The sequence below is a fragment of the Salmo salar genome, chromosome 21, assembly GCF_965601325.2.
Source record: "Salmo salar chromosome 21, fSalSal1, whole genome shotgun sequence".
NCBI lineage: Eukaryota > Metazoa > Chordata > Actinopteri > Salmoniformes > Salmonidae > Salmo > Salmo salar.
Window position 1 is genome coordinate 49,105,524 of NC_138311.1, and position 72,089 is coordinate 49,177,612.

The 72,089-nt window shown below is 41.5% G+C and overlaps 3 protein-coding genes and 1 long non-coding RNA gene across 12 annotated transcripts in view; 1 reads left to right on the plus strand and 3 right to left on the minus strand.

Moving 5' to 3' along the window:
- Positions 1-5,743: 5,743 nt before the first annotated feature.
- LOC106582436 (major histocompatibility complex class I-related protein 1) lies at positions 5,744-18,312 on the minus strand. Of its 8 annotated transcripts, none has more exons than XR_014382067.1 (11): positions 17,278-17,458; positions 12,441-12,698; positions 12,062-12,340; positions 11,470-11,778; positions 11,194-11,228; positions 10,572-10,622; positions 10,309-10,338; positions 8,341-8,379; positions 8,099-8,128; positions 7,740-7,774; positions 5,744-5,818 (listed from the first exon to the last, which is right to left on the minus strand). XR_014382067.1 is itself a non-coding variant. In XM_014165549.3 (10 exons), the coding sequence occupies exons 2-10, from the start codon at positions 12,604-12,606 to the stop codon at positions 5,759-5,761; spliced, it is 999 nt and encodes a 332-aa protein (XP_014021024.3). In that variant the 5' UTR covers positions 12,607-12,698; positions 18,046-18,312; the 3' UTR covers positions 5,744-5,758. The 8 variants fall into 8 exon arrangements, 2 of the variants coding, with proteins under 2 accessions (XP_014021024.3, XP_014021022.1); XR_014382069.1 differs by having other exon boundaries at positions 11,194-11,225; positions 17,278-17,457; XR_014382065.1 differs by having other exon boundaries at positions 10,572-11,225.
- A 1,435-nt stretch (positions 18,313-19,747) lies between these two features.
- On the minus strand, positions 19,748-39,418 carry LOC106582437 (major histocompatibility complex class I-related gene protein). The gene is given in 14 exon segments (XM_082967220.1): positions 19,748-22,727; positions 27,759-27,926; positions 29,495-29,514; positions 29,695-29,773; positions 30,792-30,839; positions 31,198-31,227; positions 31,425-31,463; positions 31,622-31,654; positions 33,370-33,405; positions 33,641-33,688; positions 34,024-34,332; positions 34,597-34,878; positions 34,978-35,235; positions 39,173-39,418. Coding segments are annotated over 13 exon segments (1,368 nt in total). The 5' UTR covers positions 39,315-39,418; the 3' UTR covers positions 19,748-22,727; positions 27,759-27,882.
- LOC145862584 (uncharacterized) lies at positions 24,411-25,804 on the plus strand. The gene is made up of 2 exons (XR_014382070.1): positions 24,411-25,592; positions 25,635-25,804. It is a non-coding gene; the product is annotated as an uncharacterized LOC145862584 (long non-coding RNA).
- An 18,274-nt stretch (positions 39,419-57,692) lies between the features above and the next one.
- The window catches only part of LOC106582438 (1-acyl-sn-glycerol-3-phosphate acyltransferase gamma), a 23,802-nt gene continuing 9,405 nt past the window's right edge, over positions 57,693-72,089 (minus strand). The window contains exons 2-10 of one of the 2 annotated variants that reach the window (XM_014165550.3): positions 66,433-66,494; positions 65,224-65,455; positions 63,644-63,813; positions 63,280-63,441; positions 61,014-61,167; positions 60,600-60,702; positions 58,815-58,890; positions 58,427-58,625; positions 57,693-58,167 (exon numbers count right to left, since the gene is read on the minus strand). In XM_014165550.3, coding sequence (XP_014021025.1) covers positions 58,076-58,167; positions 58,427-58,625; positions 58,815-58,890; positions 60,600-60,702; positions 61,014-61,167; positions 63,280-63,441; positions 63,644-63,813; positions 65,224-65,401 — 1,134 coding nt within the window. In that variant the 5' untranslated portion in view covers positions 65,402-65,455; positions 66,433-66,494 and the 3' untranslated portion in view covers positions 57,693-58,075. Of the gene's footprint in view, positions 58,168-58,426; positions 58,626-58,814; positions 58,891-60,599; positions 60,703-61,013; positions 61,168-63,279; positions 63,442-63,643; positions 63,814-65,189; positions 65,456-66,432; positions 66,495-72,089 lie in introns of those variants that run through there. The other variant, XM_082967222.1, reaches the window with a different exon arrangement.

Genomic DNA, 72,089 nt, shown 5'->3' on the forward strand with positions numbered 1-72,089 from the left:
CTTGAGTCTTCTTGGGTATGACGCTACAAGCTTGGCACACCTATATTTGGTGAGTTTCTCCCATTCTTCTCTGCAGATCCTCTCAAGCTCTGTCAGGTTGGATGGGGAGCGTAGCTGCACAGCTATTTTCAGGTCTCTCGAGATGTTCGATCAGGTTCATGTCTGGGCTCTGGCTGGGCCACTCAAGGACATTCAGAGACTCCTGTGTTGTCTTGGCTGTGTGCTTTTGGTTGTCCATTTGGAAGGTGAACCTTCGCCTTAGTCTGAGGTCCTGAGTGCTCTGGAGCAGGTTTTCATCAAGGATCTCTCGGTACTTTGCTCCGTTCATCTTTTGATTCTGACCAGTCTCCCAGTCCCTGCCGCTGAAAAACATCCCCACAGCATGATGCTGCCACCACCATGCTTCAACGTGGGGATGGTGCCAGGTTTCCTCCAGACGTGACGCTTGGCATTCAGGCCAAAGAGTTAAATCTTGCTTTCATCAGACCAAAGAATCTTGTTTCTCATGGTATGAGAGTCCTTTAGGTGCCTTTTGGCAATGTCATCACACACACACACACACACACACACACTTGACTGGTAGTGTATATATAACCTAAATACAAAGTAACTTACATTACAGTATCTGCATACATTTTAGTATGTTTGCCCCCAGAGAGAATCAAACCCACAACCTCGGCAATGCAATAACATCTTTATTATATGTGAAAATAAATTACAACAATTGCAGTATTTCTCCAGCAGCACAAATATGTTCCTGGTACTGTAACTGATCCTACAAAAGCATCAGCTACTCTTTCTGAGGTCAACATGAAATAATACATAGTACAGAACATTATTGGTTAAGGACTGAATTACATACATTTAAAAACGTCACAGCCCAAGTATCAGAACTTACACACAATATCTAGGTCTAATACATAATACAGTGCAAAATAAACCTCAAGATATATAAAATGTATTTGTCTCTTCACAGTCCCCTTTGTGTAGTAAGGTGTTCTTTGAACTGATTTTATTGCTAGCTTGAGTTACCTGAGGCAGCAGAGTTCCATGTAGTCATAGCTATTTAATGCTGTGCGTTTCCCAGCCTCTGTTTAGGGTACTGTGAAGAGACCTCTGGTTGCATGTCTTGTACCGATGAATGTCCGAACTGTGTGCCAACTGCTTGAACAGACAGTTCGGTAGCTTCAACACATCAATACCTCACACAAAGACCAATAGTGATGCAGTCAATCTCTTCCCAACTGTTAAATAAAATAACATTGAAAACTGGAAAGAATAGAGTGAAATTAAACATTTGAAATTATTTCCCAGACACTCTCACACCTTTAGTTCTGAGACTCTGATATAATCACTTGTAATCATTAACCACTCATAGTATCCCTATTTTAATTTGGTTCTCATTCCAATATGTTGGTGGAAAAGTGCTGTGAAAATCCTGCAGCGTAGAGGGCTCATCACTCCCCAAATAAGAACAATCAGGCAATCCCTTAGTTTTCCCTAAACAGCCATCTAATGTAACATCCATATTGGTGCACAACAGTGGAGGCTCCTCAGAGGAGGAAGAGGAGGACCATCCTAGTCAGTACATTTCATAAAAATAGTAAAACATTAAAAAAGTTATCCTTTTTAGATAAAACTATACATAATATATTCACATGTCACCAAATAACAAAATACACGGTTTTGCAATGAAGGTCTACAGTAGCCTCAGCAGCACTCTGTAAGGTAGCACCATGGTGTAGCCGGAGGACAGCTAGCTTCCGTCCTCCTCTGGGTACATTGACTTCAATACAAAACCTACAAGGCTGTTGGTTCTCAACCCCTTCCATAGACTTATACAGTAATTATGACAACTTCTGGAGGAAGTATCCAACCTATCAGAGCTCTTGCAGCATGAGCTGACATGTTGTCCACCAAATCAAAGGATCAGAGAATGAATCTAGTACTGAAAACATAAACTACAGCTAGTTAGCACTGCAGTGTATAACATGTAGTGAGTAGTTGACTCCAAGAGAGACAAATTCATTTTTTCAAAAATGGAGAAGCTTTTTTATCACTTTCAGTTTCACTTACTTAGCTAGCAAATGCAGCTGGCTAGTTTAGTTACTCAAACACCCAGCACAAACAGAGGGATGCTATGTTAGCTAGCTGCCTATGACTATCCAACACAACACTGGAACTCTTCCAAGTCAAGGTAAGCTTTTGGTTTTATTTATTTCCACAAACTGGGCCCGCCCGCGTAACTGCTTACACTGTAACTGTAAAGTTACTGCCTGATTGTAGCATGTTGCCTAACGCATTAGTTATATTAGCTATGTTGACTAGGACGTTACTGTAGCTAATATGTGGACAATGAGGTAGGCTGTGTGTAGAGGTTATGTCATGGTTTGGAAAGGTTTTTTTGCCTGGTCATATACAGCTGATGTGTTGTGCATTGAAGTTCACAAACAAAGTGAAAAGGTGAGAGGAGAGTGCATAGAGGCTAGAATGAATACAACGTGGCTGCTACGTATGAAAGTGAACTGTGCTTGCGTGATCAGGGGTGTATTCATTCCAGCGATTTTGTTGAAAAACGTTTCTTAAACGGAAGCAAACGAAACGGGATAAAAATACCGGAATTTGTCCAATAGAAACTCTCGTTTGCAACTGTTGGACTAATGATTACACCCTAGATAACCTAGATGCAGTCTGTCCATGTGTCACTGTCGGGGTGTCATCTCACATTTTTCTCTCAACCTGTGTGCACCTACATTGTAAACTTTCATTCAGACTAGGTTGTTGCAACCTTATGAAAATGTGAGTATCATGTAGTAGCCTAAACATATCAATGTTACATTGAACTGGGTGAATGGATTATGAATGACATTCATCCAACATGCTGTAATAGAAATAAGGCCACGCTTGTGAAAAAAAAATCATCCTCCCTCATCAGAAATGGCACTGACCGCCATTGGTGCACAATATGGTGACATTGCAGATAATCCCTCATCCCTGCCCTTATAAAGGAGTCAGTGCAGACAAAAAATTACAATTAAAAACGAGAAAAGTACATTTCCTGATGAGAATGTGGTGTGCATTCTAGCTTGTGAAGGATCAATTACAATTGACAGGATAGCCTGAACATGCGAAAGTTGGTTTGGTGTCTCTAGCTTGAACGGTTCAAGAGTTACTGTTGGTGAGTTATTGTATGCTAATTTATGCAAATTAGCACACAATACATTACTTCCAAATGTTTTTTGTTGATACTCAACACCCAAGACCCATTCAAAACCTCTCACGACCCAAATTTGAAAAAAAATCGTTACGCTAAACAGACCGAGCCCTCTAAGCAGATCTGTCAGTCACTAACTCCACTACTGTCCCGTATATTCCCATTGGGCCAAACCTCTTCACGAGGTGTCCAGGTATTGGGTTAAGGCCGCACACAACAATATATTTTATTATATGATATCATACACTACTGTCATGACGCTAGCCCTTTCAGTGAACTGGCTAGCAGAGATGTAAACAACTCCCCCTACTGTTAGGAGGGGAGAGTAGTTTTACGACCTCACAACCACTTCGTAAATACCAGAGACTCCTCTCTCCCTGACCATGCAGTATAGAGATTTTCACAGTAAGACAAAGGGATTCTCCCGCCCAATTCTACTACATCCCAGAATTTGAGAATTAAACAATATTCCTATTTTGGACAATGTGTAAAATGTCGGTGGAGAAGCCAGCTACGACCCGGTCCGTTTTGTTTCATGATTGTGACCTCATGAAAGACAATACAGCCACGTTAGCCTAACTCTGTTTATACAGGTGCCTCAGTTATGAGGTTTGCATCTAATTATTGTATAAAATGAATGAGTAAAGATTAAACTATTTGCGAAATGATGTAATGTGATGTTAACCTTTAAAATGAATGGTTGGAAATTATGAACCAACCCCTTTTCTACATTTCTATAAAAGCCCTGTGACCCAAAGTCACGTCAATTTCTGAATACCGTAAGGATTTGTCCTCACGTTTAAAAGGGCTAATTCTAATGTCAACCATACTGGCCAGGAAACGTGGGAGCTTGCTCTACACGTGAAATGGTATGAACTCTGAACTATTGATCACTTAAGAAGAAGTGAGTCCTAGATGACAGCCTAACAGACTGCAGCTGGAAAAGTTGCAAATCTAGTACGAGAACAGACAGACGTGGACGAATCTCCAGAGTGAGATTAACCTCTCAGACCACGTGAACTTCTCACACAACGACCCGGAAGATTCCACAAAGGACAGGGTGACATCGACTGGGCAAACCAGCTTCAAGTAAATACAATGCATTGCTTTTCCGAATGAGCGATCGTTAGTGGCATATGTATTTATGCAAGAATAGCTTCCCAGGTCCGATAAAGACCAATTCCTTAGACTTCCTTCCAAAACCCCCTTCTCTTCTCTCTGAATTTACGGTGTTATAACCAAACTGTTTTGTCTTGTTTAGTCCACAAGCGACGGTATTTTACTGTATAATGTTATTATGTATTGTATACTCTGTAACTGCTTAATTAGTTAGTAAATAAATAATTGAGCCAATTGGTGTATGGATGAATTATAGTAAAGGCTGGGTTCGTCCAGATAACCAATCATTTACAACGTCCAGATGAGACTGACGAAGGTAATAATAATTAATTAATAGAAGACTATTTGATCAGATATTAAAATATTTTAAAAAGAGTTATATTCAGAAAATTCTAACTTTGTAATCTGAACATTTTCCGTGGTGCACCAACTTCCTAGTTAATTAATGTACATGATTAGCTTAATCACGTAATAATAATTACAGAGAATTGATTTGATAAAATAACTGTCTTCACCTTTAATGATACTAAAGACAATCATGTAGTTATTGTCATGATTGTGATTTGTAGAATAATGTTTTGGGCTTCCAATGCATCTTTACCTAACGAATACAACACAGCTTTGTTGACACCCCTGTCTAAAAAACGTATGGTTTTGACCGCTTGGAACCTTTGAAAAGGAATCTCCTACTCCTGACCGTGCCGATCTGCTCATAAAATGATTGCCAACTTTACCCACTTAATTTAAAAATTACAAATGTAATTTGGGTAAACTGTATGTTCTTGAATATAAAGTAGAATCCCCCTTCTCATAAAATGAATGTATTAAGACGATTATGACGACTGTATGTTTTGGTTCACGGTTATTGTCCATAACTGTCGGTTACACGACTATATGATAATTGTACCAGCCCTAGTATCAGGAAGATTACTTTTTTGTGCATACATTACTAGTTTGAGAGCTTTGTATGGTAGCCAATATACTGAATTAACAAATTCCAAACCCTCTGAAATATTTTGCAACTCCACAGATAATTCAGGTGTCCAAGATCACAAAAGAAGACACCCCTCCAACTGCAGTAGGCCTAGACTAAAAACCTAGGAAAGAGAACATACTATCAGATGTATGTTATTAAAGCAGATTCATGTAATTAAAGAATATCAAAACTATTCCAAGCACATACAGCAAATGAGATGTTAAGAAGATCCCAACTTACTTGTTTTCCATCCTTTTTCTAGGAGAAAGCACAGAAAATAAAAAATGTGTAATCAGAGAACAAAGCACAGAACTTAGACAGTTACATCCATGTACAAAATCAATGCACAAGTTCATCTGTCACACAGGATTCAAAACATTTACTTTACATGCTGATATTATACACCAAAAGGATCACAATTAATGGATACTTACGTAAAGTTGTCAGAGTCAACAGACAGTTGAAGCCTGAGGAAATTGTTCTGCTTCTGTTGGACGTTCTGTCGGAACCTTAAATATGAAAACATTCATCCTGAACAAAATTCACCTTAAAATAGCATGCAAACAACATATCCTGTAAATGATCATAATCTATTGACAATAATCACAGTATTGTGTGCATGTGCATTTGAGTAAGTCCCCTCCCACAAGCTGTCTGAGTTTTATCTCCCTCGCCCTCCACAATCACATTTCATCCTTTAGCAGACACTCTTATCAAGACCAACTAACAGTAGTGAGTAGGGCCGATTTCAAGTTTTCATAACAAATTACAGTATCTTTGGGGTTACGTGACACGTTCTAAGGCTTCCATTGGCTCTCTGAAGGCGCCAGAAAGTGGATTGGGGCGTCTGATGTCTCTGGGCAAGGTACAAGAACTCTGTTTGTGAGTGGTCTGCCTGGTGGCTCAGAGCCTGGAAATGCGCGGCCACGAGACTTGGCCATTTTTTTCTTCATCTGTTTGAATGAATACAAGGTTGTCCGGTTGGAATATTATCGCTATTTTACGAGGAAAACCGCATAAAAATTGATTTTAAACAGCGTTTGACATGCTTCAAAGTACAGTAAAGGAACATTTAGAATTTCTTTGTCACGAAATGCGCCCGCGCGTCACCCTTTGGATTGTGACCTGAACGCACGAACAAAACGGAGGTATTTGGATAATAACTATGGATTATTTGGAACCAAAACAACATTTGTTGTTGAAGTAGAAGTCCTGGGAGTGCATTCTGACGAAGAACAGCAAAGGAGTTTACTGAGCCTCGACGTTGGCGGGTGTCTGAATAGCTAGCCTTGATGGCCGAGCTATGTACTCAGAGTATTACAAAATGTGCTTTCGCCGAAAAGCTATTTTAAAATCTGACACCGCGATTGCATAAAGGAGTTCTGTATCTATAATTCTTAAAATAATTGTTATGTATTTTGTAAACGTTTATCATGAGTAATTTAGTAAATTCACCAGAAGTTTTGGGTGGGTATGCTAGTTCTGAACATCACATGCTAATGTAAAAAGCTGTTTTTTGATATAAATATGAACTTGATTGAACAAAACATGCATGTATTATATAACATAATGTCCTAGGAGTGTCATCTGATGAAGATCATCAAAGGTTAGTGCTGCATTTAGCTGTGGTTTGTGTTTTTGTGACATATATGCTTGCTTTGAAAATGGCTGTGTGATTATTTTTGGCTGGGTACTCTCCTGACATAATCTGATGTTTTGCTTTCGCTGTAAAGCTTTTTTGAAATCGGACAATGTGGTTGGATTAACGAGAGTCTTATCTTTCAAATGGTGTAAAATAGTCATATGTTTGAGAAATTGAAGTTGTAGCATTTTTAAGGTTTTTGTATTTCGCGCCACGGTATACCACTGGCTGTTGAATAGAGTGGGACGTTCACGTCCCACGTTTCCCATAGAAGTTAATACAAATTTTAAAAAATCGTCCGATTAACCGGTATCGTCTTTTTTTGGTCCTCCAATAATCGGTATCGGCGTTTAAAAATCATAATCGATCGACCTCTAGTAGTGAGTACATTCATTTTCATAATTGTTTCCTACTAGTCCCCTGTGGGAATCGAACCCACAACCGTGGGGTTGCAACCGCCATGCTCTACCAACTGAGCTACATTTGTACATGTGATGTGTGGATAAATAAACAACAAACTGAAAATCATTTATGGGGGGAGGCCAACATCCAGACTTGGGTTTGTTTTTAAGAACCTATAAGAGGTCTGGATGACTAATAAACTCAAAACTTGACAGTCTTCAGGTCCACAAAATACCTTGAAGGGGAGTCTGCGTCAAGTCATTGGTGCATTTAAAGTTACATTTAGATTCATTTGCATTCATTGACTGGTTTCAGATTGTTCATTGAAGAACCCGTTTTCAACTACAAATATGAAGCTATACAAATACAGGAATAAATATTCTTACCAGTTGTATCTGGAGAGTATCAGCTGAATGTCTCTCTGAAAAGCAGCATATTTCTTATTTTAACATGTCAACATTAAACTGTGAAAATCACAGTTTTCTACTTTCCGTACTGATACCGGGGACATTTAAACAAGAATGCATTAATGGAAGACTTAGCGATACGACATCACCAGAATAGTTGGGTGACTTACGAAGTCTCTCCACCACAAACCATCTAGGCTCCCCACCGTGTATGGTGATGTCATATTGCTGAGTCTGGACTTCATACATCCCTGCTTCAATTTCCCAGGTTTCAGTACGGAAAGTAGATTATAAAATGTATTATCACTGACAATAACTCTCCATGTGGCAGTACTTACTTTTTGGTTTCTCCATTTCAGCAGTTTTTGCTTGGGGGGGAAAAGAAAATGTTTTTTTATTTTTTATTTCAATCAGTAATGGAGGAAATGCCTTGACGAATTATTGACATAATTTTTACAAAGCTCTTTAATGTTAAACTCCTCAAATTATGCTCTTAATTAATGAAAAGGGAAACAACCAGACTGAATTTCTTTATTGCCGAAGGGTCATATTTTAGTAAAATAGAAATCTGAATACTCACCATTGATGAGCAGATGAACACTCTTCTTCAGGAGACTTACTGAGAATTGGAAAAAAGGAACATTTCACAATAACTTCCACCTCACCTTTTCAGTAAGGTGAGGTGGAAGTTATTGTGAAATCCTTCATAAAGGATTCACTCCTCTATTGCATACAGCACAACACAGTTCAGTACTCAGTTGCACATTGTTTTTCCTTTCCAGCTGTTGGTTCTAGAAGGACTTTAGAAAGATTAACGTTATAATAGCCTTCAGAATTTCAAAACTGACTAACCTTAAAGCCTGAAAATGAATGTTAAATACAATATAATGATCACTGTATTGTTTAGTAGACAATGCAGCAATTGAGTAAAGTAGTTTGAAACCCCTCATTTTGCAGTATTATCAACAGGGTATAGTGGTTAAAAGAATAGGTGGGAACTAGGGATGCACTGATATGACATTTTTGTCCGATACCCGATATTTTCCTTGCCCCCCCCCAAAAAACGATACCTGATATTACAAATTTTAGCGGCTTTTTAAGCATTTCTAGTACAGTTAAATAGTTAACACACATACATGGACGCAGCGGTCTAAGGCACTGCATCTCAGTGCAAGTGGCGTCACTACAGTCCCTGGTTTGAATCCAGGCTGTATCACATCCAGCCGTGATTGGGAGTCCCATAGGGCGGCGCACAATTGGCCCAGCGTCGTCTGGGTTTGGCCGGGGTAGGCAGTCATTGTAAATAATCATTTGTTCTTAACTGACTTGCCTAGTTAAATAAAGGTTACACACAGTCCAAAAAGTTATTTTGTTGGCATTTAAGTTATGTCCCCATTACCAGTAAAACATCATCAAAATCTATTTCTTTCACGTACTTGATGTGCTGTTTCGTTGTTCATTTGTTCAGTCGTTTCATTCTCAACCAGGATTTCATCATACATGTCAGCAGGGAAGTTTCAGCTGTCTGTCCGTGGCCTCTCTTCCTCGGTGCGCACTGTCACGGTGTCCATTTCCATCTTGTCCAGCTGTGTATGTAACATTTCACATAAACCCTGTTCCTTGTCTGCATCGAAGTAGCAGTCCTTGTACCCAGCAATCGAGCATAGTGGCAACACAGTAGAGGCTCAGAGAGAATGCCACCGAATCGCTTGTTCACAGCCTCGAGTACTTTTGTAAGTTTTAACCCCACGGTCTGTGTTGGCAGTTTCGTTTAGCAGGTGTTTCAATGCCATGACAGAGGGTATCACGTCTGCTGCAGACGCAGTTGATGAGCTTATTTCTCGAGTCAGTTGTTCAAATGGCGCTAGGAGAGTGTGTTCATGTTTCAAACATGTTCTCAAATGCAATGCCATTGATATGGCAGCAGCGGTATGAGAACCAGCACATTCTTGAGCATGCAATACGGCTTTCCTTAGAACGAAATCCTCGTCGACACACTGTGCTATCATGCTCACTCGCTGGTCCAAATGTCAGTCGTGAAGTTAATAGCAGTGACGCCCATAGCAAATAGGTCATGGATGTGTTTCAACAATACTGTGTAACTCCGGTAGGGCAACATCTAAAAAAATAGCGCCTACTTGGTAGTGTGTACCGGTGCTCGGCCAGTCGGCGAAAGCCAACATCATCCACGACAGAGAACGGTTGATTGTCAAGGACAATGAATTTCATTATCTTGGCATTAATGGATTTCGCCTTTGAGTTTGTATCGCTGAAATTTTCTTAACTCTTTCAAATCACTGCTCGACTTGAACTTAATTAAGTTCTTGGAAGTGTTCACTTAGTATTTTTCAGATTTTGTTTTGTGTAACGCTGTATTTTTCGTGGCGTCATTACGACCTCTACCTACTGTACGTTATATAGGTATGCACGTCAGCTTTGACATCGGTTTTGCACATCAGTGTTAAACTAGACATTGGGCCGACGCTGGCATATTTAGCTAATATTGATATGCTCACCGATATATCGTGCATCCCTAGTGGGAACTTACCTTTTCTTTTCCAGGCCTTTCTCTTTATTACTTGGATAAAAGGAGAAAAATATGTGGCAATTAGTTTTTTTCCTTCTCTCATCATCATTGGTAATCTAAACCATATCAATCTGTTTCAATCATTTCAATGACAAAACAAAATACATGTAACACTATGGTGTTGTGTATTATTGACATTCAAATGTACTGATGCACTGGATGTTTTAGTTGTTGCCATATTTGTGTCTGCTGGTGTCTACAGTGGTGAAGAGGGCTTGACGTACCAATGACGATGATGACCAATACCAAGACCATGTAGATGATGATGGAGATCCCTGAGATCAAAGAAGAATCGCTCAATGTGAATACATTTGATTTCATTTAAAACATAACACTATTAGTGAAGACATTGATTAGATAATTAATCATGTTTTGTGTTAAATCGTGATCAAAACTGATCAGACTCTAGGGGCAGAGGATCACAACATCACTTTTCACAGCGGCCTCTAAGAATGCACATTTGAAAAGAGGCTGTCATATACAATTGGTTTGCTAATAGATGAATAACATACAGAAGTCTAGAATAGACAATTCGTGTTATTCTTGAACTGAGAACATAAGTAGAACAATGCCATGGTGTAATATTCATGTAAACACGAATAATCAAAATGTAACAGAAACAACAACCAGGCTTCCCAGGTTGGTTGAGCACTGATCACCAGAACAGTGGGGTGACTTGTGAAGTCTCTCCACCACAGACAATATATATCTAGGCTGCCCACAGTGTGTGGTCATATTGCTGAGTCTGGATTAGATACACCCCTGCTTCAATATCCCAGGTTTTAGTACGGAAAGTACATTGAGTGGCGGCCACTTAAAATGTATTAACACTGACAATAACTCTACCTGGCAGTACTCAGATTTTTGGTTTTCCATTTCTGCTAGGGTAAAAAAACATCACACCATTAGGAAGACATTGATTAGCAGAGGATCACAACATCAATTCACAGAGTCCCCTAAGAACGCACATTTGAAAATAGGCTGTCATATACAACTGGTTTGCTAATAGATGAATAACATATAGAAGTCTAGAACATAACATTTAGATGTAATATTTAGAAACAAAAACCTGAATTCCCAGGGTCCTTGAGAACTGCGTTGGTTAATAGGAGAACTACTAACCCTGAGTATTCCTGCTGTTGCTGCGAATGCTGTCCCTGTTAGCAGACAGAACCACATCATCGCCTCTAACGTGTTGGACAGTGCATGTGTAGTTGTGCTGCTGTAGGTCTTCAGGGGACACAGTGAGATGGATTCTCTTCTGATATGTCCCATCCCCGTTAGGCAGGGTCTCTTCATGCACCACATCATCATGGATCTCTACTCCATCTCTTCCCCAAAATATCATGATTGCGTTCGGATAGAAGCCTGTTGCATGGCAGGTCACAGGATTGGACGGTTCTTTCTGAAGCAAAGATACCTGCGGTGGTACTGTGGAAAGCAAATACACAAACATCAGGATATTGATTAAATACACAAACATCAGAATATTGATCAAATACATACAGCTCTATAGTGTTTATTTTGTTCTTCAGATGACAGCATCTGGCTGTACACTATTCCTCAGGAAGGCTACTGGACAAGTCAACAAAAATGACATCTTGTTTGAAAAATCTAACTGTATGTACACATGTAAATAGAATCTCCAAGACATAGAAATAGTAAACCTACTCAAATTGTGTAAAAACGAATTAAGTCTTCATAATAATAATACCTGTCCTCTCCAGATTGCGTCTCCAATTGGAAACATATTTTTTCAGCCATTCAATACACGTATGTGTTAGATAGTGAATTTTGGCTTCAAGCTTAATAACATTAGCATCCCACTTCATTTTGGTGATGAGTCCCTGCCGACCAGGTGCAATCCATCTTTTGTTCTTCAGATCAAATAACAGGAAGTCCTCTCCTCCATATCCATACTGTTCACGTTCATCTGTAGCACCAGTTACCTCATCCCAGTCACAGCTGTACATTTTCTGCAATACAAGGGCACCTAAAAGGGAAGAACACATTGTAACATTGATCCTTCAATCTTCAATGAGTGTTTACGGTTAGCTATCTATCAAAACATGCTCCGATGATGGCCTACTAACTTGTCTGGTTGAAGCGATCTCTTGCAGTGTCCATGTTGTCTTTGAACACCATCTCATTCTCCTTAAGAATTTGTGTATTTCTTCTCCAGAAGTCTGGATCCACGGCTCCTTTTACCCACTCCTGTCGAGCTACCACTTCCTTTGTAGAACTGTCATAGAAATACATTGGTTCCTCATCCAAATAAGCAACAGCGCTGAACTCTGGAAGGCCAGTAGATTGTGGGAGCGCTGTGTAGAAATACTTCAGGGAATGGTTGGCTAGATAAAAAATTACAAACACAGGTATAAATTAATGGATGGAAACAGAAGCAATATTGTTACATAAACACACACAATTACTTACTGAAATCATGGTAGCACTAGTAGCATAACATTATAATAATCACGGTAGCACTAGTAACATAATCATGGTAGCACTAGTAACATAACAGTATAATAATAATGGTAGCACTAGTAACATAACAGTATAATAATCATGGTAGCACTAGTAATATAACAGTATAATAATAATGGTAGCACTAGTAGCATAACAGTATAATAATCATGGTAGCACTAGTAACATAACAGTATAATAATCATGGTAGCACTAGTAACATAACAGTATAATAATCATGGTAGCACTAGTAACATAACAGTATAATAATCATGGTAGCACTAGTAACATAACAGTATAATAATAATGGTAGCACTAGTAACATAATAATCATGGTAGCACTAGTAGCATAACAGTATAATAATAATGGTAGCACTAGTAATATAATCATGGTAGCACTAGTAACATAATAATCATAGTAGCACTAGTAACATAACAGTATAATAATCATGGTAGCACTAGTAACATAGCAGTATAATAATAATGGTTGCACTAGTAATATAATAATCATGGTAGCACTAGTAACATAACAGTATAATAATCATGGTAGCACTAGTAATATAATCATGGTAGCACTAGTAACATAATAATCATGGTAGCACTAGTAACATAACAGTATAATAATCGTGGTAGCACTAGTAACATAACAGTATAATAATCGTGGTAGCACTAGTAACATAACAGTATAATAATCATAGTAGCACTAGTAACATAACAGTATAATAATCATGGTAGCACTAGTAACATAATCATGGTAGCACTAGTAGCATAACAGTATAATAATCATGGTAGCACTAGTAACATACAGTATAATAATCATGGTAGCACTAGTAACATAACAGTATAATAATCATGGTAGCACTAGTAACATAATCATGGTAGCACTAGTAGCATAACAGTATAATAATCATGGTAGCACTAGTAACATAACAGTATAATAATCATAGTAACACTAGTAACATAACAGTATAATAATCATGGTAGCACTAGTAACATAGCAGTATAATAATCATGGTAGCACTAGTAACATAACAGTATAATAATCATGGTAGCACTAGTAACATAACAGTATAATAATCATGGTAGCACTAGTAACATAATCATGGTAGCACTAGTAGCATAACAGTATAATAATCATGGTAGCACTAGTAACATAGCAGTATAATAATCATGGTAGCACTAGTAACATCAGGGCACAGTCATAATAATCATAGTAGCACGACTAGTAACAGGTAGCCAGTCATAATAATCATGGTAGCACTAGCTAACAGTAGCACAGTCATAATAATCATGGTAGCACTAGCTAACATAGAGCCAGTCATAATAATCATGGTAGCACTAGCTAACAGTAGCACAGTCATAATAATCATAGTAGCACTAGCTAACTAGTAGCCAGTCATAATAATCATGGTAGCACTAGTAGCATAACAGTATAATAATCATGGTAGCACTAGTAACATAGCAGTATAATAATAATGGTAGCACTAGTAACATAACAGTATAATAATCATAGTAACACTAGTAACATAGCAGTATAATAATCATGGTAGCACTAGTAGCATAACAGTATAATAATCATGGTAGCACTAGTAACATAGCAGTATAATAATAACGGTAGCACTAGTAACATAACAGTATAATAATCATGGTAGCACTAGTAGCATAACAGTATAATAATCATGGTAGCACTAGTAACATAGCAGTATAATAATCATGGTAGCACTAGTAGCATAACAGTATAATAATCATGGTAGCACTAGTAACATAATAATCATGGTAGCACTAGTAACATAACATTATAATAATCATGGTAGCACTAGTAACATAATAATCATGGTAGCACTAGTAGCATAACAGTATAATAATCATGGTAGCACTAGTAGCATAGCAGTATAATAATCATGGTAGCACTAGTAACATAATAATCATGGTAGCACTAGTAACATAACAGTATAATAATATGGTAGCACTAGTAACATAATAATCATGGTAGCACTAGTAACATAACAGTATAATAATCATGGTAGCACTAGTAACATAATAATCATGGTAGCACTAGTAGCATAACATTATAATAATCATGGTAGCACTAGTAACATAACAGTATAATAATAATGGTGCACTAGTAAATAATAATCATGGTAGCACTAGTAACATAACATTATAATAATCATGGTAGCACTAGTAACATAATAATCATAGTAGCACTAGTAACATAATAAACATAGTAGCACTAGTAACGATAATAATCATGGTAGCACTAGTAACATAATAATCATAGTAGCACTAGTAACATAATAAACATAGTAGCACTAGTAACATAATAATCATGGTAGCACTAGTAACATAATAATCATAGTAGCACTAGTAACATAATAATCATAGTAGCACTAGTAACATAATAATCATAGTAGCACTAGTAACATAATAATCATAGTAGCACTAGTACATAACAGTATAATAATCATGGTAGCACTAGTAACATAATAATCATAGTAGCACTAGTAACATAACAGTATAATCATCATGGTAGCACTAGTAACATAATAATCATGGTAGCACGTAGCTAACGATAATAATCATGGTAGCACTAGTAACATAATAATCATGGTAGCACTAGTAACATAATAATCATGGTAGCACTAGTAACATAATAATCATGGTAGCACTAGTAACATAATAATCATAGTAGCACTAGTAACATAATAATCATAGTAGCACTAGTAACATAATAATCATAGTAGCACTAGTAACATAATAATCATAGTAGCACTAGTAACATAATAATCATAGTAGCACTAGCTAACATAATAATCATAGTAGCACTAGTAACATCAATAATATCATGGTAGCACTAGTAACATAATAATCATAGTAGCACTAGTAACATAACAGTATAATAATCATAGTAGCACTAGTACAGCATAATAATCATGGTAGCACTAGTAACATAATAATCATAGTAGCACTAGTAACATAATAATCATAGTAGCACTAGTAGCATAACAGTATAATAATCATAGTAGCATAACAGTATAATAATCATAGTAGCACTAGTAACATAATAATCATGGTAGCACTAGTAACATAATAATCATAGTAGCACTAGTAACATAATAATCATAGTAGCACTAGTAACATAATAATCATAGTAGCACTAGTAACATAATAATCATAGTAGCACTAGTAACATAATAATCATAGTAGCACTAGTAACATAATAATCATAGTAGCACTAGTAACATAATAATCATAGTAGCACTAGTAACATAATAATCATGGTAGCACTAGTAACATAATAATCATGGTAGCACTAGTAACATAATAATCATGGTAGCACTAGTAACATAATAATCATAGTAGCACTAGTAACATAATAATCATAGTAGCACTAGTAACATAATAATCATAGTAGCACTAGTAACATAATAATCATAGTAGCACTAGTAACATAATAATCATAGTAGCACTAGTAACATAATAAACATAGTAGCACTAGTAACATAATAAACATAGTAGCACTAGTAACATAATAATCATAGTAGCACTAGTAACATAATAATCATAGTAGCACTAGTAACATAATAATCATAGTAGCACTAGTAACATAATAATCATAGTAGCACTAGTAACATAATAAACATAGTAGCACTAGTAACATAATAAACATAGTAGCACTAGTAACATAATAATCATGGTAGCACTAGTAACATAACAGTATAATAATCATGGTAGCACTAGTAACATAACAGTATAATAATCATAGTAGCATAACAGTATAATAATCATAGTAGCATAACAGTATAATAATCATAGTAGCATAACAGTATAATAATCATGGTAGCACTAGTAACATAGCAGTATAATAATCATAGTAGCACTAGTAACATAACAGTATAATAATCATAGTAGCACTAGTAACATAATAATCATGGTAGCACTAGTAGCATAACATTATAATAATCATAGTAGCACTAGTAACATAACATTATAATAATCATGGTAGCACTAGTAGCATAACATTATAATAATCATAGTAGCACTAGTAACATAACATTATAATAATCATGGTAGCACTAGTGGCATAACAGTGAACAGGCCATTTATAACTTACCCGTTCAACTGTTAAAATCTGGGACATTGATATCCAAAAGGTCTAAAAGGCTTCTCAACAGCTTCTACCCCCAAGCCATAAGACTCTTGAACAGTTAATGAAATGGTTACCCAGACTATTTGCACGCATTTGAAATGCAGGTATAGCCAATCTGGGTAAGATGGTAACTAACTTTATGAAGAATGGTATTCTTCAAGAATAATTTAATTGAAATGTCCACTGGACAGAATGGCTAGGCCTATTGCACATTCAGTACCGTGGTACCCTAATTATATTCTTTCAAATCAAGGGATAGATTAAATATTTATATTTGATGTAACGTTACCCTCCGAGTGAAAAAAATAACTCACCTGCGAATGTCATGGGAATCAAATACGTTACCAATAAGGTAGAAATATGAACAATCCTATTTGAAACGCTATACATATTTAAAACAATCAGAAATAGCCTGGCAGTAACTTCTTGATACCTCAATAGAAGCAAAACAATCTAAGGGAACGAGATCAACTTTGGACAAGCGCGATTGGCTGAAAAATCCAGTTGTACACATCATCACTTATATCCAGGCAAACTGTACTGGTGCAGGTTGTAAATGAAAGAAACTTCGAGAGATCACTGACAAGACACAATACACTATACTGACCCTGAAGATTTAAAAAAAGGTTACATTGATTTATAAACTGAGTAATATTGTGCTCCGGTAATTTAGTAAGATATTCAGGGAAGGTGATTGTAGCCTAGTGATAGAGATCTGCCTTAGCAGTCTAAAGTAGCCTGCTTTGTGTGTACGCTCCACATTTGTTTTCCCTCCTAGAAAATATTGTTTCTCTATTTGGGATAGATGACATATAGACTACGATTACGTTTGTTTCTTAAAAAAAATATATATATTATATATATATATATATATATATATATATCATCAACCCTTCCCTGCCTTCAGAGCCTGACACTCAAGTTTGGGCAATAACCTCGAAACGCCAACGTACATTACCACATTCAAGTTTAAAAGAAAATAGCGTTGTTGGATGGTTGTTATTTTACTTCCAAAACGGCGTTTGATTTAGGGCAATTATTTAGCCGATTTAAGGCTAACTAAACAAAAGAAAGGCTCTCACCTGAGTTTGCTGTACGCAGGCTGAGACACAACCATAACACCAGGATTTAGCCTACCATGTTTAATGTTAAACAACGGTTGGTAGCAGGGGCGAAAATCTGATATCAACTTTGGAGGGGAGCAACTCAAGAGCAATTCCTGAGGGGGACACCAAAAGTAGTGCTTTAACACATAGCCTACGTTGTAATATGTTAAATGTATTTTGAGGAATCATAAGTACTACTACTGGATAATTGATAGGTAGTTGTCCCAACTTGTTCAAATGTTTAAATCATTATAATACTACTACTAATAATAGTTATAGCAGTGTTCCTTATCAGTCCAGTATGTATGCCGGTATTTGTATTTACAACCTGCAATACCAATAGTACTGTACACTGTGTATGGGTGCGGTTTCGTAGATACAATGAGCATGGTGCGATCTCATCTAAAATAATCTCCATTGAGAACCATCACAAAGTTCTCAGTATTGAATTTACCATTATATTTTACTTTTTATGATACATTTATATAGTAATTAAATATGTGCCACTGGCCTGAGTCTACTACAATAACTTTACAAGAATACTTATTTATTGTTCCGTCAGTCTCAACTCTTCAAACAACATCTATGGACAAGTATGTCACACAAAGTATGCAATTTTAAATAAAATAACATAAAATAAATCATTAGTAAGTGTAAATGCAAGTGGTCCGTGAAATAAAAAAGTGTAATGAACATATAATATAACATAGAGGGGTCGGGGTCCCTGAGGACCGCTCAAAACCTTGCCTGCCTAGTCTCAAAATATGCAGGGATTCCAGTACCCAAAAAAGGTTGAGAGCCACTGCTATACACACTACTGAACTAATGAAAAAAATAACCTAACATGTTGGGGGGTTTCAATGGATCCAACAAATTGCTGGCAGATATTTTAACTCGAGACTGTCCAGCCTGTCTTTATGTACATTACAGACAACTACGCCGTTCAGTCTCTCTTGGCCCATGCTAGCCCGTAGCAGTCTTCATGCTAGCCACTGGCAGTCTTCAACCTGCGGAGTGCACTGAAACTCCTCTCAGCCTCACATGAAGATACTGGCACCACAAACAGAATTATGATCAGCACCTCAACTTGGTCAAACAACCCCCGCACCTCCACTGGAAGCTTCCTGAGGACCTCTGCTGCTTCACCACTGCTGCTACAGGGATATATGTTGCGAAAGAGAGGCAACTGCACTGAAAAATAATCTATGTTCAGCTCAGGGTACTGATCTAGAGACTCATCCAACTCCCCAGTGAGAAGTGCTCTTTCCAACTTTTGCAGGACGTTTAGACTGTCCTGGTGAAAACAGTCGCCAAATTGAACCTCCACCCCATTCAACACTTAAAAAAATTCTGCCCTACAGTGATCCAATGCTTTGCCAGCAAATCGTCTTGAGTGTGTCTCAATGGATTTAATGGAGTCAATCAATGTTGTTGCTTTCTCATATAGTGCAAGGTTGCTTTCGTAATTTCTCTTACCCCTAAGAGATGACCGCACACACTCGACTGCAGCCTGCATACCAGAGACAGTCTGAGTTTTCTTCTGCAGTGAAATGTTCAGGTATTCAAGCTCTCCAAGAACAGAGGCAAGTGTGAGGCCCAACACAGTCTTGCCTTTGCTGAAGTGTGTTGGGTCGCGTCAATTCGAATCTGGTATCAGAACAAAATAGTCAGCACAGAGTAACTTCTGATTTCTTTGTACTTTAATTAATGCAAACACTTGAATGGTAAATATGAAGTTCGTATATACGGGCTCACTGTGACACCACGCAGGGCAGACAGAGAACTGAGTGACATCACAAGTTTTTCTTTAAATACTTCTTGACAGACTTAGTTCCCTCTCCCTGAGGGCCTGTCATAGTAGAGGCTTGGGTGTGGTTTAGACTTACTCCAGCCTATCGTTGGCGTGCTGGCTGGTCCCAGCCTCTAGACGCATCTTTGTTGTCAAGCATAGTTGTCTTCTAGCTTATCTTCGTGTGTGTACCCGAGAGTCAAACACTCAAGGACAGTGACTGTTCTTATGCCACAGCCATTCTCCCCTCTATTAGTTCCTCACATACACCTGTCCTTGAGCGGCCCCACAACCAGGCATTGTGTGTGTGTGTCACGAGTCTACTCAGCCTACACTACTAGTCAGCAACCCTCCAGTTAGTCATGTCTATTATATGTTGCTCAATCTATGTTAATACAATATAAACCTCTTATGTTTAGCATTAGTATTCATAAGTTATGCACCACAACTAGTTTAAGAAAATATAACCCAACAAGTGCTCAAATAAGCCACTGGCAGTTGAAGATGTCTTGGATGCAGTTTCTGCCATCTCCTCTAGGCTGCTTAGTACCCGCTCATACTGCCCTAGCACAGCTCTAATAGCAGTATTCCGCACAGTCCACCTTGTTGGACATAGGGGTTTCAGGGTGGTCAGATGTGTATCTTCGGACGTGGCAATTGATTCAAACATGCTCTTAAACTTTCCTGACTGGCCATAGAGGACACCTAACTGATGGACCCAAGAAAGGGAATCCCGGATCAGTGGGGAGGCTGAGCAGCCAGCCTGAGTAATCAGATTTACACAGTGTGTGCCACAATGCACATAGAGGGCTAATGGCTGCTGCCTCCTCACAATTGCCTGTGCACCTGTGTATTTTCCTGCCATGTTTGAGGCACCATCGTAACTCTGCCCACGTAAGTCAGACATGGGCAAATTGAGCCTCAACAACACATCAGTTCCCACTTTCGCAATGCCCTCGCCTGTTGTCTTCGACACTCTGTATAGCCCAATAAACTCCTTGTGAGGGACAAGGTCATGGTCAACATAACGCAGGCAGACACTCTCCTGTTCAGCACCAGAGACATCTTGAGTACCATCAACAATTACTGAAAATTGTACAATCTGAAGAGATCTCAGCTGCAATGCCTTGAATGACTGTATTGGCCATGATGTTCAGAATTTCATTCTGTGCTTTGGGGCCTGTGTACATTGTGGTACGCTCTGTTAACCACTTCAGTAAAATGGGATCATTCTCTTCTGGCCTAAGTTTCAAAAGCTGGTATAAATTCCCACTGTCATCCGTGTGACCTCTAAAGGCTTGTCCCTGTCTTACTACATGCCGCACCGAACTAACAATTTTCATCAAGCAATGCCTTGTGTCCTCCTGCTGTTTACCCCACGCGCTGGATAACTGGGCACTGATTGGATTTAGCTGGTGTGCTGTTACAGTTACAAAGTGGCGGTGGGTTTGGCAGTTTTGATGTGCTGTGAATTTTACAATGGCTTTTCTCCAGTTCCTAAATCCTGCACTAATGAAGCCAGCATCCACTCTTTGGCCAAAAGATGGCTGGCTTGAAAACCCTTGGCTACTGTGAAAAAAACAACACTCCTTTTATTGATGGATTATCATGTAGCCAGGGGACATCGCGAAACCATTTCTCTTGACACGTCATCACTCTGTTGGCAAGAGTTTGCGGTTCTATAAATTGTGGGTGTGGCTGATATGGTTTTGTGCCATCACTGAGGTAACTGGACAATGCTGTGCCACTGTCCCCTATACTGGTGCTGCTGGCAACAAGGGTGACACCTGGTCCTGCCGTGGCTGTGACACTGTCCTCTGAAGTCTCTCTCTCTGGCTCTTTCTCCTTCACCACCCTCACTGACTCACAGTCTCTCTCCTAGAAAATAAATAAGGTGTTTGCCATTCTCCTAAGTACCGTTACCCAAAACTACACAATTAATCACAACAGCAATACCATTGCCTTAAACAAATCTTGGTTCAGTCACCAGTTTAAGTTGAGAGTGGGGGTATCCATGGCATTGTCCAATTATGTCCCTATTTTACAAAGAGAGAACCTAAAACCTAAAAAGAGAGAACCTTTCATAATGTTGCCAAACAAAGACTCAAGACTTTACCTGAGACTCCCTGTCTCTGCCAGTCTGTTCCTGCCTATCTGTCCCCAGCTCAGCTGTCCGTGTGCCATCTGTTGCCTGCTCTGCCTAATGACATCATTATGAAACATCCCATTAGCATTTCACTTCTTTCTTATGATTTTATCAACTAGTCTTTGAGATATTAGGCTTCTAGGGTTCTTGCTTTGCGTTTTGGTGAACTGAAAAATGCTCTGATGTCTGTCTTTTTTCTGCCATTTTTCTACCTGGCTGGCTGGCTACACATTTTACACACACATATACAGTGTGCAGATTATTCACAGTTATATAGACAGGTGTGTGCCTTTCCAAATCATGTCCAATCACTTGAATTTACATCAAGTGGACTCCAATCAAGTTGTAGAAACATCTCAAGGATGATCATGGAAACAGGATGCACCTGAGCTTAATTTCGAGTCTCATAGCAAAGGTTCTGAATACTTATGTAAATAAGGTATTTCTGTTTATTTATATATATATACACACACACATTTGCAAACATTTTTAAAAACCCGTTTTTGCTTTGTCACTATGGGGTATTGTGTGTAGATTGATGAGAGGAAAAAAGTATTTAATACATTTTAGAATAAGGCTGTAATGTACAGTAACAAAATGTGGAAAAAGTCAAGTGGTCTGAATACTTTCAGAATGTACTGTACGTCAACGAGAGGCGGAGTGGACCTCACTTTGGATCTGATGACGAGTAGGGGAGGGGAGATGGGTCTTTCTGCTCTCGACCTACAAGATAGGAAACATTCAGACATCACCCAACTCAACCTATACTGAAATAACAAGGCAAAAAAAGCAACCAACAAGACCAAGTGTGCCCAAGGGACATTGTTATGGATATAATGCTCCATTTAGAGACGTGAGCTTTTAGGGATGAGCTTATAGTACTCCTCTCCAGACCCTGGTCAGCTTTCTTTTCTCTTAACAATTCTTTACTTTAAGATTTAGTCAGCAAATCGCTTGGAGGGTTTGAGTTTTTCCCCATAACTGCCCACGTGGTCTGTATTCAATTACAGCGGTGCTGTTGTGGCTGCGTTGACGTCGCCAATATAAATATTTAGTCATCCAGTCATCATCGTGACCTTTCATCATAGTTGACCTCTGGCGGTTTTCTCCCTCATTCCTTCTTTTCCTCCAGTAGCCCATCTACTCCTCCTGAACTGAATCATGGGTCTCGTTACTCATTCAGAGCTGTTTTTCCTCGAGTGAGACCCAGTACAGTTAAATCAACCATTCACGTCTTATTCACTCAGCTCTCATAGTCCGTTGAAACCGAGATGATAAATCTTCCCTCTCCATCTGAAATAGTTCATTTCACTGTAGCTATAGATGTATTGCTATGCACTGTGCACCCGACATCTCTAACAAAACAACTGCTAATATATCACAAGTCATCTTTCTGATATTGGCTTGTACTCACACCAAAATATCTTCCTTATCCCTATGAGCTGACCTACCCTCAAGACACAGAGAAGAGTTGATGGGTATCAAACAGTTACAGAGCCATCTGGTGGGCAAAGTGGAGTTTCTATTTATAGAAAAAAAACGTTTGTATAGGTTACATACACTGAACATAAATATAAACGCAACATCTAGTGTTGGTCCTATGTTTCATGAGCTGAAATAAAAGATCCCAGAAATGTTTCATATGTACAAAAAGCATATTTCTCTCAAATATTTTGAACAAATTTGTTTACATCCCTGTTGCCCCCCCCCCCCCCCTCTCTCTCTATTTCAGAGGGGTTGGGATAAATGCAGAAGACACATTTCAGTTGAATGCATTCAGTTGTACAACTGACTAGGTATCCCCTTTTCCCTTGTGAGAATTTCTCCTTTGCCAAGATAATCCATCCACCTGACAGGTGTGGCATATCAAGAAGCTGATTAAACGCTATGATCATTACACAGGTACACCTTGTGCTGGGGACAATAAAATGCCAGTAAAATGTGCAGTTTTATCACAGAATACAATGTCACAGATGTCTCAAGTTTGGAGGGAGCATGCAAATGGAATGTTGACAGCAGGAATATCCACCAAACCTCTTCCAACCTCGTTTTAGAGAATTTGGCAGTACATCCAACCTCACAACAGCAGACCACGTGTATGGCATCTTGTGTGCTAGTGGTTTGCTGATGTCAACGTTGTAAACAGAGTGCTCCATGGTGGCAGTGGGGTTATGGTATGGGCAGGTATAAGCTATGGACAACGAACACAATTGCATTTTATCGACGGTAATTTAAATGCAGATACTGTGACGAGATCTGACGCCCATTGTCGTGCCATTCATCTGCCACCATCACTTCATGTTTCAGCGTAATGCACGGCCCCATGTCGCAAGAATCACATCACAATTCCTAAAAGCTGAAAATGTCCCAGTTCTTCCATGGCCTGCATACTCACCAGACATGTCACTCATTGAGCATGTTTGAGATGCCCTGGATCGATGTGTGCGGCAGCATGTTCCAGTTCCCGCTAATATCCAGAAACTTCACACAGCCTTTGTGTTCTTAACTGACTTGCTTGTTAAATAAAGGTTAAAAAAAAAATGTAAAGGCTGTAGAAAGGTGTGCCTGTCTCCATTCAAATCAAAATGTCATATTAAACTATTTTTATGAAATAATGCACATTAATTTAGTTCTGAGATTCTGATATAATCACTTGTAATCATTAACCATTCGTAGTATCCCTATTTTAATTTGGTTCACATTCCAATATGTTGGTGGAAAAGTGTTAGGGAAATCCTGCAGTGTAGAGGGCTCATCACTCCCCAAATAAGAACAATCAAAGGAGTCAGTGCAGATAGAAAGTCACAATCAAAAATGAGAAAAGTTAATTTCCTGAAGAAAATGTGGTGTGCATGCTATCTTGTGAAGGATTGATAGGATACCCTGACTGATAACACATACAGTACACTCTATCTTACCTATACAGGCATATTGGGCAAGTAGCCTAGTGGTTAGAGCTTTGGCCCAGTAACCGAAAGGTTGCTAGACCAAATCCCTGAGCTGACAAGGTTAAAAATCTGTCTTTCTGCCGCTGAACAAGGCGGCTGTCATTGTAAATAAGAGTTTGTTCTTAACTGACTTGCCTAGTTAAATGTAAAAAATATTTTACTATAAGACACAGTACACCCTCTCTTACATACATAGGTATATTACTATAAGACACAGTACACCCTCTCTTACCAACACAGGTATATTACCATAAGACATACAGTACACCCTTTCTTACCTACACCAGGCATTGACATACAGTACACCCAATCTTACCTACACAGGTATATTACTATAAGACAGTACACCCTCTCTTACATACACAGGTATATTACTATAAGACACAGTACACCCTCTCTTACCAACACAGGTATATTACCATAAGACCTACAGTACACCCTTTCTTACCTACACCAGGCATATTATTATAAGACATACAGTACACCCAATCTTACCTACACAGGTATATTACTATAAGACACAGTACACCCTCTCTTACCAACACAGGTATATTACCATAAGACCTACAGTACACCCTTTCTTACCTACACCAGGCATATTATTATAAGACATACAGTACACCCAATCTTACCTACACAGGTATATTACTATAAGACAGTACACCCTCTCTTACATACACAGGTATATTACTATAAGACACAGTACACCCTCTCTTACCAACACAGGTATATTACCATAAGACCTACAGTACACCCTTTCTTACCTACACCAGGCATATTATTATAAGACATACAGTACACCCAATCTTACCTACACAGGTATATTACTATAAGACACAGTACACCCAATCTTACAAACACAGGCATATTACTATAAGACACAGTACACCCTACACAGACATATTACTATAAGACATGCACAATGTGTTAGGCTTCCCAAATACACACTTTCCCACATAACTTCAGGAATGAGTGAGCTACATGACATTTAGCATGAAGTCACCCAGGTCTCCCACACAAGTTGCCCAAATGTATCCAAGTGGCCGAATTGGTGAAGTGCTACATTTTTGTGCCAATAACTATATACAACATAACATTATGCAATTCTAACACACAAACACTTTTTATAAAAATGTAGCAGGTTTTTATATTTTTGATACATTTTTATGCAAATAACTATATACAAAGTAGCAAAATGCAATTCCAACAAACACATTTTTTAAATAAAAATGTGCAAAAAGTCAAAAAAAGGTACATTTTTTTGTGCTAATAACTATATACAAAGTAACAAAATGCAATTCCAACAAACACATTTTTTTATAAAAATGTGCCAAAAATATTGGTCAAAAAAAGGTACATTTTTATGGAAATAACTACACAAAATGCAAAAAATGTTGAAAAAATATTTACAAAAAAATATATATAAAAAAAATAACAGGGGTAGACCCTTGGAAGACCCTCAGTCCTCTACACAATATTTTGCTGCTGGTGCCATGTCCCATAGCAGTCCCTTTCTGCTGTAAAGCAGAGGCAAACCGAACACGTGTTGCAGGTGATGGGGGACTTCATGCGGCAAAGAACACAACGACGCCTCCATGCTGTGCCCTTTTGGCCCCGAGGCACATTCATGCCTGCAGTTATGAACTTTGGCATGTGAACACCACTGGCGGCAGGAGTAGAGGGGGCAGAGGTAGAGGGGGCAGAAGGTGGTGCAGTGGACTTTGTAATGTAGCCAGCAAGCTCCTGGATGAGCAGCTTCCTGAAGGCTAGCCGGGAGATGGGGGGCTGTCCACAGCTCTTAGCCATTTCCTTCTGGAGGATGAAGGAATTGACCACAGCAATGTCGATGAAATGATAAAACAATGTCTTGTACCATTTCATGGTCTTGTGGAGAACATTGTAATACCCTATCAGTGCGTCTGAAAGGTCCACACCTCCCATGCCCTTGTTGTAGTCCTTGATAGCTCCAGGAATGGGGACATTTTTGTGGTCCATGCCCCAGTAGCGCCCTTCACACGCCTGACGACGTGATCGCCACTGAAGGACTTGTGGATAGTACTGCACATCACCACCTCTCTGGTATCCATCCACTTCACGAAGAGCAGGCCATCTTCACGAATCCATCGCATCGTACCCCGCTCAGCCCGCTTAGGCATGTCGTTTACCTTTTTCTTTGGAATGCCCACTTTGTTGGTACGAATGGTGCCACAAGCCCACACATTCAGCTTCCTTAGGTCTGCAAACAGGGAAGGGCTTTTGTGTAAAAATTGTCGACAAACAGTTTGTAGCCACTCCCCAGAAGTTGAAAATCCAACAGCTCCATGACAGAATCATAACTTAGTCCCTTACCGGTCGCAAAACTGCTTTTCCCCTCATAAACAAAAAAATTGCAGGTGTACGCACACACAGAATCGGCGAAAACAAACAGCTTGTATCCCCATTTTGTAGGTTTGTTCCAAATGTATTGTTTAGGAAGATAACTGGTCAGGGAGGCTTCCAAGAGGCCTACAGCAACATTATTAACTTCACCAGCCCCATGTAAATGACAATCGAAAGGAAGCAGAAAAGGTCTTGCATGAAAATGGGCTTCCATGCATCTTTCTTGCCTGCTTGCTTTTTTGCTCCATACTTGTTGGTGTTAGATACAAGTGAATCAATTACTGACGGGGTGAAAAACAGCTGAAAAGGTTGAAGGGGGCTGTACTTCGCTGTCATGTCTAGTTGCGGCCCTGGCTGCCTTTTCGGCCAAAATACTAGTGGAATTGGATCAACATCCTCCTCCAGCAGAGTGCCAACGCCCATCTACCTCTCTGCCAGCAGGTTCCACGCTTCCCTTCCTCCGCTTCTTTGACGTCTTCACACCTCTAGATGGCTGGGCGGGGGTAGGTGTGGAGCCGGAAACAGCAGGTGTCTGGCTGGATGAACCAGCTTCATCGGGGGATAGGCACCTTGGCACCAGTCGGAGTCGCTACCACTGTGAAAGAAAACATTTCAAAAAATATTTGTTATGTATGAGCCTTGTATCATCACGTAAAATAAACAGATATGTATTATATAGAGCAGAGTCACTATGTCACAGTCACTATGGTGAAGTGCTGTTCCATTCAACTACGGCCATTGTTGTGGGCCTGCCTGCCCTCCCCCCAACAGTGGCCATGTGTGTGTTTGCTGTTCTACTCCATTCCATTTTTATAAAAAATGTAATACATACATACACACATCCACCCAAACAAACACACAGGTTATGGGTCATACACACACTATGTATTGCCAATGTGTACTTTGGCCATACATAGTGTGTTACACATTTCATTACTGATTATATTTCTATAAATTCCACCAAAAAATATATTTGGCCAAAAAATATCAAATGATTTATATTTCAAACAACGGCATTAGCACCCACCAGACCAGAAGTATTCCCTCTCCTTGCAGAAACATTTCCTCAGCCTCCGAATCAAAGCTATGGTCACTCAAAGATTCATCGTCGAGTAAATATTCTGTCTCACTTTCCCTATCTATTTCTTCAAAAATGTTGTGCAAATCTGTATACTTAGCCTTCGACTTCCCTTTTCCAGATTTATTCGCCATAATGTTTTCTATACAATCCCTGAAACTACTCTTCACAAAATACAACTGTGCGTAATGACGTGTGCCTGCAACAAGTCTGATCTTCAATGGCGAATGAAGTTCGTTACCCGTGCGTTTACGACAAGGGCTGGTGTTCCAACCCATAACCATCACATACTGGCGTTTACCTCAGCTCATTGGCTATCTATCAAGCTAGATTTCAAGAAGATCAGTGACCATTGGACAGAAATACAGTCAATCAACGAAACATCGCTAATATTATTGATGCGCAATGATGTCATTGCTCGTTGTCTTCAAATCAGTTCCTTTCGGTCAATATGCCCCACAAAAAGAACCATCATGTTTGGCTGTGTAACAAACATCCAGAGGATTGCAATGAAACCAACCGTGACTAGATAAACGTATGTTTAGTGTGTGTAATTACATCGAATGCTTCGTCAAAAGTTGATAGACACGGAATTCACGACACAAGCGGTTTACAAAATGTTTCGTATTAGGCTATGAAAATGGATTTTATCAAAGAAAACGGCACTTCATTTGATCACTGGGACCCCCAGGATAAGAAATAAGAGCAAGATATCAGAATGTAAGTCATTTTTTTACCATCGGATGTGAATGTGTCATACCTGTCATGGCGGAAAAAGTTTGTTGTCGTTGATTGCTCTTCTCAAAGAAAAGCATGCCATTTTTTCTCTGTATTAGCTATTTTAAATCGGACAACGGAGTTTGATTACCAAGATTCTAATATTTTGAAGGGTGTAAGACACTTGTATTTTCAAGAATGTTTAATGTTATATTTTGCCGGATGTTGTCAAATCAATCCCGTTAACGGGATTCTATCTCGAAGGGGTCCTCAAAAGGTTTTAAAGCAGATTCATGTAATTAAAGAATATCAAAACTTTCCCAAGAACATAGAGCAGCAAATAAGATGTTAAACAGATCCCAACTTACGTTTCTTGACAAGAGGAGTTCTAGGGGGAAAGCAAAGATACAATAAAAAATGTGTAATCAGAGAACAAAGCACAAAACTTAGACAGTTACATCCATGTACAAAATCAATGCACAAGTTCATCTGTCACACAGGATTCAAAACATTTACTTTACATGCTGATATTACACAATAAAATGATCACAACATAATGGATACTTACGTAGAGTCGCCAGAGTCATCAGAGCCAGCAGACGAGCCTGAGGAAATTGTTCTGCTTCTGTTGGACGTTCTGTCGAAACCTTAAATATGAAAACATTCATCCTGAACTTTCCTGAACAAAATTCACCTTAAAACAGCGGAAAATGAATTACTTCAATGGATTGCACTACAATATTAGTTGGATAATATTTTTCATAGCATGTAAACAGCATATCCCGTAAATGATCATAATCTATTGACAATAATCACAGTATTGTGTGCATTTGAGTATGATCCCTCCCACAAGCTATCTGATTTTTATCTCCCTCACCCTCCATGATTATGCTTCACATTTTAGTCCTTTAGCAGACACTCTTATCCAGACCGACTAACAGTAGTGAGTACATTCATTTTCATAATTTCTTCCTACTACTTCCCTGTGGGAATCAAACCCACAACCCTGGCGTTGCAACTGCCATGCTCGACCAACTAACATGTCCCAGGGCAGTGATTGGGGACACTGCCATGTGTAGGGTACCGTCTTTCGGATGGGATGTTAAACAGGTGTCCTGACTCTCTGAGGTCATTAAAGATCCCATGGCACTTATCGTAGGCTGGCTAAATTCTCAAGCTGTCCCTCATACCATCATGGTCACCTAATCATCCCCAGCTTACAATTGGCTCATTCATCAACCCTCCTCTCCCCTGTAACTATTCCCCAGGTCATTGCTGTAAATGAGAACGTGTTCTCAGTCAACTTACCTGGTAAAATAACGGCAAAATAAAAATAAATAAATAAAACAGAGCTACATTTGTACATGTGATGTGTGGGTAAATAAACAACAAACTGAAAATAATTTATGGGGGAGGAGAGGCCACTATCCAGACTTTTGTTTTTAAGAACCTATAAGAGGTCTGGATGACTAATAAACTCAAAACTTGACAGTGTCTTCAGGTCCACAAAATACCTTGAAGGGGAGTCTGCGTCAAGTCATTGGTGCATTTAAAGTGACATTTAGATTCATTTGCATTCATTGACTGGTTTCAGATTGTTCATTGAAGAACCCGTTTTCAACTCCAACTATGAAGCTACACAAATACAGGAATAAATATTCTTACCAGTCGTATCTTGAGTCGGGCACTGGAGAGTATCAGCTGGATGGCTCACTGAAAAGCAGCATATTTCTTATTTTAACATGTCAACATTAAACTGTGAAAATCACAGTTTTCTACTTTCCGTACTGATACCGGGGACATTTAAACAAGAATGCATTAATGGAAGACTTAGCGATACGACATCACCAGAATAGTTGGGTGACTTACGAAGTCTCTCCACCACAAACCATCTAGGCTCCCCACCGTGTATGGTGATGTCATATTGCTGAGTCTGGACTTGAGACATCCCTGCTTCAATTTCCCAGGTTTCAGTACGGAAAGTAGATTAAAGATATACAAGTGTTTGGGGTCACTTATCAATATGAAATGTATTATCACTGACAATAACTCTCCACGTGGCAGTACTCACTTTTTGATTTCCCCACTTCAGCAGGTTTTGCTAGGGGGAAATACATGTTTTTTTATTTCAATCAGTAATGGAGGAAATGCCTTGACGGATTATTTACATAATTTTTGCAAAGCTCTTTAATGTTAAACTCCTCAAATTATGCTCTTAATGAAAAGGGAAACAACCAGACTGAATTTCTTTACTGCCGAAGGGTCATATTTGAGTAAAATAGAAATCTGAATACTCACCATTGACGAGCAGATGAACACTCTTCTCCGGGAGACTTGCTGAGAATTGGAAAAAAGGAACATTTCACAATAACTTCCACCTCACCTTTTCAGTAAGAAAAGTTGAGTATAGTTGAGTAGGTTACTGATTGATATGAAATCCTTCATAAAGGATTCACTCCTCTATTGCATACAGCACAACACAGTTCAGTACTCACTTGGTCACTGTTTTTCCTTTCCAGCTGTTGGTTCTAGAAGGACAGTAGAAAGATTAACGCTATAATAATAGCTTCAGAATTTCAAAACTGACTAACCTTTCCCTGTGTAATGCTGAAAATGAATGTTATTCCAATAAACAAAGAGTTAAAATGTCAGAATATTTGTTGAATACAATATAATGACCACTGTATTGTTTAGTAGACACTGCAGCAATTGAGTAAAGTAGTTTGAAACCTCTCATTTTCCAGTATTATTAACAGGTGGTTGATAATTTAACCTCTTGGGGCTAGGTGGGACGCTAGCGTGCCACCCGTGGTGCACTCCATCAACAGCAGGTGCATTTCAAGAGCGGCAAATTTGAATCCAAATAAATGTCAAAATTCAAATTTTTCAAAAATACAACTATGTTACACCATTTGAAAGATAAACATCTCCTTAATCTAACCACGTTTTACGATTTCAAAAAGGTTTTACGGCGAAAGCATAAATTTAGAGTATGTTAGGACAGTACATTTACAAGAGTTGTGTGTAATGTTTTGTCAAGTCAAAGACAGGGTCACCAAAACCATAAAACCAGCTAAAATGATGCACTAACCTTTTACAATCTCCATCAGATGACACTCCTAGGACATTATGTTAGACAATGCATGCATTTTTAGTTCTATCAAGTTGATATTTATATACAAAAACAGCGTTTTACTATGGCATTGATGTTGAGGAAATCGTTTCCCTCCAATAACCGGCAGTCAAGTCAGCGTCACAAATTAAATAATTAAAATTAGAAAACATTGGTAAAATATTATATTGTCATTTAAAGAATTATAGATTTACATCTTTTGAACGCAATCAACTTGCCAGATTTAAAAATAACCTTACTGGGAAATCACACTTTGCAATAATCTGAGCACTGTGCCCAGAAAAATACGCGTTGCGATACAGACTAGACGTCATGTTGGGGAGATCTAAAATCGAAAATACTATGTAAATAATCCATTACCTTTGATTCTCTTCATCAGATGTCACTTCCAGGTATCACAGGTCCATAACGAATGTAGTTTTGTTCAAAAAAGCTCATCATTTATGTCCAAAAATCTCCGTCTCGTTAGCACATGATGTAAGCCAGCCGGACTTCTCGTCATGAACGAGGGGAAAAAATATATTTCCGTTCGTTCAAACATGTCAAACGTTGTATAGCATAAATCATTAGGGCCTTTTTTAACCAGAACATGAATAATATTCAAGGTGGACGAATGCATAGTCTTTTATAACGTATTGGAACGAGGGTACCCAACATGAAGTAGCGCGCCAGGTGTCTAATGGGACATCACCGTTCCATGGCTCTTGTTCGGTCAGATCTCCCTCCAGAAGACTCAAAACACTTTGTAAAGGCTGGTGACATCTAGTGGAAGCAATAGGAAGTGCCAAAATATTCCTAAACCCCTGTGTTTTTCAATGGGATAGGTTTAAAGTCAATACAACACATCAGGTATCCACTTCCTGTCAGAAAATGTCTCAGGGTTTTGCCTGCCAAATGAGTTCTGTTATACTCACAGACACCATTCAAACAGTTTTGGAAACTTTAGAGTGTTTTCTATCCATATATAATAAGTATATGCATATTCTAGTTACTGGGTAGGATTAGTAACCAGATTAAATCGGGTACATTTTTTTTATCCAGACGTGCAAATGCTGCCCCCTAGACCCAACAGGTTAACCATAGTGGTTAAAAGAATAGGTGGGAACTTACCTTTTCCTTTGCAGACCTTTGTCATTATGAAAACCACTTGGATAATAGGAGAAAAAGATGTGGCAATTAGTTTTTTCCTTCTCTCATCATCATTGGTAATCTAAATCATATCAATCTGTTTCAATCATTTCAATGGCAAAACAAAATACATGTAACACTATGGTGTAGTGTATTATTGACATTCAAATGTACTGATACACTGGATGTTTTAAGTTGTTGCTACATTTGTGTATCTGCTGGTGTCTATAGTGGTGAAGAGGGCTTGACGTACCAATAACACTGAAGGCCAATGTGACCAATACAATGGTGATGTAGTGCCCTGAGATCAAAGAAGAAATGCTCAATGTGAATACTTTTGATTTCATTAAACATAACACTATTAGTGAAGACATTGATTAGATAATGAATAATGTTTTGTGTAAAATCGTAATCAAAACTGATCAGACTCTAGGGGCAGAGGATCACAACATCACTTTTCACAGCGGCCTCTAAGAATGCACATTTGAAAAGAGGCTGCCATATACAACTGGTTTGCTAATAGATGAATAACATATAGAAGTCTAGAACATAACATTTAGATGTAATATTTAGAAACAAAAACCTGAATTCCCAGGGTCCTTGAGAACTGCGTTGGTTAATAGGAGAACTACTAACCCTGAGTATTCCTGCTGTTGCTGCGAATGCTGTCCCTGTTAGCAGACAGAACCACATCATCGCCTCTAATGTGTTGGACAGTGCATGTGTAGTTGTGCTGCTGTAGGTCTTCAGGGGACACAGTGAGATGGATTCTCTTCTGATATGTCCCATCCCCGTTAGGCAGGGTCTCTTCATGCACCACATCATCATGGATCTCTACTCCATCTCTTCACCACAATATCATGATTGCGTTCGGATAGAAGCCTGTTGCATGGCAGGTCACAGGATTGGACGGTTCTTTCTGAAGCAAAGATACCTGCGGTGGTACTGTGGAAAGCAAATACACAAACATCAGGATATTGATTAAATACACAAACATCAGAATATTGATCAAATACATACAGCTCTATAGTGTTTATTTTGTTCTTCAGATGACAGCATCTGGCTGTACACTATTCCTCAGGAAGGCTACTGGACAAGTTTGTTTGAAAAATCTAACTGTATGTACACATGTAAATAGAATCTCCAAGACATAGAAATAGTAAACCTACTCAAATTGTGTAAAAACGAATTAAGTCTTCATAATAATACCTGTCCTCTGCAGATTGCGTCTCCGATTGGAAACATATTTTTTCAGCCATTCAATACACGTATGTGTTAGATAGTGAATTTTGGCTTTAAGCTTAATAACATTAGCATCCCACTTCATTTTGGTGATGAGTCCCTGCCGACCAGGTGCAATCCATCTTTCATTCTTCAGATCAAATGACAGGAAGTCCTCTCCTCCATATCCATACTGTTCACGTCCATCTGTAGCTGCACCAGTTACGTCATCCCAGTCACAGCTGTACATTTTCTGCAATGCAAGGGCACCTAAAAAAAAAAAAACATAGTAACATCGATCCTTCAATCTTCAATGAGTGTTTACGGTTAGCTATCTATCAAAACATGCTCTGATGATGGCCTACTAACTTGTCTGGTTGAAGCGATCTCTTGCAGAGTCCATGTTGTATTTGAACACCTTCTCAGTCTCCTTAAAAATGTGTGTATTTCTTCTCCAGAAGTCTGGATCCACGGCTTCTTTTACCCACTCCTGTCGAGCTACCACTTCCTTTGTAGAACTGTCATAGAAATACATTGGTTCCTCATCCAAATAAGCAACAGCGCTGAACTCTGGAAGGCCAGTAGATTGTGGAAGCGCTGTGTAGAAATACTTCAGGGAATGGGTAGCTAGTAAAAACGCAAACATAGGTCTAAATTAATGGATGGGAAGGGAAGCAATACTGTTACATAAACACACACAATTACTTACTGAAATCATGGTAGCACTAGTAACATAGCAGTATAATAATCATAGTAACACTAGTGACATAACAGCATAATAATAATAATGGTAGCACTAGTAACATAGCAGTATAATAATCATGGTAGCACTAGTAGCATAACAGTATAATAATCGTGGTAGCACTAGTAACATAGCAGTATAATAATCATGGTAGCACTAGTAACATAGCAGTATAATAATCATAGTAACACTAGTAGCATAACAGTATAATAATCATGGTAGCACTAGTAACATAGCAGTATAATAATCATAGTAACACTAGTAGCATAACAGTAACGTTATAATAATCATGGTAGCACTAGTAGCATAACAGTAACGTTATAATAATCATGGTAGCACTAGTAGTATAACAGTATAATAATCACGGTAGCACTAGTAGCATAACAGTAACGTTATAATAATCATGGTAGCACTAGTAGTATAACAGTATAATAATCACGGTAGCACTAGTAGCATAACAGTAACGTTAGAATAATCATGGTAGCACTAGTAGCATAACAGTAACGTTATAATAATCATGGTAGCACTAGTAGCATAACAGTGAACAGGCCATTTATGACCTACCTGCTCAACTGTTAAAACCTCTGACATTGATATCCAAAAGGTTTCTCAACAGCTTCTACCCCCAAGCCATAAGACTCTTGAACAGTTAACTTCTTTGGGATAGGGGGCAGTATTTTCACGGCCGGATAAAAAACGTACCCGATTTAATCTGGTTACTACTCCTGCCCAGAAACTAGAATATGCATATAATTAGTAGATCTGGATAGAAAACACTCTAGAGTTTCTAAAACTGTTTGAATGGTGTCTGTGAGTATAACAGAACTCATATGGCAGGCCAAAACCTGAGAAGATTCCATACAGGAAGTGCCCTGTCTGACAATTTGTTGTCCTTCTGTTGCATCTCTATCGAAAATACAGCATCTGTGCTGTAACGTGACACTTTCTAAGGCTTCCATAGGCTCTCTAAAGCCGCCAGAAAGTGGAATGGGGGGTCTGCTGTCTCTGGGCAAAGTATAGGAGCAGAGTTTGTAAGTGGTCAGCCTGGGGACAGTGAGACTGGACATGCGCGGTCACGAGAACTCGCCATGTTTTTCTTTCAGTCTTTGAATGAATACAACGTTGCCCGGTTGGAATATTATCGCTATTTTACGAGAAAAATAGCATAAAAATTGATTTTAAACAGCGTTTGACATGCTTCTAAGTACGGTAATGGAATATTTTGAATTTTTTTGTCATGAAATGCACTCGCGCGTTACCCTTCAGATAGTGACCTGAACGCATGAACAAATTTGCACATAACTATGGTTTATTTGGAACCAAAACAACATTTGTTGTTGAAGTAGAAGTCCTGGGAGTGCATTCTGACGAAGAACAGCAAAGGTAATCTAATTTTTCTAATATTAATTCTGAGTTTAGGTGACCCCGAAGTTGGCGGATGTCAAAATAGCTAGCCGTGATGGCCGAGCTATGTACTCAGAATATTGCAAAATGTGCTTTCGCCGAAAAGCTATTTTAAAATCGGATATAGCGATTGCATAAAGGAGTTCTGTATCTATAATTCTTAAAATAATTGTTATGTATTTTGTCAACGTTTATCATGAGTAATTCAGTAAATTCACCGGAAGTTTTCGGTGGGTATGCTAGTTCTGAACATCACATTCTAATGTAAAAAGCTGTTTTTTGATATAAATATGAACTTGATCTAACAAAACATGCATGTATTGTATAACATAATGTCCTAGGAGTGTCATCTGATGAAGATCATCAAAGGTTAGTGCTGCATTTAGCTGTGGTTTTTGTTTTATGTGACATATATGCTTGCTTGGAAAATGGCTGTGTGATTATTTGTGGCGATGTACTCTCCTAACATAATCTAATGTTTTGCTTTCGCTGTAAAGCCTTTTTGAAATCGGACAATGTGGTTAGATTAACGAGAGTCTTATCTTTAAAATGGAGTAAAATAGTTGATTGTTTGAGAAAATTGAATTGTGGTATTTTAGTTGGTTTTGTATTTCACGCCGTGCGATGCCATTGGCTGTTGGCTAGGGGTTCCGCAGGCGGAACGGGGTTCAGCTAGCGCAACGTCTGTCCTCAACAGGTTAATCAAATGGCTACCCAGACTATTTGCATGCCCCCTCTTTTATGCTGCTGCTATTCTCTGTTTATTATCTATGCATAGTCACTTTAACTCTCTACCTACATGTACACATTACCTCAATTACCTCGACTAACCGGTGCCCCCCCACATTGTACATTGACCCTGTACCCCCGTATATAGCCTTGCTATTGTTATTTTACTGCTGCTCTTTAATTATTTGGTACTTTTATTTTTTACTTAATGCATACTTTTCTTAAAACTGCATTTTTGGTTAAGGGTGTGTAAGTAAGTAAGTAAGTAAGGTCTATCTAAACCTGTTGTATTCGGCGCATGTGACAAATAACATTAGATTTGATCAGGTATACATTGACTGACTCTCTTACACACAATCACTCACACCACTTACACTACTGCCATACTGTTTATTATAATATTATTATTTATCCTGCTACCAGTCACTTTCTCCTAATCCCTGCCTACATGTACATATTTACCTCAATACTCCAGTATCCCTGCACATTGTTCATTTGGTACTGGCATTGACCCTGTATATACTGTAGCTGCCTCTTTTGTTTATCTCATGTTTTTATGTTCATCTTCCTGTTATACTTTCTTTATATTGAATACTCCACTGTTGGGAAGGGCTTGCTAGTTAGGCGTTTCACTGTACTGGTGCATGTGACAAATAAAACTTGACCTTGAACATTGTGTTTACAAAAACAAATGGAAACAATGGAGGACAACCTTATATTTATTTAGGTATAGTCTAATGGGGTAAGGCAGTTGTACTTACGAGGCATGTGTTCAAGAATCAATATTTAAATACTATTAATTTAAATGTAAATTAGACTGTAGTTCTAGGCGTATTGCACAAACCTTGGTATCCTATTTATAGGTCACATTCTTTTAAATCAACGAGTAGGCTATATATTTTTCAATATTTTATGCACCCTTTGAGTGAAAAAAAAATACTCACCTGCGCATGTCATGGGAATACCAATAATGGTAAAATATGAACAATCATATTCGAAACTATTAGAAATAGCCTAGTTTTAGCAGTCATTTAAAATCTGAAGTTGATGCAAAACAATCCAATTTCCAGGAAACTAGACGAATAAACATCGGACACACATGATTGGCTGAAAAATCCAGTTGTACACATCATCACTTATATCCAGGCAAACTGTACTGGTGCAGGTTGTAAATGAAAGTAACTTCGAGAGATCACTGACAAGACACAATACTGACCCTGAAGATAAAAAAAAAGGTTACATTGATTTATAAACTGAGTAATATTGTGCTCCGGTAATTTAGTAAGATATTCAGGGAAGGTGATTGTAGCCTAGTGATAGAGATCTGCCTTAGCAGTCTAAAGTAGCCTGCTTTGTGTGTACGCTCCACATTTGTTTTCCCTCCTAGAAAATATTGTTTCTCTATTTGGGACAGAACACATATAGACTACGATTACGTTTGTTTCTTTAAAATATATATATATATATATATATATATATATATATATATATATATATCATCATCAACCCTTCCCTGCCTTCAGAGCCTGACACTCAGTTTGGGCAATAACCTCGAAACTCCAACCTACATTACCACATTCAAGTTTAAAAGAAAATAGCGTTGTTGTTATTTTACTTCCAAAACGGCGTTTGATTTAGGGCAATTATTTAGCCGATTTAAGGCTAACCAAACAAAAGAAAGGCTCTCACCTGAGTTTGCTGTACGCAGGCTGAGACACAACCATAACACCATGATTCGGCCTCCCATGTTTAATGTTAAACAACGGTTGGTAGCAACGTTACCAGCAATCGCTTGTGTACGCTTGGTAGGCTCTCCTTCATCAAATTCCATAGAGTGTAGACCCGTTTCCTTATCGTTTCTTATAAAATAGAGTTGGGCGCATACAAATTTAGCGAATGATTAATACGGGCTTAACACTGTCACATGTAACTAGGCAGAGTCTGCCATGTCCTTAAACATTCACTTTTGTCACGGCCTAGAAAATCCTGCAGAACTTGTTTTTCAACACTTTTACTAGAATCGAAACACATTTTCAAAATGCTTACTTGAAATGAAACGCGTTTTTCAACTACTTTAATAAAAAATAAAACATGTTTTCAATTGCTTTACTTGAAAGTAATTAATGCAAAATGTTCAAGTAATTTCAATGAATTAAGAGACAGATCTAAATTTACTAGGGGTGATCCAAAATAGGGGAGGGTTGTCAAACATACATATATACTGCTCAAAAAAATAAAGGGAACACTTAAACAACACATTCTAGATCTGAATGAAATAAATAATCTTATTAAATACTTTTTTCTTTACATAGTTGAATCTGCTGACAACAAAATCACACAAAAATAATCAATGGAAATCCAATTTATCAACCCATGGATGTCTGGATTTGGAGTCACACTCAAAACGAAAGTGGAAAACCACACTACAGGCTGATCCAACTTTGATGTAATGTCCTTAAAACAAGTCAAAATGAGGCTCAGTAGTGTGTGTGGCCTCCGCCTGCCTGTATGACCTCCCTAAAACGCCTGGGCATGCTCCTGATGAGGTGGCGGATGGTCTCTTGAGGGATCTCCTCCCAGACCTGGACTAAAGCATCCGCCAACTCCTGGACAGTCTGTGGTGCAACGTGGCGTTGGTGGATGGAGCGAGACATGATGTCCCAGATGTGCTCAATTGGATTCAGGTCTGGGGAACGGGCAGGCCAGTCCATAGCATCAATTCCTTCCTCTTGCAGGAACTGCTGACACACTCCAGCCACATGAGGTCTAGCATTGTCTTGCATTAGGAGGAACCCAGGGCCAACCGCACCAGCATATGGTCTCACAAGTGGTCTGAGGATCTCATCTCGGTACCTAATGGCAGTCAGGCTACCTCTGGCGAGCACATGGAGGGCTGTGCGGCCCCACTAAGAAATGCCACCCCACACCATGACTGACCCACCGCCAAACCGGTCATGCTGGAGGATGTTGCAGGCAGCAGAACGTTCTCCACGGCGTCTCCAGACTCTGTCACGTCTGTCATGTGCTCAGTGTGAACCTGCTTTCATCTGTGAAGAGCACAGGGTGCCAGTGGCGAATTTGCCAATCTTGGTGTTGTCTGGCAAATGCCAAACGTCCTGCACGGTGTTGGGCTGTAAGCACAACCCCCACCTGTGGACGTCGGGCCCTCATACCACCCTCGTGGAGTATGTTTCTGACAATTTGAGCAGACACATGCACATTTGTGGCCTGCTGGAGGTCATTTTGCAGGGCTCTGGCAGTGCTTCTCCTGCTCCTCCTTGCACAAAGGCGGAGGTAGCGGTCCTGCTGCTGTGTTGTTGCCCTCCTACGGCCTCCTCCACGTCTCCTAATGTACTGGCCTGTCTCCTGGTAGCGCCTCCATGCTCTGGACACTACGCTGACAGACACAGCAAACCTTCTTGCCACAGCTCGCATTGATGTGCCATCCTGGATGAGCTGCACTACCTGAGCCACTTGTGTGGGTTGTAGACTCCGTCTCATGCTACCACAAGAGTGAAAGCACCGCCAGCATTCAAAAGTGACCAAAACATCAGCCAGGAAGCATAGGATCTGAGAAGTGGTCTGTGGTCCCCACATGCAGAACCACTCCTTTATTGGGGGTGTCTTGCTAATTGCCTATAATTTCCACCTGTTGTCTATTCCATTTGCACAATAGCATGTGGAATTTATTGTCAATCAGTGTTGCTTCGTAAGTGGACAGTTTGATTTCACAGAAGTGTGATTGACTTGGAGTTACATTGTGTTGTTTAAGTGTTCCCTTTTATTTTTTTGAGCAGTGTATATGTCCAAAATAGGGGAGGGTTGTCAAAGTTTTATATAATCTAGGTTTGACATGAAGGTCAGTCATATATATATATATATATATATGACTGACCTTCATGTCAAACCTAGATTATATAAAACTTTGACAACCCTCCCCTATTTTGGACATATACACTGCTCAAAAAAATAAAAGGAACACTTAAACAACACAATGTAAATCCAAGTCAATCACACTTCTGTGAAATCAAACTGTCCACTTAGGAAGCAACACTGATTGACAATAAATTTCACATGCTGTTGTGCAAATGGAATAGACAACAGGTGGAAATTATAGGCAATTAGCAAGACACCCCCAATAAAGGAGTGGTTCAGCAGGTGGTGACCACAGACCACTTCTCAGTTATTATGCTTCCTGGCTGATGTTTTGGTCACTTTTGAATGCTGGCGGTGCTTTCACTCTAGTGGTAGCATGAGACGGAGTCTACAACCCACACACGCGGCTCAGGTAGTGCAGCTCATCCAGGATGGCACATCAATGCGAGCTGTGGCAAGAAGGTTTGCTGTGTCTGTCAGCGTCGTGTCCAGAGCGTGGAGGCGCTACCAGGAGACAGGCCAGTACATCAGGAGATGTGGAGGAGGCCGTAGGAGGGCAACAACCCAGCAGCAGGACCGCTACCTCCGCCTTTGTGCAAGGAGGAGCAGGAGAAGCACTGCCAGAGCCCTGCAAAATGACCTCCAGCAGGCCACAAATGTGCATGTGTCTGCTCAAACGGTCAGAAACAGACTCCATGAGGGTGGTATGAGGGTCCGACGTCCACAGGTGGGGGTTGTGCTTACAGCCCAACACCGTGCAGGACGTTTGGCATTTGCCAGAGAACACCAAGATTGGCAAATTCGCCACTGGCGCCCTGTGCTCTTCACAGATGAAGCAGGTTCACACTGAGCACATGTGACAGACGTGACAGAGTCTGGAGACGCCGTGGAGAACGTTCTGCTGCCTGCAGCATCCTCCAGCATGACCGGTTTGGCGGTGGGTCAGTCATGGTGTGGGGTGGCATTTCTTTGGGGGGCCGCACAGCCCTCCATGTGCTTGCCAGAGGTAGCCTGACTGCCATTAGGTAGCGAGATGAGATCCTCAGACCCCTTGTGAGACCATATGCTGGTGCGGTTAGCCCTGGGTTCCTCCTAATGCAAGACAATGCTAGACCTCATGTGGCTGGAGTGTGTCAGCAGTTCCTGCAAGAGGAAGGCATTGATGCTATGGACTGGCCCGCCCGTTCCCCAGACCTGAATCCAATTGAGCACATCTGGGACATCATGTCTCGCTCCATCCACCAATGCCATGTTGCACCACAGACTGTCCAGGAGTTGGCGGATGCTTTAGTCCAGGTCTGGGAGGAGATCCCTCAAGAGACCATCCGCCACCTCATCAGGAGCATGCCCAGGCGTTGTAGGGAGGTCATACAGGCACGTGGAGGCCACACACACTACTGAGCCTCATTTTGACTTGTTTTAAGGACATTACATCAAAGTTGGATCAGCCTGTAGTGTGGTTTTCCACTTTCATTTTGAGTGTGACTCCAAATCCAGACCTCCATGGGTTGATAAATTGGATTTCCATTGATTATTTTTGTGTGATTTTGTTGTCAGCACATTCAACTATGTAAAGAAAAAAGTATTTAATAAGATTATTTCATTCATTCAGATCTAGGATGTGTTATTTTAGTGTTCCCTTTATTTTTTTGAGCAGTATATATATATACACACACACACACAAGTCATATATATATATATATATATATATATATATATACATACACACACAGTACCAGTCAGAAGTGGAATATGGAATCATGCTGCAACCAAAAAAGTGTTAAAGAAAACAAAATATATTTGAGATTTGAGATTCTTCAAAGTAGCCACCCTTTGCCTTAATGACAGCTTTGCACATTCTTGGTATTCTCTCAACCAGCTTCATGAGGTAGTCACCTGGAATGGGTTTAAATCAACAGGTGTGCCTTGTTAATTTGTAGAATTTCTTTCCTTCCTAATGTGTTTGAGCCAATCAGTTGTGTTGTGACAAGGTAGGGATGGTATACAGAAGATAGCCCTATTTGGTAAAAGATCAAGTCCATATTATGGCAAGAACAGCTCAAATAAGCAAAGAGAAACGACAGTCCATCATTACTTTAAGACATGAAGGTAAGTCAATCCGGAAAATCTCAAGAACTTTGAAAGTTTCTTCAAGTGCAGTCGCACTGTTAGCCAGCCTGCCAGCTTAGTGGAGTCTGCCGCTAGCACAGTCATTGTAGTCAGCTCAGCTATCCCCATTGAGACCGTGTCTGTGCCTCGATCTATGTTGGGCAAAACTAAACATGGCGGTGTTCGCCTTAGCAATCTCACTGGAATAAAGACCTCCATTCCTGTCATTATTAAAAGAGATTGTGATATCGCACATCTCAAAATAGGGCTATATAATGTTAGATCTGTGTTGGCCTGACTGAAACATGGCTTAAGCCTTATGAATTTACTGTGTTAAGTGAGGCCTCACCTCACTAGATACCATATCCCCCGCGGAGGTGTTGCTAACATTTACGATAGCAAATTTCAATAAAAAAACAAAAACATTTTCATCTTTTGAGCTTCTAGTCATGAAATCTATGCAGCCTACTCAATCACTTTTTATAGCTACTGTTTACAGGCCTCCTGGGCCATATACAGCGTTCCTCACTGAGTTCCCTGAATTCCTATTGGACCTTGTAGTCATGGCAGATAATATTCACATTTTTGGTGACTTTAATATTCACATGGAAAAGTCTGCCGACCCACTCCAAAAGGCTTTCGGAGCCATCATCGACTCAGTGGATTTTGTCCAACATGTCTCTGGACCTACTCACTGCCACAGTCATACTCTGGACCTAGTTTTGTCCCGTGGAATACATGTTGTGGATCTTAATATTTTTCCTCATAATCCTGGACTATCGGACCACCATTTTATTACGTTTGCAATCTCAGTAAATAATCTGCTCATACCCCAACCAAGGATCATCAAAAGCCATGCTATAAATTCTCGGGCAACCCAAAGATTCCTAGATGCCCTTCCAGACTCCCTCCACCTACCCAAGGACGTCAGAGTACAAAAATCAGTTAACCACCTAACTAAGGAACTCAATTTAACCTTGCGTAATACCCTAGATGCATTCGCACCCCTAAAAACCAAACAAAATTGTCATAAGAAACTAGCTCCCTGGTATACAGAAAATGCCCGAGCTCTGAAACCAGCTTCGAAAAAATTGGAACGGAAATGGCGCTACACCAAACAGGAAGTCTTCTGACTAGCTTGGAAAGACAGTAGCATGCAGTATCGAAGAGCGATCACTGCTGCTCGATCATCCTATTTTTCCAACTTAATTGAGGAAAATAAGAACAATCCAACATTTATTGTTGATACTGTCGCAAAGCTAACTAAAAAGCAGCATTCCCAAAGAAAGGATGGCTTTCACTTCAGCAGTGATAAATAAATGAACTTTTTTGATAAAAAAAATTCTGATCATTAGAAAGCAAATTACGGACTCCTCTTTAAATCTGTGTATTCCTCCAAAGCTCAGTTGTCCTGAGTCTGCACAACTCTGCCAGGACCTAGGATCAAGGGAGAGACACAAGTTTTTTAATACTATATCTCTTGACACATTGATGAAAATAATCATGGCCTCTAAACCTTCAAGCTGCATACTGGACCCTATTCCAACTAAACTACTGAAAATGCTGCTTCCTGTGCTTGATCCTCCTATGTTGAACATAATAAACGGCTCTCTATCCATCGGATGTGTACCAAACTCACTAAAAGTGGCAGTAATAAAGCCTCTCTTGAAAAAGCCAAACCTTGACCCAGAAAATATGAAAAACTATTGGCCTATATCGAATCTCCCATTCCTCTCAAAAATGTTAGAAAAGGCTGTTGCGCAATAACTCACTGCCTTCCTGAAGACAAACAATGTATACTAAACACTTCAGTCTGGTTTTAGACCCCATCATAGCACTGAGACTGCACTAGTGAAGGTGGTAAATTACCTATTGATGTCATCAGACCGAGGCTCTGCATCTGTCCTCGTGCTCCTAGACCTTAGTGCTGCTTTTGATACCATCGAACACCACATTCTTTTGGAGAGATTGGAAACCCAAATTGGTCTACATGGACAAGTTCTGGCCTGGTTTAGATTTTATCTGTCGGAAAGATATCAGTTTGTCTGTGTGGATGGGTTGTCCTCTGACAAATCTACTGTAATTTTTGGTGTTCCTCAAGGCTCCGTTTTAGGACCACTATTGTTTTCACTATATATTTTACCTCTTGGTGATGTTATTCAGAAACATAATGTTAATTTTCAATGCTTTGCGGACGACACACAACTTTTCACTGCTATGCAACACACATTGGTCCTGCCGTACATACCTACACGTACGCTACGATCACAAGATATAGGCCTCCTTACTGTCACTAGAATTTCTAAGCAAACAGCTGGAGGCAGCGCTTTCTCCTATAGAGCGCAATTTTTATGGAATGGTCTGCCTATCCATGTGAGAGACACAGACTCGGTCTCAACCTTTAAGTCTTTATTGAAGGCTCATCTCTTCAGTAGGTCCTATGATTGAGCGTAGTCTGGCCCAGGAGTGTGAAGGTGAATGGAAAGGCACTGGAGCAACGAACCGCCCTTGCTGTCTCTGCCTGGCCGGTTCCCCTCTCTCCACTGGGATTCTCTGCCTCAAACCCTATTACAGGGGCTGAGTCACTGGCTTACTGGTGCTCTTCCATACCGTCCCTAGGAGGGGTGCGTCACTTGAGTGGGTTGAGTCACTGACGTGATCTTCCTGTTTGGGTTGGCGACCCCCCTTAGATTGTGCCATGGGGGAGATCTTTGTGGGCTATACTTGGCCTTGTCTCAGGATGGTAAATTTGTGGTTGATGATATCCCTCTAGTGGTGTGGGGACTGTGCTTTGGCAAATTGGGTGGGGTTATATCCTGCCTGTTTGGCCCTTTCCGGGGGTGTTGTCAGACGGGGCCACAGTGTCTCCCGACCCCTCCTGTCTCAGCCTCCAGTATTTATGCTGCAATAGTTTATGTGTCGGGGGGCAAGGGTCAGTCTGTTATCTGGAGTATTTCTCCTGTCTTATCCAGTGTCCTGTGTGAATATAGGTATGCTCTCTCTAATACCCTCTTCTTTCTTTCTTTCTCTTTCTTTCTTTCTTTCTTTCTTTCTTTCTTTCTTTCTTTCTTTCTTTCTTTCTTTCTTTCTTTCTTTCTTTCTTTCTTTCTTTCTGAGGACCTGAGCCCTAGGACCATGCCTCAGGACTACCTGGCCTAATGACTCCTTGCTGTCCCCAGTCTATGAACATTTGAACATCTTGGCCATGTTCTGTTATAATCTCCACCCGGCACAGCCAGAAGAGGACTGGCCACCCCTCATAGCCTGGTTCCTCTCTAGGTTTCTTCCTAGGTTCTGGCCTTTCTAGGAAGTTTTTCCTAGCCACCGTGCTTCTACACCTGCATTGCTTGCTGTTTGGGGTTTTAGGCTGGGTTTCTGTACAGCACTTTGTGACATCAGCTGATGTAAGAAGGGCTTTATAAATACATTTGATTGATTGATTGATTGGTCTGATGAGTCCAAATTTGAGATTGTTGGTTCCAACCGCTGTGTCTTTGTGAGACGCAGAGTAGGTGAACAGATTATCTCCACATGTGTGGTTCCTACCGTGAAGCATGGAGAAGGAGATGTGATGGTGTGGGAGTGCTTTGCTGGTGACACTGTCTGTGATTTATTTAGAATTCAAGGTACACTTAACCAGCATGGCTACCACAGCATTCTCCAGCGATACGCCATCCCATCTGGTTTGCGCTTAGTGGGACTATCATTTGTTTTTCAACAGGACAATGACCCAACATACCTCCAGGCTGTGTAAGGACTATTTGACCAAGAAGGAGAGTGATGGAGTGCTGCATCAGATGAACTGGCCTCCACAATAACCTGACCTCAACCCAATTGAGATGGTTTGGGATGAGATAGACCGCAGAGTGAAGGAAAAGCAGCCAACAAGTGCTCAGCATTTATGGGAACTCCTTCAAGACTGTTATATAAAATATAGACCCAGACCCAGCTCCATTAGCAGTCCATGTTGCTGCCCTTATTGGAGCCCTCACAGACCAGCTCCATTAGCAGTCCCTCTTGCTGTCCTTAGTGGAGCCCTCACAGACTCAGCTCCATTAGCAGTCCCTCTTGCTGTCCTTAATGGAGCCCTCACAGACCCAGCTCATATAATCTATTTGCATGATTTCATATAAGGCACAGAATATGTAAGGCTAGGTTTTGGGGGAAATTATTTGGTAAAAAGATCTGAGTGTGTCCCTCTGTCTCTGCACCTTCATCCTTCTCAGGCTCGCCCTCTGCCGACCTCTTTACCTCAACGGCCATTGAAAAATTTGAATTCATGACAACATAACCAAGACCACTGCCCTCACTGTTCTTCCACCATTTCATCTATCATCCTCAGAGGCTCTGGGTCCTGAGTGATGTCATTGTCCCAGGCAGTGGTGGTTCTAGCTTGTATGGCTCCCTGGGCGAACCCCATTCTGCACTAACTGTCATTTTTATTCAGACATGTGGAACAACACAAATAAATAATCATAACATTTAAAACTATATAAATTTAAAATTATATACAAAAATAAGACTCATAAATATTGTTTTAAAAGTAACAAAGACAAATAGAAACAAATTGTAGTATATAAACCCAAACAAAAAAGACGGCTGGCAGGTAGCCTAGTGGTTAGAGCATTGGGCCAGTAACTGAAAAGTTGCTAGATTGAATCCCTCAGCTGACAAGGTAAAAATCTGTTGTTCTGCCCCTGAACAAGGCAGTTAACCCATTGTTCTTAGGTTGTCATTGTAAATAAGAATTTGTTCTTAACTGACTTACCTAGTTTTAAAAAATTACACTATTGCTAACAAAAAACACACAAATAAAACTAAATTGCTCAAATCCTATATCACACAAATAGAATAACATACTTATGAAGAAGAAGAGAACCTGATTTTTACACTACTGCACTTCCAACAAGAAACACACAAACTAAATTGCACAACTAATTGCATTAGTACTGTACAAATTTAGAGGTGCGTTATTTGATAGATTCTCCCGCTCCCCCAACCTTGGGCTTCCAGAGGGGAGACCTGAGGTAAACCTACCCCCGCCTCCCTCCCCATCTCGTACTTCTGAGTCGGAGACCTTCCCAGGCAGTAGCCTGCCTAGCTCACAAACTAGAATCAGGGCGCCCACTCCGACAAGGTTAATTGACCCACAGTCCCACACAGTGACATGATATCATTGACGTGACGTGCAAATAAGCGATATAAAACCGATCGTGCAAATGTCACCATTCCGAATATTATAATATAATATATATTATTGTTATTATATATATTTTTTAATTGTGCGGGCGCCCCGTGCCACCCCCGGCAAGATACCGCCCTGGGCGGCTGCCCATGTTGCATATACCTAAATCCGCCACTGGTCCCAGGCATTGCCCTGGTGTTAATAGCATGGTATCTATTTCTCCACTTCTCCACCATCTCCTGGAGAAAATCCATGTCTCGCTTTGTGTTCATCTAGTGACCTGCCCCTCAGTGTCATGTGCCTCCACAGTGTGGTATAGAAGCTCAAGGAGGCCCCCTACTGTCCACTCCCTGCCTTTGTGTGAGTTTACAGGGAGGACCATGACAAAGGCATGGGGACCTGGTTGACACATGGACATCCTGGCTTCTATGCTGCAGTGGACAGTGGTGGAAAAAGTACTTACTTGAGTAAAAGTAAAGAAACCTTAATAGAAAGGTTTATGATCTAGGGTTAGGTTTAGGGTTAGGGTTAGAATTAGTGTTAGAATTATGATCTAGGGTTAGGTTTAGGGTTAAGGTTAGAATTAGTGTTAGGTTTATGATCTAGGGTTAGGTTTAGGGTTAAGGTTAGAATTAGTGTTAGGGTTAGGATCTAGTGTTAGGTTTGGGGTGTGCTAAGGTGAGAAGAATAAGAGTAGGTGGTCAGTCTGTTTAAAGTGTTCAGCAGTCTGAAGGCTAGTAGATAGAAACTGTCTCAGCCTGTTGGTATCAGACCTCATGCTCCAATAATGGAGAGAACAGCTCATTGCTGGGGAGTGTGGGGTCCTTGATGATGTTGCGGGACTTCCTCAGACACCATTTCAAGTAGATGTCATGGATGGAACACGGACCCAATGATGCACTAGAGTGCCTTGTGAACACGGACCCAGTGATGCACTAGAGTGCCTTGTGAACACGGACCCAGTGATGTACTAGAGTGCCTTGTGAACAGGGACCCAGTGATGCACTAGAGGGCCTTGTGAACACGGACCCAGTGATGCACTAGAGGGCCTTGTGAACACGGACCCAGTGATGTACTAGAGGGCCTTGTGAACACGGACCCAGTGATGTACTAGAGGGCCTTGTGAACACGGACCCAGTGATGCACTAGAGGGCCTTGTGAACACGGACCCAGTGATGCACTAGAGGGCCTTGTGAACAGGGACCCAGTGATGCACTAGAGTGCCTTGTGAACACGGACCCAGTGATGCACTAGAGGGCCTTGTGAACACGGACCCAGTGATGTACTAGAGTGCCTTGTGAACACGGACCCAGTGATGTACTAGAGGGCCTTGTGAACACGGACCCAGTGATGTACTAGAGTGCCTTGTGAACAGGGACCCAGTGATGTACTAGAGGGCCTTGCGGTCGTGGGTGGAGAAATTCCTGTAGCAGGCCGTGATGCAACCGGTCAGGATGCTCTCGATGGTGCAGCGGTAGTATGTTCTTCGGCCGCCTTAGAGACGCTGTTGAGCCCTCTTGACAAGAGTGGTGGTGTTGCTGGTCCATGTCAAGTGCTTGGCGATGTGGATGCTGAGGAACTTAAAACACTCTCTATGGCAGTCCCGTTGATGTGGATCGAGGCGTGTTCTCTCCTCTGCTTCATGAAGTCAACAATAAACAAATTTAAATACAATGTGAGACAACTAAAAACAATACGCTGAAAAGCTTTGAAATAAATCAGTAACTGACCATTGTGTCTGGAAGCCATTTAGACCCTCTCTCTCCCGGTGTGGACTTCCCTGAAGTATACTCATTCAACCTGGCTATCACTTCCATTCATTTAGGCTCAGTATCGAAGGAAACGGTCACCCCCCAGGCTTTGTCGACACTCTTCTACACTCTTCAATGTCATTTCGTGTGATCGTTCAACAGCCAAAGATCAAATTTCTCCTGACTGTAATATAAAGCCACCCACGTTGCTGAGAAATGCAATAATTTATTTTCCAGTAAAGATAACACATATCTAACTATTTCTTTAAACAGTAAATTACATGGACTGACACATACAGGGCCTTCAGATGTATTTACACCCCTTGACCTTTCCCACATTTTGTTATGTTAAAGCCTGAATTTAAAATGGATTAAATTTAGATTTTGTGTTACTGGCCTACACACAATACCCCATAATGTCAAATTGGAATTATGTTTTTAGAATGTTTACAAATTAATACAAAATGAAAAGCTGAAATGTCTTGAGTCAATAAGTATTCAACCCCCTTTGTTATGGCAAGCCTAATTAAGTTCAGGAGTAAAAATGTGCTTAACAAGTTACATAATAAGTTACATGTACTCACTCTGTGTGAAATAATAATGTTTAACATGATTGTTTGAATGACTACCTCATCTCTGTATCCCACACATACAATTATCTGTAAGGTCCCTCAGTCGAGCAGTGGATTTCAAAACTAGATTTAACTACTAAGGCCAGGAAGGTTTTCCAATGCCTCCCAAAGAAGGGCACGTATTACTAGATGAGTAAAATAAAAAAGCAGACATTGAATATCCCTTTGAGCATGATGAAGTTATTAATAAGGCTTTAGATGTTGTATCAATACACCCAGTCACTACAAAAATACAGGCACCCTTCCTAACTCAGTTGCCAGAGAGGAATGAAAACGCTCAGGGATTTCACCATGAGGCCAAACAGTAGCAGAGTTTAATGGCTGTGATAGGAGAATAATGTTGTTGATCCATCCTCAGTTAAGTTACTCCACAATACTAACATAAATAACAGAGTAAAAAGAAGGAAACCTGTACAGAATAAAACATTTCCAAAACATGCATCCTGTTTAAAATAAGGCACTAAAGTAAAACTGCTAAACATGTGGCCAAGAAATAAACTTTATATCCTGAATACCAAGTGTTATGTTTGGGGCAAATCCAACACAACACTGAGTACCACTCTTCATATTTTCTAGTATGGTGGTGTCTGTATCATGTTATGGGCATAGCCGTGGGTGTGCTGAGGGTGCTGCAGCACCCTCTGAAAAATCTGAATAAAACATATTTTTAAATAAACAATTCACAAAGGTAGTTCACTGGGCCTCCCAAGCGGTGCAGCGGTCTAAGGCACTGCATCTCAGCGCAAGAGGCGTCACTACAGACACTGGTTTGATTCCAGGCTATATCACAACCGGCCGTGATTGGGAGTCCCATAGGGCGGCGCACAATTGGCCAAGCGTTGTCCGGGTTAGGGTTGGCCGGGGTAGGCCGTCATTGTAAATAAGAATTTGTTCTTAACTGAATCCAAGTATTTGGTTTCCCTCTCTAAGCGGTGTATGTTGATGTTGTGTTTATTGGCCTTGAAAGACATGTTTTAAGTTTAATGTCATTAGCCATTTATTAATGTACATATACAGACCACTTCACTTGTTCCACATTCTGTTACGTTACAGCCTTATTCTGAAATTGATTAAATCGTTTTTTTCCCCTCATCAATCTACACACAATAACCCATAATGACAAAGCAAAAACATGTTTAGAAATGTTTGCAAATTTATTAAAAATAAAAACCTGAAATATATCATTTACATAAGTATTCAGACCCTTTACTCAGTACTTTGTTGAAGCTCCTTTGGCAGCAATTACAGCTTTGAGTCTTCTTGGGTATGACGCTACAAGCTTGGCACACCTGTATTTGGGGACTTTCTCCCATTAATCTCTGCAGATCTTCTCAAGATGTGTCAGATTGGATGGGGAGAATCTCTGCACAGCTATTTTCAGGTCTCTAGAGATGTTCGATCGGGTTCAAGTCCGGGCTCTGGCTGGGCCACCCAAGGACATTCAGAGACTTGTCCCGAAGCCACTCCTGCGTTGTCTTGGCTGTGTGCTTAGGGTCGTTGTCCTGTTGGAAGGTGAACCTTAGCCCCAGTCTGAGGTCCTGAGCGCTCTGGAGCAGGTTTTCATCAAGGATCTCTCTGCACTTTGCTCCGTTCATCTTTCCCTCGATCCTGACTAGTCTCCCAGTCCTTGCCGCTGAAAAACATCCCCACAGCATGATGCTGCCACCACCATGCTTCACCTTTGGTTTCCTTCAGATGTGACGCTTGGCATTCAGGCCAAATAGTTCAATCTTGGTTTCATCAGACCAGACAATCTTGTTTCTCATGGTCTGAGTCTTTAGGTGCCTTTTGGCAAACTCCAAGTGGACTGCCATGTGACTTTTATTGAGGAGTGGCTTCCATCTGACCAATTTACCATAAAGGCCTGATTGGTGGAGTGCTGCAGAGATGGTTGTCCTTCTGGAAGGTTCTCCCATCGTCTGTCAGAGTGACCATCGGGTTCTTGGTCACCTCCCAATGCCCTTCTCCCCCGATTACTCAAGTTTTGGCTGGGCGGCCAGCTCTAGGAATAGTCTTTGTGGTTCCAAACTTCTTCAATGTTAGAATGATAGAGGCCACTGTGTTCTTGGGGACCTTCAAAATGTTTTGATACCCTTCCCCAGATCTGTGCCTCAACACAATCCTGTCTCGGAGTTCTACGGACAATTCCTTCGACCTCATGGCTTGGTTTTTACTCTGACATGCACTGTCAACTGTTGGACCTTATATAGACAGGTGTGTGCCTTTCCAAATCATGTCCAATCAATTGAATTTACCACAGGTGGACTCCAATCAAGTTGTAGAAACATCTCAAGGATGATCAATGGAAACAGGATGCACCTTATCTCAATTTCGAGTCTCATAGCAAAGGGTCTGAATACTTCTCTAATAAGGTATTTCAGTTTATTATTATTTTTTAATACATTTGCAAGTATTTCTAAAAAACCTGTTTTCGCTTAGTCATTATGGGGTAGTGTGTGTAGATTGATGAGGAAAATGTTTTATTTAATCCATTTTAGAATAAGGCTGTAACGTAAGAAAATGTGGAAAAAGTCAAGGGGTCTGAATAGCCGCTGTACACAGGCCGCCCAATTCAGATTTTTACCCCCCACTAATTGGTCTTTTGACCAATCAGATCAGCTCTTTTGCCAACAATTGGACAAAAGATCAGAATTAGCTGCCTGTGTAAACGCAGCTAAAGGGCATGCTCTGTGTAGTTCTGCAATTAACCATCAGCTGACCTAAGACAATGACACCGTGGTCTCATTAGAATGACATCATCGGTCTGAAGACAGTGTGGTTCTGTTGCATAAGTACACATTGAGAAATTCATTCAGACAAATTCAAACAAACTGAAAGAATAAGAATTGCCTGATTAAATCCTTTATTATTCTTGTTTAATTAAAGAAACAACAGATACAAATAGACTTAGAAAAAAGACAAATGTAAATTGAGTCAAGATGCCACTTTTAAGTGAACAACTTTCATGCCAAAAAGGTTCAAATTTCAGTGTTGAAATTCTAACATTACTTGTTTCTTTAGTTTCGAGAACTTTAACAAAAATAAGAAAATCAGAAATTAGTGGGATTTTTTTGCAGTACAAACCTCCAGTGTTAGAAAATGTCAAATAGTGTTAACTTCTCTGCATTTGTCCTGTTGATCTGGAATAGATACACCATAGGCTGCGTTTACACAGGCAGACCAATTTGGATCGTTTCACCACTAATTGGTCTTTTCATGTAAAATCTTTTTCAGAGCTGATCCGATTGGTCAAAAGACCAACTAGTGAAAAAAATATCAGAATTGGGCTGCCTGTGTAAACACAGCTGACTGATAGATACCTGAGGGAGTGGTGGGACTGCACCAGTGCCTGATGGGTACTGTAGTTTGGAATTACAGTATGGGAAGGACACTGGAGATGAGATAAAACGTATGGCCCACAACTTAGAACAGGGCCCGTATCCACAAAGCCTCTCAGAGCAGGAGGGCTGATATAGGATCAGTTTAGCCTTTTAGATCAGAATTAATGAGAATATATGGAAAGATCCTAGATCAGCACTCCTACTGTGAGACTGTGGATACGGGCCCAGATCTCTCCTAAGCTACTGTAACAGTTGTATTGACAGTTGAGAGATGTAACAGGAGTTGTAACAGAGGTATCGAACACAGAAGCATCATGGGACACGGAGTCTATTATTAAACATGGGGCCCTCTTAACTATTACTGTAACAATAAGCAGTCTCATGGAACCCCCATCTCTTCAGCCTTAACACTAACTATACCTTATCAACTAACCCAAAAAAACACTTGTTTCCAGGATTCTATACTGAGAAATAAACAGGAGTTCCTTTTCTTTTTTAACAGAGGGCAGATGTATGTGAATCTGACTAAATCAGTCTCCCACACCACTTGCCAATCCAAATGTACTATAAGAGGGCTGAGGAAGCGTGGTCTGCCTAAGTTCACACAATATAATGAAGCTGCACTCTTAAGGCTTGCATGAATCTGTCCTGGTTAAAAACCATTTAAAACGCTACAATAAAATAAAAGAACATTATCAACATACGGAGAAAAGCTGGCGACGACGTAACACAGAATGGGTGTCTTCTCCAGACAAGGGATGATGATGACGATGTGCTGCTGCTTTTGTTGCATGTTGCACTCAAGAAATACCAGTCACCTGTAATCTGACGTCTGCTTTCATGTCAATCCCAGTTTGTAAAGGAAAGTCAGCACCCTCCCTAATACAACCCTTCAGATCACAGATGGGACGGGTCATCAGAGTGTAAATAGATAAACAATGTGAGATGTGTTCAAAGCAAGTGCAGGTGTGTTGGAAAGCAAGTGCAGTTGCAGTGCCTGAGCCCAGGGTGGTGCTGTGGCATGCAGGGAATAGCAGCAAAAAATAAACAACGGGGCAAAAACCTCCTTCCTGTGCAGCTCAGGACCTGTAAGCAGCTTTTAGTAACATATCGCTGGCTACTGAGATGTAGAACAGTACTGTTAGGGACGGTATTATAAATTGCTCTGGATTAGAGCTTCTGTTAAATGACACATGTACATGTGTCATTACAATTCAATAAGATCCTTTTGCTCCTGCACCATGTCAACATACACCAGGGCCTAATAAACATACCAGTACTAACATGGAGAAAATTAAACTACCCACAGTGCACCATTACAGATTAAGGATTGGTGGAGTGTGTCTGAGTACAAGACTTTAGTAGATGAAGAGATGAGGTAGGAATGGAATTTAGTAACCAATCAAATCACTCTTGCTTAAGAGATGAGGTAGGAAGGGAACTTAGTAACCAATCAAATCACCCTAGCCTAAGAGATAGGAACTTTGTAACCAATCAAACAGTCACCCTTGCAGAGGCAAACATTACTAGAGTCTACAGCTGGAGAGGAGAATCAGTAGCGAGTGCATTTCATCTATAAAAGGGTAGGTGGGGTTATAGTCTGTTTTGACTGGAATTGGTTATTATAAGAGTCACACTGACACCGGGGGGTGGTCGAGCTGTGTAAAGACACCGGGGGGGGGGTGGTCGAGCTGTGTAAAGACACCGGGGGGGGGGTGGTCGAGCTGTGTAAAGACACCGGGGGGGGGGGGTGGTCGAGCTGTGTAAAGACACCGGGGGGGGGGGGTGGTCGAGCTGTGTAAAGACACCGGGGGGGGGGGGGTGGTCGAGCTGTGTAAAGACACCGGGGGGGGGGGGGTGGTCGAGCTGTGTAAAGACACCGGGGGGGGGGTGGTCGAGCTGTGTAAAGACACCGGGGGGGGGGTGGTCGAGCTGTGTAAAGACACCGGGGGGGTGGTCGAGCTGTGTAAAGACACCGGGGGGGTGGTCGAGCTGTGTAAAGACACCGGGGGGGCGGTCGAGCTGTGTAAAGACACCGGGGGGGCGGTCGAGCTGTGTAAAGACACCGGGGGGCGGTCGAGCTGTGTAATACAGAAGAAAAGTTGTTCACTCAGGAAACTGGCTAGTCATAAAATGGCATGGTAATGTGTGTGCAGACATCTACTTGTGAGCAAGCATGGGAGAATGCGGTAAAAACCTACATAACATAATAATTAGTCAGAACTTGAGGGCGTTGGAACAGTGGAGTTGAATATCATGTCAAAGATAACAAAATGTTATTAAGTAGTTAGTTAGCGTGTAGTTAATGAATACAGAGCCCTTACTGTAGTCTTAACACATAGAAACCTGCCTCAGTATTTAAAACACTGGAAGTCCCATCTCTGCTGTTGTACATAGCCCAGATGAAAATAAGTGCCGTAGTAATATTCAATAGTGACCAGAATGCATAGACTTGTAGAATCATGGAAACGCCCCATTATATTTGATCTTGAATCTGGACAACAAATATAAAAGGGGGCGGGCTCCCACAGCAGAGATAGGAAGCACAGTGAAAAATAAACACCTTTTTCTTAGAGGTTAAAAGCAAAGTGAAAACCAGGCTGAGCCTCAAGAAACTGGTTCCCATTTGAAGTCCAGTCATTTGGTAGAATGTGGGGGAGATGTACTGTATGTTGTTACAAGAGGAGAACACTAGTAACAGAAAAAAATCAACAACAAAAAAAGGACCAGAGCATGTGACAGGAAGAGGAAGTGGGCAGCTCAGAACAGGAAGTGGGCTTGCTTCTGTGTGGTGAGCTGATTAGTTGTCTGGTGGTGAGGACCCCAGTGGTCAGGAGGTGAAGAGTGGGCGGGGCCGGGGACATCCGAGGGAGTTGTTAAGGGGGCAAAGAGCCTGGTCATAGCCTCTCCTTCTGCCCTCTCCTACTCCCCAGAGAGCTGGCTCCAGACGGTCTCATACCTCTCTCTTTCTTTCCTCTCATTATCCAGATCTCTCTGTTTTATCTCTAGGTGTAATGTTTTGGTCCCCTACAGATCTATCTGTTTTATCTATCTATAATGGTTTGGCTCCCTCCAGATCCATCTGTGGTATCTCTAGGTGTAACGGTTTGGCTCCCTCCAGATCCATCTGTTTTATCTCTAGGTGTAACGGTTTGGCTCCCTCCAGATCCATCTGTGGTATCTCTAGGTGTAACGGTTTGGCTCCCTCCAGATCCATCTGTGGTATCTCTAGGTGTAACGGTTTGGCCCCCTCCAGATCTATCCGTTTTATCTCTAGGTGTAATGGTTTGGCCCCCTCCAGATCCATCTGTGGTATCTCTAGGTGTAACGGTTTGGCACCCTACAGATCTGTTTTATCTCTAGGTGTAATGGTTTGGCCCCCTCCAGATCTATCCGTTTTATCTCTAGGTGTAATGGTTTGGCACCCTACAGATCTGTTTTATCTCTAGGTGTAATGGTTTGGCCCCCTCCAGATCTATCCGTTTTATCTCTAGGTGTAATGGTTTGGCCCCCTCCAGATCTATCCGTTTTATCTCTAGGTGTAATGGTTTGGCCCCCTACAGATCTATCGGTTTTATCTCTAGGTGTAATGGTTTGGCCCCCTCCCCGGTGTGCTGACTGCACTTGCAGGACAACAGAATAGAGGGAGGGGAAATGCAGGAGGACCGTACAGCAACCAACAAGGGGGAGGTAGAGGTCTAGTTCTGTTTCTTGGACCCCTCGTCGCCGTAATTGGAGCCTGTCTTCTTTACCTCGGTGACACCGATCAGGCGCCGGATGGCTATGGAGGCTGAAGAGGACCAAAAAGAAAAAAACAGAGAGATGAGGGACCAAATCTCAAGAGGCAAAAAAACACTCACAATATTATAATATTTACTTACATGTAACTTTGTTGTCAGGAACTATACACATTAGTCAACATTTCAGTTACATTCATGTCTGTGTTGGAGTTAGCTACTGCATAACGCTCATTGTTATTGGATCAAGGTCCCAGGCCAAGGTAACAGTGGAGAGGAAGTGCTTGCGGCTGTTGTGTACCCTCTACTCACCTACGATGAGGAAGAGACTGAAGCCGAGGATGAGGAGGGGGGAGCCGCTGACCACCACCCCGCAGGCGAAGTTGATGAGGGGTGAGAGCAGCAGGGCCGCCCAGAACAGGAAGTTGAGTAGCGTCCACAACCGGCGAGGAGGGGTGATGGTGGGACCCGGGAAAGTGCCCTCTTTATGGTAGTGCTCCTGCAAAGCATCCTGGAGAGACAATGTCAAGGTACAGTAGGTGGCTACTACCAAACCTGGTAAAACATTATGTTGTTACTTCAAAATAAAGGTAGGTGTAACTCATCTGATATGAGTTTATATGTCTGACTTCTACAGGAAAGAAAGCGTCTCTACATTTAACACTATTCAGTTAAACCTCAAGCACCAAAAGAGCCTTACCTTCTCCTGGTAGAGTTTATGAAGCCAGTTGGCACACTCCTTCTCATCTTCTGGGATCTCCTCTACAGGGAACCGCCTGCAGGCCAGAGAAGAGGAGACAGGCAGTCAACACAATGCAGGAGATAGCAGGAGAATGAGCGTCTGCCATGGCAACAGAATGCAGGAGAATGAGCGTCTGCCATGGCAACAGAATGCAGGAGAATGAGCGTCTGCCATGGCAACAGAATGCAGGAGAATGAGCGTCTGCCATGGCAACATCTCACCACCAGGGAGCAAACTGACTCAAGGTTCAGATGGGGGTTCCTCATACAGTAAAAGTAGGACTGGGCCATAAAAAAGCATCTGTTTTTGCCACACACACCAGGCTACTTTTCCCGTTTAACCTCACACAGGGCTCATTCATGCAGGGAAGCCGTCTTGATCTGCCATCTAATAAAAAAGGCAACGAAATGGAGCCTTTGAAGGTCTCTCAATGTTGTTATTCAAATGGTCTCTATGACTGAAAAGTTTTGCTTTTACATGACGCAATTAGACCTATGCAGGGCTTAAAGAAGAAAAAAATCCCATGACTGAAAACTTAAGTTGATCTCAGATCAATCGTCTGGCCTCAAGTTAATAACCTCCCCTTTCATGTCAGAAAGTCATGACCATCATGCTTTTAGGGAAAGAAGATCATTTTGTGCATGTATCAAACTGCGAGTTTCACCAATTCCAGTCCCTTGATCACGGGGTCTTCCCTGGGATCATTTTTATGAAGGACCGAGAAACTCAGTTCTGTTTACTTTTTAAAAGGGACATTATACTCCAAAATTAAATGAAAATTAAATCATGCTGACACCATCTAAAGTATAATTTCCACCTCTAGAAATGGGCCTCAATATGCATGCCAGTTCAGTGCACCCAGCGTAACAGAGAAAATACAAAATTTGAGAACACATTTATTTGGAAATATATTTTGTAGAACAAACATGCTGCTGTTGGTATTAGGCCATCTCCAAACCAATATTTTCATTTCAGGTCCACAATGATCTCAGAAACAACCTCTCCAGAATCCATATGATGGAAATACGTTACAGTGACAGAGAACTTTAACCCCCGCAAATGGCTCTCTGTAGTCTTACAGTTTAGCCTATTTTATTTAACCTTTACTTAGCTAAGCAAGTCAGTTAAGAACAAATTCTTATTTACAATGACGGCCTACCCCGACCAAACCCTAACGACGCTGGGCCGCCCTATGGGACTCCCAATCACGGCCGGTTGTGATACAGCCTGGAATCGAACCAGGGTTTGTAACGACGCCTCTAGCACTAAGATGCAGTGCCTTAGACCGCTGCGCCACTCGGGAGCCCCCAACTCCCTGTAAGAGTTGATGTCTCTGTAATCTTACAGTTTAGTCTCCTCCCTATAAGAGTTGAGGTCTCTCTGTTATCTTACAGTGTAGCTGATGTTGTAACAGAAACCTGATACTCTGGTATTTAATGATGGTCCCCGGGACATGAGTCAGAGTCATGCTTTTCACCGCAGCTTTTTTGTGACCTCTCTGCCCTCTCTCCACCCTTTCTCTCCCTCTCGCTCATCCTCTCTTTACCCATGTGTGTTGGTTAGGACATGACATGACTATCCCAGCAGCACAAGACTCCAGCTGAGTTAAGCAGTCCATTGTCTCTCTATGATAAATACCAATGTGCTTGGAACAGTGCCAACGGGCTAACAGAGCATCATGGGCTTCCATTTGAAACAGCTCCAGTAATAATCACAGGGTCATACCTATTGATCCGTACCCACCTGATTCTCATATCTGCCAGGTATTTCTTGCCGTTGATGATGCCCAGCAGAGTGGGGACTTGGTGGTCTTTAAAGTTCAGAGTGACATCATACACAGCAGACACTAAAAACAGAAGATGACAGACACAAGAACAGAAAGTCAGTGTGTGTAGGGTTCTCCCCAGGATGTTTTAAAAAGGTGGTGCTGTAGAGTACGGCGTTTTTGAATGGCTGTAACTGCCATTTTCTGCAATCTAGAGCAAGAAACAAACCTATTAGGGTATGGTGCCTGGCCTTAAATGATAAATTTAAATATGTACAAGGTGGCGCGGCCAGTCATCACAAGGTGGCGCGGCCAGTCATCACAAGGTGGCACAGCACCCGTCTTCCATTCTTTGGGGAGAACCCTGGCGTGTGTGTGAATGCATGCCCCACCTGTGCCCTTGAGGCATTTGAGTGCGGTGGTGAAGCCTTTGGTTCTAGGCAGCAGATGGTATTTGAGCTTGGGCAGGCCTTTACTCTCTGCTACCTCCATACTGATCTGGTGCTTCTTCTCTGTGAAGCGGGTGCCTTCACAGTACAGCAGGAACTACAGAGAGAGAGAGACAGAGACAGAGAGAGAGAGAGAGAGAGACAGAGAGACAGAGAGACAGAGAGACAGAGAGAAATACAGCGAGACACATTGAGCTTAAAAGAAACACTAAGACAAAGTTAAAAATACAGATAGACAAGACGCAAACAACAGGTTTAAACAACACTCCCGTTGAGGTGACCTCCTCTCATCTCTGTCCCTATCAAACTCCCCAACAGGGCCAGGGTGAGTTATGGCCTCCTCTCATCTATGCCCCTATCAAACTCCCCAGCAGGGCCAGGGTGAGTTGTGGCCTCCTCATCTCTGTCCCTATCAAACTCCCCAGCAGGGCCAGGGTGAGTTACAGATCAAGTGCATCTCCAGGAAATTCTGCTCTAAATAAAGTCCTCATCTTATCTCAATCTCCATCGGGGCTGTGCTTTGGCAAAGTGGGTGGGATTATATCCTGCCTGTTTGGCCCTGTCCGGGGGTATCATCGGACGGGGCCACAGTGTCTCCCGACCCCTCCGGTCTCAGCCTCCAGTATTTACGCTGGAATCATTTGTGTCGAGGGGCTAGGGTCAGTCTTATATCTGGAGTATTTCTCCTGTCTTATCCGGTGTCCTGTGTGAATTGAAGTATGCTCTCGCTCTCTTTTTCTCGGAGAACCTGAGGACCATGCCTCAGGACTACCTGGCCTGATGACTCCTTGCGGTCCCCAGTCCACCTGGTCGTGCTGCTGCTCCAGTTTCAACTGTTCTGCCTGTGGCTATGGAACCCTAACCTGTTCACCGGATGTGCTACCTGTCCCCGACCTGCTGTTTTCAACTCTCTAGAGACAGCAGGAGCAGTAGAGATACTCTGAATGATCAGCTATAAAAAGCCAACTGACATTTACTCCTGAGGTGCTGACCTGTTGCACCCTCTACAACCACTGATTATTATTATCTGACCCTGCTGGTCATCTATGAACGTTTGAACATCTTGGCCATGTTCTGTTATAATCTCCACCCGGCACAGCCAGAAGAGGACTGGCCACCACTCAGTCTGGTTCCTCTCTAGGTTTCATCCTTTCTAGGGAGTTTTTCCTAGCCACCGTGCTTTTACACCTGCATTGCTTGCCGTTTGGGGTTTTAGACTGGGTTTCTGTACAGCACTTTGCGACATCAGTTGATGTAAGGGCTTTATAAATACATTTGAATTTAGAGTGGGCACAGCATTAACAGACCCAAGGACTCCATTTGGGCACAGCGTCATCAGACCAGACATCCTCATTCAGACAGACAGTCACTGTGGCCCATTTCAAAGAAACAGTAAACACTCAACATGTTGTCAGAGCTGACCTGTCCCCGTGTCAGAGCTGACCTGTCCCCGTGTCAGAGCTGAGTTGGTGGGGGTTTTTCGAGGTGTCACTAAAAATCAGATCAGACCACTTAATTAGCCGAAGCCCTCTGGTAGTTCCTGGTAACCGTTAACGAGCATCAGAAGTGGAATCTTACAGCCCGAGCGACAGCATGTGTCTAAACCTCTCTAAAGAGGGCCTTTAGGAAGCAGGCCAGAGTCACACTGACCTATAATCCTGTGGTGTCTCGGCCAGTTAAAGAGCACCAGAGATACAGTAACCAGATCTGATCAAGACTGAACTCCTGGACCTAGTCCAATGACTTGTTATAACAGGCTGGGCCAGGATAGAGAAATGTAGCCCTATAACTAAGGAGCCTGAGTAATCTGGGCCAGGATAGAGAAATGTAACCCTATAACTAAGGAGCCTGAGTAATCTGGGCCAGGATAGTTGAAATATAACCCTATAACAAAGGAGCCTGAGTAATCTGGGCCAGGATAGTTGAAATGTAACCCTATAACTAAGGAGCCTGAGTAATCTGGGCCAGGATAGAGAAATGTAGCCCTATAACAATGGAGCCTGAGTAATCTGGGCCAGGATAGAGAAATGTAGCCCTATAACAATGGAGCCTGAGTAATCTGGGCCAGGATAGAGAAATGTAGCCCTATAACAATGGAGCCTGAGTAATCTGGGCCAGGATAGAGAAATGTAGCCCTATAACAATGGAGCCTGAGTAATCTGGGCCAGGATAGAGAAATGTAGCCCTATAACAATGGAGCTATACTCACCCACATAAACTCAGGGTAGTCTCTGAGTCTTTCTAGCCCTCTGAACACAGTCTCTCTGTCCTCCTCCCACTTCCTCTTACAGAACACAATCTCCAAGAAATACCAGGTCCAGCCAATCAGAGGCACCTTCAGCAGCTCGTGTTTGGCCAGCACCTTGGAACTCTAGGTAAACAAACATGGATCATCAGGTCAGAAAAAAAGGGAGGGATGTGAAGAACGCTGGTCCACCTCAATGGTCTACAGTGGCTCCCTCAACTACTGTCCTGTTGATCTGCACTGAAAACACAGGACAAGTCAATAGGACAGGCCAATAGAGTGACAGAGAATTGGAGCGAGCCAGTGAGGGTTGAATATCATTACTGACCCCTAGGACTCCGTATCGCTCACAGATAGTCCAGCCGCACAGGAAGTCAATCTCATAGTTGTGGTTAAGGATGATGATGACGTGTTCCTTGCCGAACTTGTCCACCGTGGCCTGATCTGTGTAGAGGGTGCACTGTGTTCCCGACCACCACTCCAGCAGCATCACCAGCTCTGTACAGGACAACAGGGTCAACACATTCACATCTATTCCCCGCCAAGATCCTTGTTGGATCGAAACGTTGTCCATAAAAGGTGCTAATTGGGAGGTTATTCAGTATGAACTCTGTCACCACTAAATCTACTCTGTCAACATCAGGCCACAACTTGCTTTCTATTACACAGTCTCATACAAACAACTCCATGGCAACAAATAGAAATGATTGACTCTACTAGTCAACTGAGTCACTTATCAATATCACAAGATCCATTCTGTTACAAGGTCTCCCTTTGAGGTGTGACAAAAAGACTTCATATTATACACACAACGCATTACGTACTAACGACGTCTCACCAGGATCTCACAAATACCTAGTCAAACGCACGCACGCACGCCCACACACACAAGGATCTCACAAATACCTAGTCAAACGCACGCACGCACGCCCACACACACAAACACCAGGATCTCACAAATACCTAGTCAAACGCACGCACGCACGCCCACACACACAAGGATCTCACAAATACCTAGTCAAACGCACGCACGCACGCCCACACACACAAACACCAGGATCTCACAAATACCTAGTCAAACGCACGCACGCACGCCCACACACACAAACACCAGGATCTCACAAATACCTAGTCAAACGCACGCACGCACGCCCACACACACAAACACCAGGATCTCACAAATACCTAGTCAAACGCACGCACGCCCACACACACAAACACCAGGATCTCACAAATACCTAGTCAAACGCACGCACGCACGCCCACACACACAAACACCAGGATCTCACAAATACCTAGTCAAACACATGCACGCACGCCCACACACACCAGGAACTCACAAATACCTAGTCAAACGCACGCACGCCCACACACACACAAACACCAGGATCTCACAAATACCTAGTCAAACGCACGCATGTCCACACACACGAGGATCTCACAAATACCTAGTCAAACGCACGCACGCCCACACACACACCAGGATCTCACAAATACCTAGTAAAACGCACGCACGCCCACACACACACCAGGATCTCACAAATACCTAGTCAAACGCACGCACGCCCACACACACACCAGGATCTCACAAATACCTAGTCAAACGCACGCACGCCCACACACACACCAGGATCTCACAAATACCTAGTCAAACGCACGCACGCACGCCCACACACACAAACACCAGGATCTCACAAATACCTAGTCAAACGCACGCACGCACGCACGCCCACACACACAAACACCAGGATCTTACAAATACCTAGTCAAACGCACGCACGCACGCCCACACACACACAAACACCAGGATCTCACAAATACCTAGTCAAACACACGCATGCCCCCAAACACAAACACAAACACCAGGATCTTACACAGACACAGGACAATTGCAGCGTGATGACTCACGGCTCCAGAGGGAGTAGGAGAGCCTGGTGTTGATCCTGCGGTACAGCTGCTTGTTGAGGGGCCACAGGACGCACGTCAACAGCTGGATGAAGTTGATGAGGAGGCCGCTCACCACGAACACAAAACCCAGCAGGAGCTGCAGAACAAACTGGGTCTTCAGGTAAGCTACCAGACCCATGGCTGCTGCTGCTACTACTGAGGAGCACTCCTCTCCTCTACACACTACGACAACCTGGGGGAGGAGAGAGGAGAGGGGGTGTGCAGGAGGATGGAGAGAGGCAGGGAGGAGAAAGTTGGTAAGATAAAAAGGTGTCATGGAGAAAAGAAAGAAATTAAAAAGAACAGAAGAGGAGAAATTGGTCAAAAAAGAAACAAAGCCCAGGTTGCTACATTAGATGTGGTTGTAAAAGCAGAAATGAAGCCCAGGTTGATACATTAGATGTGGTTGTAAAAGCAGAAATGAAGCCCAGGTTGATACATTAGATGTGGTTGTAAAAGCAGAAATGAAGCCCAGGTTGATACATTAGATGTGGTTGTAAAGGCAGAAATGAAGCCCAGGTTGCTACATTAGATGTGGTTGTAAAGGCAGAAATGAAGCCCAGGTTGCTACATTAGATGTGGTTGTAAAAGCAGAAATGAAGCCCAGGTTGCTACATTAGATGTGGTTGTAAAGGCAGAAATGAAGCCCAGGTTGATACATTAGATGTGGTTGTAAAAGCAGAAATGAAGCCCAGGTTGCTACATTAGATGTGGTTGTAAAGGCAGAAATGAAGCCCAGGTTGCTACATTAGATGTGGTTGTAAAGGCAGAAATGAAGCCCAGGTTGCTACATTAGATGTGGTTGTAAAGGCAGAAATGAAGCCCAGGTTGCTACATTAGATGTGGTTGTAAAGGCAGAAATGAAGCCCAGGTTGCTACATTAGATGTGGTTGTAAAGGCAGAAATGAAGCCCAGGTTGCTACATTAGATGTGGTTGTAAAGGCAGAAATGAAGCCCAGGTTGATACATTAGATGTGGTTGTAAAGGCAGAAATGAAGCCCAGGTTGCTACATTAGATGTGGTTGTAAAGGCAGAAATGAAGCCCAGGTTGATACATTAGATGTGGTTGCTCAGAGAGAAGATTAAAGAAATACATTTCAAAAAGGGATGATGTGTGTGGTTGGTTCTGAGAGTGATTCGAGAAGACATCAAATATTCTTTAATTCTTACCAAGCAAGGTGGGTTCTCTTTATAAGTCCCTCTCGCACAGCCCTTCACTCAGTATTACAGACCTGAGACAGAGAGACAGAGAGGTCAATATAAAAAGGCAAAACAAAGGGCAGGAGACAGAAAAAGTATACTGTACGGTTGCACAACAGGAAGAGGTAATGAGGAAGCTGGTGTAGCCAACCTCATTAACAACCAGAATCTACTGAACTGGAAGCCATCAGAGACCAGAGGGGAAACATACAGTTTCCCACTAAATCTTTCTGGCAGAGCATGATAATGTGCTATACTGTGTGTGTGTGTGTGTGTGTGTGTGTGTGTGTGTGTGTGTGTGTGTGTGTGTGTGTGTGTGAGACAGAAGAGTATGAGTATAGGTCCATCACAGACTGAAGTGACAGTGTTTGACAGACAAGGAGGATTACATTTTGTGTCACAGCAAATGCATGCGTTTTAGTGTCTGTGTGTGTGTGTGTCTGTGTCTGTGTGAGTACAGTGACTATCAGTCTTTGTGATGTAGACCTACGCTCAGTCAAACAGAGCACTGAGTCACAACATCACACAGCCCTCCAGCCCACCGTGACCTCCCGTGCAGGCTAGCCTGGTCCCAGATCGGTTTGTACTCCCATGTCATTGCCAAGACAATTCCATTATGCAGCTGAGAGCAGAAACAGATCAGGCGTCATGCACTGCAGACAGGATCAACCCTGAATACCAAGAGCTTCCTCTGCACACTCCACCTCTCCTTTTCATTCTATTACATCCCTCCATTCGACTAACTCCTTAACCCCTACTCATCCTCCCCTTCATCCCTCTAATCTCACATTCAACTATCCATTACCTCTCCATCTCTTCACTTGTCTCTCATCTTTCCCTCCTGTTCTCTGAGGTGTTTAAGCTCTGGTTTGGGTTATAGACCAGACAATGCCTGGAGGCTGCATGCTCTCATCTCATAGGGGATAGAATGTGATGTAAGGGTGTGTATCAGTGAATCTCTCAGAGGAAAAAGTATTTTGTTCCCTCACAGGACAGGACAACCATGTCGTCTCCATTTTTCAGGGACCAACACACCAGCTAGCCAGAGAGGGAGGAAGAGAGACAGAGATTGTGTGCAAGTGTGATGATATGTATGTCTGTTCGTGTGTAGAATAATTTGACAAAGTGGCAGAAATAGCAGAGGGTCATTCAACCTCAAAAAGCACCAGAAAGAGGACTTGGACACCCACCATCTCAGATTGTTCTGTTAGAAACAGAAAACATAAAAAAATCCTGCAACATTAATTTGTTTAAATTTAATTAGATCTCTGAGAAATTAATCTGACTGCACCTAAATTGGCCATTATAGACACTAAATATAATATATATACATGATAGGATTCATATAATATCCAATAAATATAGTGCCTCGCTAGCGCTGCATAGTCTAGCTCTCCTCTTCCCTGAGATATCATCATCATCATCATCATCAGCCAAATCAGACTTTAACTACAGAAATTATTTCAGAACAATCTGAGATGGTGGGTTTGTCATGGCTAGCTGAAATGGCATGGAATGACCCCAGAGTCTCTAGATCACAAACACGGTTCCTTCCTCAGTACAAATAAGTTTTAAGAATCGGTTGTCGTCTCACGGGCTCTCGAGTGGGCGGAGCGGTCTAAGGCACTGCATCTCAGTGCTAGAGGCGTCACTGTAGACACCCTGGTTCGATCCCGGGCTGTATCACAACCGGCTGTGATCTGGAGTCCCATAGGGCGGCGCACAATTGGCCCAGCATCATCCGGGTTAGGGGAGGGTTTGGCCGGGGTAGGCCGTCATTGTAAAATAAGAAGTTGTTCTTAACGGACTTGCCTAGTTAAATAAAGGTTAAACAAATAAAAAAAACATCACTGAGTTTATCTATATTCTTCGTAGCTGTCAATTTACAACCACAAACCGATGCTGGCACTAAGACCGCACTCAATGAGCTGTATACGGCTACAAGCAAACAGGAAAACGCTCATCCAGAGGCGCCACTCCTAGTGGCCATTAACTTTAATGCAGGGAAACAAATCAGTTTTATCTAATTTCTACCAGCATTAAATGTGCAACCAGAGGAAAGAAATAACTCTAGACCACCTTTACTCCACACACAGAGACACCTACAAAGCTTTCCCTTGCCCTCCATTTGGCAAATCTGACCATAATTCTATGCTCCTGATTCCTGCTTACAAGCAAAAACTAAAGCAGGACGCACCAGTGACTCGGTCAATACAAAAGTGGTCAGATGAAGCAGTTGCTAAGCTACAGGACTGTTTTGATATCACAGACTGGAATATGTTCCGGGATTCTTCCGATGGCATTGAGGAGTACACCACATCAGTCACTGGCTTCATCAATAACGTCGTCCCCACAATGACTGTACGTACATACCCCAACCAGAAGCCATGGATTACAGGCAACATCCACACGGAGCTAAAGGGTAGAGCTGCCGCTTTCAAGGAGCGGGACTCGGAAGCTTATAAGAAATCCCGCTATGCCCTCCGACGATCCATCAAACAAGCAAAGCGTCAATACAGGAATAAGATCAAATCGTACTACACTGGCTCTGACGCTCGTCGGATGTGGCAGGGCTCGCAAACTATTACAGACTACAAAGGGAAGCACAGCTGAGAGCTGCCCAGTGACATGAGCCAACCAGACGAGCTAAATTACTTCTATGCTCACGTCGAGGCAAGTAACACTGAGACATGCATGAGAGCATCAGCTGTTCCGGACGACTGTGTGATCACGCTCTCCACAGCCGATGTGAGTAAGACATTTAAACAAGTCAACATTCACAAGGCCGCACGGTCAGACGGATTACCAGGACGTGGTACTCCGACCAACTGGCAAGTGTCTTCACTGACATTTTCAACATCTCCCTGTCTGAGACTGTACTACCAACATGTTTCAAGCAGACCACCATAGACCCTGTGCCCAAGGACACTAAGGTAACCTGCCTAAATGACTACCGACCCATAGCACTTACGTCTGTAGCCATGAAGTGTTTTGAAAGGCTGGTCATGGCTCACATCAACACCATTATCCCAGTAACCCCAGACCAACTCCAATTTGCATGCAGCACCAACAGATGATGCAATCTCTATTGCACTCCACACTGCCCTTTCCCACCTGGACAAAAATAACACCTATGTGAGAATGCTATTCATTGACTAGAGCTCAGCATTCAACACCAGTGCCCTCAAAGCTCATCAATAAGCTAAGGGCCCTGGGACTAAACACCTCCCTCTGCAACTGGATCCTGGACTTCCTGACAGGTCACCCCCAGGTGGTAAGGGTAGGTAACAACACATCCACCATGCTGATCCTCAACACGGGAGCCCCTCAGGGGTGCGTGGTCAGTCCCCTCCTGTACTCCCTGTTCACCCATGACTGCACAGCCAGGTACGACTCCAACACCATTAAGTTTGCAGATGACACAACAGTGGTAAGCCTACAGGGAGGAGGTCAGAGACCTGGCCATGTGGTGCCTGGACAACAATCACGTTGAGGGAGAGATTAAGACAAAGAAGAAGATTGTGGACTACAGGAAGAGGAGGACCAAGCACACCCCCATTCTCATCGATGGGGCTGTTGAGAGCATCAAGTTCCTGGGTGTCCACATCACCAACAAACGAACATGGTCCAAGCACACCAAGACAGTCGTGAAGAGATTTGGCATGGGTCCTCAGATCCTGACTGGTTGCGTCACTGCCTGTTATGGCAACTGCTCGGCCTCAGACCGCAAGGCACTACAGAGGGTAGTGCGTAAGACCCCGTACATCACTGGGGCCAAGCTTCCTGCAATTCAGGACCTCTATACCAGGCGGTGTCAGAGTAAGGCCCTAAAAATTGTCAGACTCCAGCCACCCGTCATAGACTACCGCACGGCAAGCGGTACCGGAGAGCCATGTCTAGGTCTAAAAGGCTTCTTAACAGCTTCTACCCCCAAGCCATAATACTCCTGAACAGCTAATCAAAGGGCTACCCAGACCCCTCCTTTACACTGCTGCTACTGTTTATTATCTATGCATAGTCACTTTAACTCTACCTATATGTACATATTACCTCAATTACCTTGACTAACCGGTGCACATTGACCACTGTACCGGTACCCCTTGTATATAGCCTCGCTATTGTTATTTTACTGCTGCCTTTTAATTACTTGTTACTTTGATTTTCTACTTAACCAACAATGTTTTTTAAGAAAAATAAGTTAAGGGCTTGTAAGTAAGCATTTCACTGTAAGGTCTACGTCGGTTGTATTCGGCGCATGTGAAAAATATCATTTGATTTGATTTAGTGTGTCTGCTCTATCCAGAAGTGTCTGCTCGTTATTTAAACCATGGCAATTAAATAACCCAACAGTAAATAGGGGTTCAAAATTCAAATACCTAGTTCAAATACTCCTTAGTCAACAGCTCAAATAGGCTACTGAGTGACTAGTCCACATACTCCATAGTGGATTGGCTACTTCACTGATAGTATTCCTAAATACTTTAAATTCCCCATGATGAATTAATAGTAGGCTACATTTATATCAGTAGCCAGCTGGCCCTTTGCACTAGGAGGAATCTTGGTACTGGTTCCTCCTCTTCAGACACGAGGTAGCCGCCGAGCCAACTCCTTAGGTGACTACCCCGACAGCTGCTGAGTAGGGCCGGGACCATGCCAGTACCGCAATATTCGTTCGCATCGTTGCAAGGAAACAAAACAAAGTGTATTGAATTTCCTTAGGAAAACAGCCCTGATGTTGGATACAAACATTGTTGTCATCCATAGTCAACATTTATTCATTTTCCAAGCTATAGAACATATTTTACATATAATAACAGGGTTTTAAAGAACCAAAAGAGAGTTGCTTTGTGTTTTCATTTTTGCCACGGAAAAAAACATCACGATACTGGTATCGTCACAGGCTATCTGAAGATCCCATCTCACTCTAGGCTGGCCAGACACCATCTGGAACAAACAGAGTTATGACCAATGACCCCAGAGGAAGAGAGAGTGGTGGGATACTGTTACAAAGACAGACTATTCTCTCACTCAGTCAAGTCATTGGCCAAGTCTGAAATGATCCCCTAGCCCCAATCCTGAGACGCTTCTGAACCATGTGCTATAGATAATGTCTTCAGAAAGCATGCGCACCCCTTGACTTTTTCCACATTCTGTGGGGTTACAAAGTTGGTTAGGACTGATTTGAAATGGATTTAAAAAAAATTAAAATTTTGTCAATGATCCACACAAATTCTAACATTTGTATATAAAAAAAAAATGAAGTATGAAAAACACTAACATATCTTGATTAGAGCAGTATTCAACCCCCTGAGTGAATACATGCTAGAATCACCTTTGGCAGCGATTACAGCTGTGAGTTTTTAAGTGCCTTATTGCAAACTTGGTGCATGTTCTGGAATGTTGTTGATCCATCCTCAGTTGTTTTCTCCAATCACAACCATTAAACTCTGTAACTGTTAAATCCCTGAGCGGTTTTCTTCATCTCTGGCAACTGAGTTAGAAAGGATGCCTGTATATTTGTAGTGACTGGGTATATTTATACACCATCCAAAGTGTAATTAATAACTTCATCATGCTCAAAAGGGATATTCAATGTCTGCTTTTTACCCATCTACCAATAGGTGCGA

Excerpts from the sequence above, each read along its gene's own strand:
- LOC106582436 (XM_014165547.3), bottom strand. The coding sequence starts at position 17,353 with ATGTATAGCGTTTCAAATAGGATTGTTCATATTTCTACCTTATTGGTA. Across the intron at positions 12,699-17,277 it reads GATTCCCATGACATTCGCAG|CCAACCATTCCCTGAAGTAT; the intron begins GTGAGTTATTTT and ends TTTTTTATCTAG. Across the intron at positions 10,623-11,469 it reads CAACAGCAGGAATACTCAGG|GGATCTCCATCATCATCTAC; the intron begins GTTAGTAGTTCT and ends CTTTGATCTCAG.